At 49.9% G+C, this 52,263-nt stretch overlaps 1 protein-coding gene and 1 pseudogene across 1 annotated transcript; one reads left to right on the top strand and one right to left on the bottom strand.

Annotated features, from left to right (window-relative positions):
* Positions 1-20,225: 20,225 nt before the first annotated feature.
* On the top strand, positions 20,226-22,312 carry LOC140398730 (ADP/ATP translocase 4-like; annotated as a pseudogene).
* A 3,633-nt stretch (positions 22,313-25,945) lies between these two features.
* LOC140398146 (uncharacterized) lies at positions 25,946-34,130 on the bottom strand. The gene has a single exon (XM_072486459.1). The coding sequence runs from the start codon at positions 34,083-34,085 to the stop codon at positions 29,394-29,396; it is 4,692 nt and encodes a 1,563-aa protein (XP_072342560.1). The 5' UTR covers positions 34,086-34,130; the 3' UTR covers positions 25,946-29,393.
* Positions 34,131-52,263: the final 18,133 nt, after the last annotated feature.

The following is a 52,263-nucleotide window of genomic DNA, read 5'->3' as shown; positions in this document are numbered from 1 at the left end:
GGGTCTAGGATTGGGCTCCGTGTGCCGAGTGCATGCACTATTATTTTCACGCCAACAATATCACGGAAGATGAGCGCCCAGCAGTGATCCATCTCACCACTTGCAGGTCCCATACTTAGGGGATTATCCGGAGCCTCACGTACCTTGCGGCACCTTTGACCAGTTCGCGGAGCTCATCAGTCAGCATTTTAGCCAACCACCATCTGTGATCGCCCAGAAGTATCGATTTAACATGGCTGAGTGAGCCCCGGGTGAGTTAATCACCAGGTTCATCGCCCGATTGTGGGAATACTAGACTTCATTATCCGAGCTGTTGCATGATTGTCTCGCCTGCGGCATCGGAGATGCAGAGACACAAAGGCAGCTCTTGGCCAATCCTTCCCTGAACCTACAGCAGGCGCTACTGATCTCCTTGTCGTGGGAGAACGCGGAGCGTGGAGTTCAGGAACTCCAGGGCATGGAGGTAAACACCCTGCACCGAGATCCATGGTAACCCCCCCCCCACCCAGCCCGACAGACGACGGGGCCCTGGCCTGTGGGCACAGGCCCATCCGCCGCGCCAGGACCCCTCCCCAAAGTCCGCTGAAGGCGATTCACCTCAGCATGTGATAAGCGGCCATCGGCCCAGGTGCGACCACAGGCAACGAACGTCCCAGCTGTATAGGCGCCCTGCCCAGAGTAGATGTCTGCCTAGAGATAGGAACTTGCATTTGTACGATCCGAACAGAGTCTTTCCCTTGGATGACCCAGATGAAGAGTCCGCCATGCATTTGCATTGACTGGCGGCGCCCGACGTAGTCCCCATTCGTGTCCCCGTTCAGGTGAATCGGTACACGCTGCAAATCGAGTTGGACACTGGGGCAGCGGTGTCCGTGGTGCACCGGAACACTTTCGACTGCATCCGGTGGGGAGTCCAGACTTTGTCTTTGGCAGACACGGTGGCCCGTTTAGCTATATATACGAGAAAGCAACTGCAGATTGTTGGTACGGTGTCGACCCCCATTGTTTATGGCCCTCAGTCAGCCTAATTATCTCTTATTGTGGTTCACGGGGAGGCCCCATCGTACTGGGGCACCACTGGTTGTGTCACTTACGCCTGGACTGGCAACGCATTCTGCAGGTCCAGTGGCGTGTGTGAAGTACTCGGAAAGTTGCCAGAACTTTTCCATCCTGGGCTGGGAACCATCAGAAGAGCCGTGGCTAAAATCCAGGTCGACCCGGCGGCTCAACCGCACAATTTCCGGGCGTGTCCCATTCACTAGGCCTTGGCGGACAAAGTGGATGCCGAACCTAGCCGATTGGAGAGTCTGGGTATCATTCGGGTCGTCTACTTTGCCGACTGGGAAGCATCAGTGGTGCCTGTCCTCAACCCAGACGGGACGGCCCCAAACAACTGCAATGCTGACACAACCCCGTCCACCATTGACACCCTCACAACAGGTCTGGACTAAAGAAACAGTGTATACTTTTCTCAGGTGAAATTTGCCCACCTTGAATCACAGGAAATCCCCATACAGGACAGTTGGCAATGTTTCTAAGTATGGCAAGTAGCTATGGCTTGTTGTAACTCATGTAGTTTCAAAGATAGCCATTCTGAAACCATGTGTGTGAAAACCTCAGCCTGCAAGAACATTTTTGACAAGCCTTTTCCCTGTATTGAGAAAGACAAAACCCATGTTTTATTTCCAAGGGTTGTATTTGAGTTTATTTTTACATGGTTTCAATATTTCAAAGAATAGTCAGAGTCCAAAGTTGAAATTATGAGGAGAAATTACACAAACTAAGTTTTGTACTCACTAAAATTTAGAAAGCTATAGGGTGATCTGATCAAAGGTTCAAAATATTAAGGGGAATTAAAGGGGGCCAGTAGAGGGAAACTGTTTCTGCTGATTGGGGAGCCTAGGACCAGCGCCTCGGACCATGGGGCAGAGTCTGAAAATTAGAGCCAGACCTATCTGGAGTGAAGTTAAGAAAAACCTCGACAGGGGTAGTGGAAGTTTGGGATTCTCTTCTATAAACTACAACTGGTGCTCGATTTGACATCAGGGGCGAGATTCTCCGACCCCCCGCCGGGTCGGAGAATCGGCGGGGGCTGGCGTGAATCCCGCTCCCGCCGATTGCCGAATTCTCCACCACCAGATATTCGGCGGGGGCGGGAATCATGCCGCGCCGGTTGGCGCCCCCCCCCCCGCGATTCTCTGGCCCAGATGGGCCGAAGTCCCACCGTTTAAATGCCTGTCCCGCCGGCGTAGATTAAACCACCTACCTTACCGGCGGGACAAGGCGGCGCGGGTGGGCTCCGGGGTCCTGGGGGGGCGCGGGGCGATCTGGCCCCGGGGGGTGCCCCCACGGTGGTCTGGCCCGCGATCGGGGCCCACCGATCCGCGGGCGGGCCTGTGCCGTGGGGGCACTCTTTCCCTTCCGCCTTCGCCACGGTCTCCACCATGGCGGAGACAGAAGAGACTCCCTCCACAGCGCATGCGCGGGAATGCCGTCAGCGGCCGCTAACGCTCCCGCGCATGCGCCGGAGATGTCATTTCCGCGCCAGCTGGCGGGGCACCAAAGGCTTTTCCGCCAGCTGGCGGGGCGGAAATTCGTCCAGCGCCGGCCTAGCCCCTTAAGGTTGGGGCTCAGCCCCCAAAGATGCGGAGCATTCCACACCTTTGGGGCGGCACGATGCCCGACTGATTTGCGCCGTTTTGGGCGCCAGTCAGCGGACATCGCGCCGTTTCCGGAGAATTCCGCCCCTGAAATTGCTAGATTATTGTTGACCAAAGGTATTAAGGGATATGAGGCAATGACAGGTAGATGGAGTTAAGCTGCAGATCATTATCTCATTCAATGACATTATAGGCTCAAGGGGCTGAATGGCCTCTTTCTTCCTATGTTTTCCAAGTTCAGTTGAGCTAAAATAAAGCTTTAATTGGCGCCTAACAGCCACTGTGGCCTGGAATGGTTTGGACTGTCTCAGTACGCCCCCCAGTATCTGGGATTCTGCTGCTGTGCAATGGTGGCCAGGTGAATCCGAAGTCTTTAAACCTCTACTGCTCACCTGAACCCAGAGGGATTCCCTGTTGGTAACCTCACGGAGCTGCCTGGAGGCGAGAGGGAGTGGGGAGGGAATTCTCGATTAGAAAGAAGGGCTGAGATTTTCCGGTCCAACTGAGGTTCATGGCGTTTCGCATGGCTCGCCCGCACCGCCACCAGGGGGAGGTGTGGGTGGAGTCACCTTCAGCAGAACCAGAAGGTCCCACCGAAGGAAGGGCTGGAAAATCCCACCCGAGATTATACTGACTCTTCCTAGAATTGACAATGTTGCGATCAAATTACCAGGAGTGAATTGCCTGTTCAGTTCTTTATTAAACTTTTCAATAATTTAAAAAAACATATTTTCTCATATAGTCTTCTGTATCCAAACTTGAATATCCATCTCTGTCCTCTTCAATGCAGAGAAGTATTGTTGAGAAGAAATGCCCAGACCTTTAATATCTGTGTTGTTATAAACTAGTTAAATCTTGTTAAAAAGAATACTGGGATTTTAGTAATATTCTCTGGTGGTCCCTTTCCTTCAGCGAGAGTTAGATTGATGCTTCAGACCCATTTATGTGTGAGTGAGGCCTGTCTTTCTCAAGGATATGCGAGCGATGTTCTGAGCAGTACGCCTGATCCAGAATAGTTCCAAAATGGGGCTGGGATTATAGAATCATAGAATTTACAGTGCAGAAGGAGGCCATTCAGCCCATCGGGTCTGCACCCAGCCCTTGGAAAGGACACTCAAGTTAAGCCCACACCTCAACCCTATCCCCATAACCCAGTAACCCCACCTAATCTTTTGGACACTAAGGGGCAATTTAGCTTGGCCAATCCACCTAACCTGCACATCTTTGGACAGTGGGAGGAAACCGGAGCACCCGGAGGAAACCCACACAGACACAGGGAGAAGGTGCAGACTCCGCACAGACAGTCACCCGGGGCTGGAATTGAACCTGTGTCCCTGGAGCTGTGAGGAAACAGTGCTAGCCACTGCACCACCGTGCCGCCCAATAATCCACCTCAAAGAGAGAAAAATAATGATTGGAGTAAGAGAGAGAGGAAGGAGGCTGAAAAGAAAGTTCTAGGTGTCACCAAGACCCTGCAGTTTGGATGGCTCTCTTTCTGGGCCAGAGAGTTTGGATAGCATTAACAGCCCATTCTATTAATAATTAATAACACTGGAAATAAAATTGGAAACTTTAATTGCATGGTACTTGTAGCACCGTGGTTAGCACTGTTGCCTCACAGCGCCAGGGACCCGGGTTCGATTCCCATGTCTGCGTGGGTTTCCTCTGGGCGCTCCAATTTCCTCCCACAGTCCAAAGATGTGCTCGTTGGGTGAATTGGACATTCTGAATTCTCCCTCTGTGTACCTGAACAGGCGCCGGAATGTGGCGACGAGGGGCTTTTCACAGTAACTTCATTGCAGTGTTAATGTAAGCCTACTTGTGACAATAATAAAGATTATTATTACTGTTCTTTTAGGTTCAGGAGATGCAGGAGCCTGTGTCTGTCTGAGAGGTTGGGCTGGATTCTTCTGTCACCAGCATTATTACATGGGATGTTAAGCGTCCCTCATTTTCTGTTTTAACAGCACAACGGCACCCACCCTCACTCCCTCTCTGTTTCCTCTCATCCACTCATGTGTACAATTTATCTTTTCAACCTGTAAAATTTGCTCCTTTGTAATTTTTGTAGATTCAAAGTCAGGACTGAGCTCAGATGGGGATTTTGTGTTCTCTAAAGGAAATGTGTCAGTCTGTTGCTTGGTTCGCATTCTAGGATAAATGGCCCTCACTCTCCCACTCCACACTCAGTCACCTCCTTAGAATACAGAGATATCCTGTTTACTAAATGACTTAATGAAATTATTCAGCAACCCTTCACCAGCTTATGATAATAATCGCTTATTGTCACAAGTAGGCTTCAATGAAGTTGCTGTGAAAAGCCCCTAGTCGCCACATTCCGGCGCCTGTTCGGGGAGGCCGGTACCGGAATTGAACCCGTGCTGCTGGCCTTGTTCTGCATTACAAGCCAGCTGTTTAGCCCACTGTGCTAAACCAGCCCCTGACTGGATGTTAAAGAAGTTGAAGGTTTCTGTGTGTGGTTGTTTGGGGATTTCCTTTTAATGCTGTTCACCAAAAGTCCCCCGAATTCCTCTTTTGAAGTTTTAAATAAGCTGGTTTCTGCTCCAATATTCTACCCGCTCTCCTGTACGAAATCAGTGTTCATTTTTAAATGAGAAGCTTTCAACTATGTATCAACAAACTACTTGGCCATAAGCTGTCCTAAAATAACCTCACACCACCCATATCGTCTCAAAGACACATGTACACACATGTATACACACAAACACACACAAGGACACACACAAACACACACAGACACACACAAATACACACACATTCGCACAAAGACACACAGATGCACACAAACACACACAGATAACACATACACACACATATACACAGATGCACACAAACACACACAGATAACACATACACACACATATACACAGATACACACATACACACACAGACACACGCAAACACACTCGGACACACACACATATACACAAGCAGACACACACAAACACAGACACACACATGCACATACAAATACACACATACAAACGCATTAATATAAAAACACGCAAACACACATAAATACACACACAGACACACACAAACACACGCACATGTACACACACAAATACACACGTACATACACACATATACAACCGTGGTAACTTAAAACACGCAAACACACGGTAGCACAGTGGTTAGTACTGTTGCTTCACAGTGCCAGGTTCCCAGGTTCGATTCCCAGATTGGGTCACTGTCTGTGCGGAGTCTGCACATTAGAACATAGAACAGTACAGGCCCTTCGGCCCACGATGTTGTGCTGCCCATTTATCCAAATCTAAGATTAACCTACCCTACACCCCTTCAATTTACTGCTGTCCATGGGCCTGCCCAAGAGTCGCTTAAATGTCCCTAATGACTCTGACTCCACCACCTCTGCTGGCAGTGCATTCCACACACCCACCACTCTCTGTGTAACAAACCTACCTCTGACATCTCCCCTATACCTTCCTCCAATTACCTTAAAATTATGTTCCCTCGTGACAGCCATTTCCACTCTGGGGAAAAGTCTCTGGCTATCCACTCTATCCATGTCTGCGTCGGTTTCCTCCGGACGCTCCGGTTTCCTCCCACAAATCCCGAAAGATGTGCTGTTAGGTGAATTGGACATTCTCAATTCTCCCTCAGTGTACCCGAACAGGCGCCGGAATGTGGCAACTAGGAGATTTTCACAGTAACCTCATTGCGTGTTAATGTAAGCCTACCTGTGACAATAATAAAGATTATTATTATAAACACACACGTTTCTCCAGCATTTTCTGTTTTTATTTCAGATTTCCAGCACCTGCAGTATTTTATTTTAATTTTATTAATCTGGTTGTTGCCACATTGCTACCTATGGGATCTTGCTCTGCGTAAATTGGTTGCCGTGTGTACTACATCATAACAGTGGCTGCATCTCAAAAGCCCTTCATTGGCTGTAACATACTCTGGGATTATTTGAGGCCAATCGGCGCTCAGTTCACGATAGAAACGCCAGTTTTCTTTTATTGTATGATTCAATGGACGGCGATCAGGAGCAGCAACTTTCTCTGAAATTCACCTCACTCACCCCGGAAATGGAAGCAATATTGCAACTGCTTATCTGGCTGAGATCAGGCATGAAACTGAAATCTATGTGATTTTGTCAAATATTAAACACAAGTAAATTATTTCCTGAAGATTTAGCATGCCACTTGCTTGGGTCATCGTTTGCTTATTTTCGATGGGACATTAAACTCAAGCCCCATCTGCCCACTCAATTTGACTATTCGAAGAAAAGAAGGGAATTTTGAAGGGCAGGCGAACAGGTTATTCATTCCAAGAATCTGGGATGGCTTTGGGTGGCACTCGTTGCTGAGTCAAAACAACATGAGTTCCAGTCCCACTTCAGAGAATTAAGCACGTCATGCAGGCTGATACCTCAATGCAGTACTGAGGGAGTGGGGCATCGTCTTTCAGACGAATCATTAAATAGAGGCCACGTCTGCTCTCTCAGCTTATTGGAAAAGATCCCACAACACTATTTTGAAGAAGAGCAGGAGATTTCCCTCCCCCCCCCCCCCCCTCGCCCCCACCACCCTGTCTCCTGGGCAATATTTACCCCTCATTTAACATCATTATTTTAAAAAATAAATTTAGAGGACCCAATTCATTTCTCTTTCCCAATTAAGGGGCAATTTAGCGTGGCCAATCCACCTAGCTTGCGCATCTTTGCGTTGTGGGGGCAACACCCACGCAAACACAAGGAGAATGTGCAAACTCCACACGGACAGTGACCCAGAGACGGGATCGAACCTGGACCTCGGCGTCGTGAGGCAGCAGGGCTAACCCACTGCACCACTGTGCGGCCCTCATTTAACATCATTATGAAAGAACATAGAAAATACAGCACAGAACAGGCCCTTCGGCCCACGATGTTGTGATCTTTGTCATTTATTCCCATTAGTTAACTCATGGGGTCTTGCTATTCACAAATTGCCATATCTGCAATATTACAGCTGTGGCTACAATTCAAAAGCCTTTTATTGGCTGTAGAGCACGTTGGAATCTCCTGAGGTTGTGAAAGATGCCATACAACTGCAAGTCTTTTGTTCGCATTTGTGGGAGCTTGCTGTGCGTAAACCAAGTGCACCATTCCCACACAGTTCGAGAATAATTATTTGGCTGTGACGTGTTTTGGGATGTCCTTAAGATATGCTGAGGTGCTTAATAAATACAAGTTATTTTGTTTCTTTATTTTTAGAAAATATTTTATTGAGGCATTTATAATTTTAACAATTTTACACATCAAATTTTCAACAAAAAGCAAAACACAACAAGATAACCAACAAACCCTCCGTGCACAAAACTCCAGCCAACATGGCTCAGCCAAAGAGTGCCACCTTCCCCAACCACCCTCCGTTGTTTCTCCTGCCCTCACTTGTCTCTAGTTGTTTTGTTTCTTAAGCGCGTTTTGGAATTTAAGCATTTTTGAGTGCAAAGCAGTTCAACAAGAGTGAGGGGCGAAATTCTCCGGAAACGGCGCGATGTCCGCCGACTGGCGCCCAAAACGGCGCAAATCAGACGGGCATCGCACCGCCCCAAAGGTGCGGAATGCTCCGCATCTTTGGGGGCCGAGTCCCAACCTTGAGGGGCTAGGTCGGCGGCGGACGGATTTCCGCCCCGCCAGCTGGCGGAAAAGGCCTTTGGTGCCCCGCCAGCTGGCACGGAAACGACATCTCCGGGCGGCGCATGCGCGGGAGCGTCAGCGGCCGCTGACGGCATCCCCGCGCATGCGCTGTGGAGGGAGTCTCTTCCGCCTCCGCTATGGTGGAGACCGTGGCGAAGGCGGAAGGGAAAGAGTGCCCCCACGGCACAGGCCCGCCCGCGGATCGGTGGGCCCCGATCGCGGGCCAGGCCACCGTGGGGGCACCCCCTGGGGCCAGATCGCCCTGCGACCCCCCAGGACCCCGGAGCCTGCCCGCGCCGCCTTGTCCCGCCGGTAAGGTAGGTGGTTTAATTTACGCCGGCGGGACAGGCATTTTAGCAGCAGGACTTCGGCCCATCCGGGCCGGAGAATCGAGCGGGGGGCCCCCGCTCCCGCCGAATATCCGGTGCTGGAGACTTCGGCAACCGGCGGGCCGGGATTCACGCCAGCCCCCGGCGATTCTCCGACCCGGCGGGGGGTCGGAGAATCTCGCCCGAGGTTTTCTTGTAATTGTTTTGAAACATACAGACCTCAGGATAAAGCTCCTGCTCCTTGTCCCTGTCAGTGACCCTTGCTGCAAATTATACAGGTGCCAATGTCAGGGCAGAAATAAATTCAAACATGAAGCTCCACCTGGTCGAATAGCCTGAAGAAGCAAAGGGGTATATTTTCTCATTCATTAACGGGTCTGTACCATTCCGGTAAGAGTGGACCATCTGCCTCATATCGATCCTGCCTGATTATCACTCCATTTGATTTCATGCTCAAAATGGCAGCACGGTAGCCTTGTGGATAGCACAATTGCTTCACAGCTCCAGGGTCCCAGGTTCGATTCCGGCTTGGGTCACTGTCTGTGCGGAGTCTGCACATCCTCCCCGTGTGTGCGTGGGTTTCCTCCGGGTGCTCCGGTTTCCTCCCACAGTCCAAAGATGTGCAGGTTAGGTGGATTGGCCATGATAAATTGCCCTTAGTGTCCAAAATTGCCCTTAGTGTTGGGTGGGGATAGGGTGGCGGTGTTGACCTAGAGTCGGGGGCTCTTTCCAAGAGCTGGTGCAGACTCGATGGGCTGAATGGCCTCCTTCTGCACTGTAAATTCTATGAAATCTAGTCCATGCTATTCAGATGCACACACGATGATTGCTGACTTGGAGGGTGATTGGCAGGTGAGCGATCTGTACCCCAGCACCGCCAGGAGAAGAGAGGAGAAATCTGTTGATGAAGTGATGCAGAAAGAACGTCAATTTTGCAGGAACGTACATCCATGTTAATGTTAAGGTGAAGGGTGATTACATTTCGAAGGCATTTAATTGGCTGTAAGGCTATTGGGAATGCCCCAAGATTGTAATAGTGGCTGTAAAATTGTAAATCCTTTTTGTTAAACCCCCCCCCCCCCCCCCCCCCCCCTCCCATTTGATATTGCACTGGCCAGGCCTCAGCTGCAGGATGTGTCCAATTCCAGGCACCACAGTTTAGGAAGGATGTCAGGGGCATGGAGGAGGTAGAAAGGAGATTTACAAGAATAATAACAAGGGATGCTGGACATCGGACAATGTGGAGAGAAGTTGGGATTATTCTGATTGGAGCAGAGAAGGTTAAGGGGAGACTTAATCCAGGTGTTCAAAATTCGAAAGGGGTTTGATAGAGTGGTTGGGAGAAAAACTGTTTTCACTGGAAGGAGGGTTGATAACTGAGTATAGATTTTAAATAATTGGTGAAAGAATCGAGTAGATGAGAATTTTGTTGTGCAATGAGGTGTTCTGATCCACGACACGTTGTGTGAGAGGGTGGTTGAAGCAGATTTAAGACTAACTTTCAATGGGATATATAGTCAAACCGGAATATTAGCAAGACCATGGGGAAAACATCAGGGAGAGTGGGATTATATGCAGCATGATCTGTAGGAATGTGAGAGAGTACAAGAACTATCTGTAATGGGCCAGGGTTTAGAGAACCCCAAAGTGTATCATGGAGTTCACCTGACCAACAACTTTTACTAGATTGTGGTATGGGGAGCACACGGCCCACTCTACAGGTGTGGGACAGCAGAAATGGAAAAGTATTTTTTAAAGCAAAACAATGTTTATTCTATGAACTCAAGTTAACCTTTTTAAAGCATACAGTGAACATCTTAGCAACCATCAATTCAAATACAACCCCCAAAGAATACAACACTAAGTAATCCTTTAAGCTTTCCTTTTTAACACCCATACAACTTAAAATAAAAACCTTTATCAGAAGCACATCAGGTTAAAGTCACGACTGAAAACATTTATAATTCTGAATTCACCAAATGATCAAGAGATAGTCTTTTGATGGCAGAGAGAACAGCAGTACAGCTGCCTGATCTGGCTTCAGCTCCAACACTGAAAACAAAACTAAAACACACCCTGCAGCCTGCTCAAAAACGAAAGTAAAAAGCTGACAGACAGCCCAGCTCCTCCCACTCTCTGACATCACTGCAGTAGTAAACACCCATTTCTTAAAGGTACTCTCACTACAGATATTTACATACATATTAATTTATAAACACCCATTTCTGAAAGGTACTCCCACGTGACGTATCACAGTCAAGGAGGCACGGTAAATACTCAGGTTTGGATAACCCGCAATCTAATTGCTGTCGCACCATGACACTCGATGCAGCTGGCAGACAGTGCATGACGTGTGCCTTTAAGCCCAACGGGGATTCCATCGTCATTCATGTGTCACCACTCTGAGCTGCTTCATCTCCAAGTCAGGGCCTAGGGAAGAACCCCTCAACGGTAAGGGCTGTGGGTTGCAGGCCAGGCGATGTGCATGGTGGCCAACGGAATCGCAGGACGACCACACAACTGCACTGGTGGATGCAGGGGCCATTAGACTTCACATTGGTGTCCATGTGCCAGCGCACATCAGAGACCATTGCTGCTGCAGTGAAGGGGGGGGAGACTGCCAGGCAGGACTATGGACAAGAATGAGGGGCCATGGGGCAGTGCCTGTGGCCATTGAGGCAGTGATGTGTTCTGGGCAGCAGATATTCGAGGTGGCCCGGGGTGCCGGGCATGGTGATGGGTGGTCAGCCTTCAAGGGTCATGGGGACAAGGGATTTTGGGAGGAAGTTGAGAGTCCTGAGATGGAAGGTCCTACTGCCTGTCTTACTGCCTGTCTTACTGCCTGTCTTTCTCTCTCCTTTTCCACATCCTACCCGATTAATTATGAACTTTGGGATGGAGCCAGCTGGGACGGCTATCGCCCTAATAGCCGCAATCGAGTTGGGCAGGTGTCAGCGACTGAGTCAAGGCTGGAGTCTGCAGCACAGTGACAGTGGGCCATCACCCAGCCGCCCATCAGGCTGAGGAGGGGGCTAGAAGGGTACGCCCACAAGGAGCTAGGGTGCACAGGACTCAATGACCCTTCAATGAGCTGACGGACAACATGTACCACAGAAGACAGCGACTCACCAGGAAAACAGTGCAGCACCTGTGCCACATCCTTGGTACACCATGGAGGGGGAAGACACTAGTTCCCGGTGACCGTGGAGGTCACGGCTTCCCTCAGTCTCTATGCCACTGGGTCAATCCAGCGAGGTCCTGTCAGGCATCTCACAATCGCCAGCCCACAGATGCACCTGGGAGGTCACGGATGTTCTGTATGCCCGGGCATTAAACTACATCAGAAATTAGAAAAATTAAGTCAAAAATTAGCGGGATTAGGCTATTGCGTTGGATGATTAGCCATGATCATAATGAATGGCGGAGCAGGCTCGAAGGGCTGAATGGCCTCATCCTGCTCCTATTTTTTCTGTTTCGATGTTTCCACGTCTACTTTGACCAGGACCAACAACAGGACCTGGCCCGGGTGCAGGATTCGCCTTCATAGCTGGGACGCCAGGTGCCAGGGCTGTCGATGACATGCATGTCGCCTTATGAGCCCCAAAGCTCCACAGAGTGCCCTTTATTACCAGGAAAGGGTTCCACTCCCTGAATATACAGATTCTGTGTGACCACCATTACAGGATCAAGTACCTGTGCATACATTATCCTGGAAGCATATCTGACAGTTACACCCTGGGGCACTCAGAGATCCCCAGGACTTTCGAGGAACACCCCAGGCTGATGGGTTGGCTCGTGGGGGATAAGGGATATCCATAGAGGTCATGGCTGATGACGACAGTGCGGAAGCCCCAGATCAAGGTGGAGTCCTGATACAATAAGTCCCACACTGCCACCACTCGTATTAGAATCGTAGAATTTGACAGTGCAGGAGGACATTCAACCCATCGAGTCTGCACCAGCCCATGGAGCACCCTACCTAAGCCCACACCTCCAGCCCAAGCCCATAACCCAGTAACCCAACATAAGCCGTTTGGACACTAAGGGCAATTTATCATGGCCAATCCACCTAACCTGCACATCCTTGGACTGTGGGAGGAAACCGGAGCACCCGGAGGAAACCCACGCAGGCATGGGGAGAATATGCAGACTTCGCACAGTGACCCAAGTGGAAATCGAACCTGGGACCCTGGAGCTGTGAAGCCACGGTGCTAACCACTGTGCTACTGTGTCACCCCCAAACTTTCATTCAGTGGTGTGTCCGCTGCTAAAAATGTGGTTCCGCTGCCTGGGCCGTTTTGACGGTGCTTTGCAGAAATGCCCCCAGAGGGTCTCCCACTCCGTTGTGGTCTGCTCTGCCCTCCACAACCTGGTACAGCAGTGGGGCGACCTGGAGGAGGAGGAGAAACGTGCAACCTTGTCTGAGGAGGTGGAGGACCAAGAGGGGGTGGAGGACGAGCCCGAGGAGGACCCAGAGGATGGAGGTCAGGCGGCAGCAAGGGTCCGACAAGCTAGGAGGACCAGGGGGGCACTTAAAGCCTCCGGAGTCACATGATAGGAGGCTCTGTGTCCGGCAGCTCAGACCCCACCGCCTGAGAGCCCGCTTCCCCAAACTCGGATCCCCTTCCCCAAATTCAGTTCCCCCTTCTCTGAACCCAGTTCATCCTTCCCTGAACCTAGATTCCCCGTACCCCAAACCGTGCTCCCCATCCCCTCACCAAGGGTTGATTTGACATCACACCAGGATGGTGGGCCACTATTCAAGACAAGAGGGTGATGGCAATTCACTGTAAGGAAGACCCCCGTCTTTTCCCTCTCCCTCTTATTATGGGCTATCTTCTGCTGCGAGGACAAAGAGAGGACAATGTAAGTCAGTGTCCTGGTGACATGTGTGGGTGCCACGCCTAGACAGAAGGGGGTTGAGATGAGGGGTCCAGGGGGTTTCTGAGGAATATTCTGGGACATCGGGGGGCGGGGGGGGGGGGGGGGGGGGGGGGGTGCAAAGTAGCAGTGAGTGCATTATGGGAGATTCCATTGATGCCAAGAGGAGAGAGATGGTAACTTACCCTTGCGCCTCGTTTGAGGTCATTCATGTTCCTCCCACATTGGACGCCGATCCTCATTGTCACACTCCTGGCACTAACTGCAGCCAGTACTGCTTCCGAGGCGGGATTTGTCACATTGCTGTGGGGTCTCCTACCCCCTCGAGGCTACAGGGTGCCCTACCTCCCCTCCACGGTGTCCAGAAGGCTGGCTAGGACTGCATCCAGGAGCAGGTCTCCGTGTTGCCATCCTCCTGGCTTGACTGGGAGTGAGTGCTGAGGGAGCATTTAAATGCTGCTCGCCCTGTTGGCAGTGAACAGCTGGGCCCCGAGTCGGACGAATCAGATGTCTGGGGACTCTGGCTCAGCGAGTTTCATGTGAGGGATCATTTTTGCGCTAAGTTAGGGCGAACTGTGATGGGAATCAACCCGCGAATCCCGCCCAAAATGACACTCATGGCGCGATTCTCCCAAATGGGAACAAAGTCCCCGAGCGAGCGCGTTTAGCCGCGTTTTCCTGGCACTCAGCCCGAATGCAACATGGGAGGGTCCCCTGCACCCCCCCCCCCCCTCCACCACCCCCCCACACACCCTTAACACCTACAGCAGGCAACCCCGGCTCGATTGCGCAAAAAATGCCAGCTTGGCACTGCCAGGCTGGCACACAGGTGGCATTTCCAAGGTACCTAGGTGGCACCAGCAGAGCCTGGGCACCACCCTGCCCAATGGACATGCAGCTGGGAGCCTTCGATCCTCTTGAAGACCCCCGCGACCCCCGTTTGTGGGGACCAGGACCAAACGACGCTCACCCGAGGTCTCCGAGGTGAAGGGATTGAATCCCAATGCCTGAGGCACCTCGGGAATCTGCACACTAGAATAAGGCTTACTGCCTCGCTTTAATATGCAGATTTTTAAAAAAGTGATCCCGCCCACTGTGGGCTGGATTCCTCTTGCAACATCTGCAAGATTGTGTTGACTCTCGCGTGGCGTTGCAAGCCGGGTAGATCCTGGGAGCAGGATTGCTCCCTTTGTCACTTTGTGGCAGAAATCCACCCCTTCTTAATATGCGACACCCTGGGCGGAATTCTCCCCCCCCCCCCACGCCAGGTGGGAGAATCGCCGGGGCGCCACGCGTGTCCTGCCACGCTGTCCCGGCACCCGCATGCGATTCTCCCCCCCCCCCCAAACCGGCGCAGCGAGAATCACGGCTGGCCGCTGGGAGAATCACCGCTTGCCATTTGTAACGGGCGAGCGGCGATTCACCGGCCCGGATGGGCCGAGCGGCCTGCCCAACACGACGGCTTCCCGCTGGCGCCGTCCATACCCTGGTCGCTGCCGGCGGCCTGTGGGGGGGAGGGGAGTTCCTGCACCGGGGCGGGGGGGCCTCAAATGGGGTCTGGCCTGCGATCGGTGCCCACCGATCGGCGGGCCGGCCTCTCTGAGGGAGGACCTCCTTTCCTCCGCGCCCCGCAAGATCCACCCGCCATCTTCTTGCAGGGCGGCTGCGGGGAGGACGGCAAACACGCATGCGCGGGTTGGCGCCGGCCAATCCGCGCATGCGCGGTTGATGCCAGTTATGCGGCGCGAGCCGTGTCATTTACGCGGCGCCGCTTTTACGCGGCGCCAATGCCCGGCACGCGTAAATGACGCAATGCCGCTCCTACCCCCCGGGGGTGGGAGAATAGGGGGCTGGGAGCGGGCTCCGACGCCGGAGTGAAACACTCCGGTTTTCACTCCGGCGTCGGCATTTAGACTCCCAATGGGAGAATTGTGCCCCGTCTGCATTCTGAACCCATTGCTACAAACTGAATAATATCGGTGATGAAATAATGAAAGATAAATAAATAATTGCATTTATATCATTTACGTGATCAAGGACAAGAGGGCACAGATTTAAAGTGACTTGTCAAAGAAGCAAATGTGAGAAAAACGTCTTCACATGGCGAATAGTTCGGGTCTGAATGCACGGCCTGGAAGTGTGGAGGAGCTCAGTTCAATCGAGGCATGCAAGGGAGTGCTGGATGGTTATTTGAATGGAAACAGTGTGCAAGGGTACGGGGAAAAGGCAGGGGGGTTACCTGAATCATGAAGCTGAATTGGAGAGCTGGTGCCGTCATGATGGGTCGAATGGCCTCCTTCTGCACCATAACAATTCTGTGATTATGATCCGATGATGTGATGCCCTGAGGACATTGCAAAACTCTTTAGAACCAATTAAATAGTTCTGAACATTAATCACTTGTTATGGGGGAATCCCGGACGCCAAATTTCTCGCAGCAAGTTCCCAGGAATACCAATGAGATATTGACTGGACAATCTGTTCTGGCTTGTTAATTGAGGGATAAAAAATGGCCAGGACACTATGGGGAGAGTTCATCTTTGAGACAGAGCCTGGAACATCTTTTGTATTTATCTGAGAGGACAGACAAGACCTCGCTTAAATGTCTCATTCAAAAGATGGCACCTCCAACAGTGCAGCAGCCCCTCGGTTATGCATTCGGAATGTCAGTGAAGATTTTGTGCTGAAGTCTTTGAAGTGAATGGTATAAGTGAAGCATGGCTGGCAGCGAAATGGGAGCAGCATCAACATTGGCTTGGCTGCGTTGAATGTTCAGTTGCTATACTGCAAAATACTCTGGAATGTAATTCTGCGCAAATCATTCTTTTAAAATTATCCCGGCAATAAAACCTGAGCTGCAAGCATGGAACTTGGCTCTGAGCCGATGCTGTTGAATTTAAAACTGTACATGGAATCCGTAAGAGATTTCACTGCGGTGCAAAGCCAGTGATTCGATTTAAGGAAAAGCAGCAGCGTTGTTAGTGTTAATTAACTAATGATAACGTTTGTTTGAGGAATTTTAGTGCAAACCTGAACATGCACTCGCAGCTAGAGTAAACATTAACTTCAGTCAGAGAGTGCACAAGTTTATTGAGTGACCTTTGCTATTTATATCTTCATGTTCCCCTGCCAGGGTTTCTGTTCAACTGTTGCTTGGCACTCTCCACTTTATTGTTTCATCTGTGAGTGATACTGTAACCCCTCCCTGTGCTGACTGGATTTGTAAGCCCTTGGCAGTAAGTCTCCAAAACAACTGGCAGCGCAATGTGGCAGAATACCAGCAATAGAATCAGCCATGCAGCGATTTATGAAGGTGATGCTGTGGTTCTAACTATCATGCTGGAGTTCAGCAGGGTGGTTATGTTGGTTATGAGGCCTGAAATAAATACGCAAGAGGCTTGAGTTCAAATCCTGGCGGCTGGGGAAATTAAATCCAATTAATTAAATATATCTGGGAGAAAATGATATTATCAGTCATGGTCTCTAAGATACTACTGGATTGTCATGAAACCTGGAGCTTCTGTCTGTGAATATCCTGGGGAAGAACATCTCCCGTCCAGTCCGGCCTGTACGTAACTCCAGACCAGTCTGGTCTTTATGATGCTTCAGACACAGCCTGGTGTATATGTAACTTCTTCCCCAGTCTCGCCTATTTGTAACTTCAGACCAAGTCCGGTCTATATGTAACTTCTTCCCCAGTCCGGTCTATATGTAACTTCTTCCCCAGTCCGGTCTATATGTAACTTCTTACCCAGTCCGGTCTATATGTAACTTCTTACCCAGTCCGGTCTATATGTAACTTCAGACCCAGTCTGGTCTATATGTAACTTCAAACACAGTCTGGTCTATATGTAACTTCAGACACAGTCTGGTCTATATGTAACTTCAGACACAGTCTGGTCTATATGTAACTTCAGACCCAGTCTCGCCTATTTGTAACTTCAGACCAAGTCCGGTCTATATGTAACTTCTTCCCCAGTCTGGTCTATATGTAACTTCTTCCCCAGTCCGGTCTATATGTAACTTCTTACCCAGTCCGGTCTATATGTAACTTCAGACCCAGTCTGGTCTATATGTAACTTCAAACACAGTCTGGTCTATATGTAACTTCAGACACAGTCTGGTCTATATGTAACTTCTTCCCCAGTCCGGTCTATATGAAATAAAATGAAACGAAATGAAAATTGCTTATTGTCACAAGTAGGCTTCAATGAAGTTACTGTGAAAAGCCCCTAGTCGCCACATTCCGGCACCTGTTCGGCGAGGCTGGTACAGGAATTGAACCGTGCTGCTGGCCTGCCTTGGTCTGCTTTCAACGCCAGCGATTTAGCCCTGTGCTAATGTAACTTCTTCCACAGTCCGGTCTATATGTAACTTCTTCCCCAGTCCCGTCTATATGTAACTTCAGACCCAGTCTGGTCTATATGTAACTTCTTCCCCAGTCCCGTCTATATGTAACTTCTTCCCCAGTCCCGTCTATATGTAACTTCAGACCCAGTCTGGTCTATATGTAACTTCAGACACAGTCCAGTCTATATGTAACTTCTTCCCCAGTCTGGTCTATGTGTAATTTCAGACCCAGTCCGGTCTATATGTAACTTCTTCCCCAGTCCGGTCTATATGTAACTTCAGACCCAGTCCGGTCTATATGTAACTTCTTCCCCAGTCTGGTCTATGTGTAATTTCAGACCCAGTCCGGTCTATATGTAACTTCTTCCCCAGTCCGGTCTATATGTAACTTCAGACCCAGTCCGGTCTATATGTAACTTCTTCCCCAGTCCGGTCTATATGGAACTTCAGACCCAGCATGGTCTATATGTAACTTATTCCCCAGTCTGGTGTATATGTAACTTCAAACACAGTATGGTCTATATGTAACTTCAGACCCAGTCTGGTCTATATGTAACTTCTTCCCCAGTCTGGTCTATATGTAACTTCTTCCCCAGTCCGGTCTATATGTAACTTCTTCCCCAGTCCGATCTATATGGAACTTCAGACCCAGTCCGGTCCATATGTAACTTCTTCCCCAGTCCGGCCTATATGTAACTTCAGACCCAGTCCGGTCTACATGTCACTTCAGACCCAGTCTGGTCTATATGTAACTTCTTCCCCAGTCCGGTCTATGTGTAACTTCAGACCCAGTCCGGTCTATATGTAACTTCAGACCCAGTCCGGTCTATATGTAACTTCAGACCCAGTCCGGTCTATATGTAACTTCAGACCAAGTCCGGTCTATATGTAACTTCAGACGCAGTCCGGTCTATATGTAACTTCAGACCAAGTCCGGTCTATATGTAACTTCTTCCCCAGTCCGGTCTATATGTAACTTCAGACCCAGCCTGGTCTATATGTAACTTCTTCCCCAGTCCGGTCTATATGTAACTTCTTCCCCAGTCTGGTCTATATGTAACTTCAGACCCAGCCTGGTCCATATGTAACTTCTTCCCCAGTCTGGTCTATATGTAACTTCTTCCCCAGTCCGCTCCATATGTAACTTCTTCCCCAGTCTGGTCTATATGTAACTTCTTCCCCAGTTTGGTCTATATGTAACTTCAGACACAGTCCGGTCTATATGTAACTTCTTCCCCAGTCCCGTCTGTATGTAACTTCTTCCCCAGTCCAGTCTATATGTAACTTCAGACCCAGTCTGGTCTATATTCATAGAATTTACAGTGCAGAAGGAGGCCATTCGACCCATCGAGTCTGCACCAGCTCTTGGAAAGAGCACCCTACCCAAGGTCAACACCTCCACCCTATCCCCATAACCCAGTAACCCCACCCAACACTAAGGGCAATTTTGGACACTAAGGGCAATTTATCATGACCAATCCACCTAACCTGCACATCTTTGGACTGTGGGAGGAAACCGGAGCACCCGGAGGAAACCCACGCACACACAGGGAGGATGTGCAGACTCCGCACAGACAGTGACCCAAGCCAGAATCGAACCTGGGACCCTGGAGCTGTGAAGCAATTGTGCTATCCACAATGCTACCGTGCTGCCCAGTCTGGTCTATATGTAACTTCAGACCGAGTTTGGTCTATATGTAACTTCAGACCAAGTCTGATCTATATGTAACTTCTTCCCCAGTCTAATTTAGATGTAAATTCAGACCCAATTTGGTCTATATGTAACTTCAGACCGAGTCTCGTCTGTATGTAATTACAGACCATGTCTGGTCTATATTTAACTTCAGACTTCCAGGGCACAATCTGGTGAGCACCACACGGATGTGATGTGCATCAGTTGGAGGCCGGAACTCCCAGGCGAGACAGCAGCCAGAGGTCTGCTGGATCCCAGGACCCAACTGGGTCCCAGCCTGATGCTGCGCCTGTGGAAGAGTCCATCCTGGAGCTGATGGAAACAAGAGGGTGCGGACGGGACATTCAGAAGGAGATTGCAGCGTCACTCCAGTAGATCCATATCCGCTTGGAGAAGTCCCGGAGGCTACGGGTGCAGGAGATGGTGCCGGCAATGAGTGGCACCGAGGCCAACGCTGCTAGGGTGGTGACCGCAGTGGAAAGCCTGGTGCCGACGTCGGCACCATTAGTGAAGGTGTCTAAAGCGTCGCACAGTCGGTTGTGGCCGTGGCTGAGGGTCTCGGCAGAATGTTCGACTCGCTGGGGGATGTCACCCAGTGTCAGACTGACCTTGGTGAGGTGCTATGGGACATGTCCCGCTCGCGAATGGAAATGACCGAGATGCTGCGGAGCTTGTCCCAGTCGCAGGTGGGCATTGGCCAGTCACTGATAGGTGAGCCAGGACCCTCTGGCCTCAGAGCCCTCAGAGGACGCCCGCCAGGGGAAATCAAAGGCCATGAGGTAAGCAGCTGGCTGCCTCCACCTCAGATGTGCGTCCTGGGGACAAACTTAGACGTTGTGGTAGAGTTAGGACAGCCAAGCACATCGGAGATCACAGATGGCACTGGGCATGTGGTGGGGGGTAGGTAGGGGTTGAGGGGGCGGCGGAGGAGACAGCACCATCGGGAGGGTGGGGGAATTATGAACACAATAAACCCCCTTGTGCACAGCTAGTATTATGCCTCTGTCACTTTCCTCCACAAGCAGCCCGACCTCCAAACATTTGACCCATCAGTCCAGACATCTTCCCCTTCCCCTGGCACTCACACACCCTCCGGCCATGGACATGCACCCGGAGCTGTGTCCCATCCCCTGGGTGTTCAGATGTTGGCTGCTGCATGTGTGGTGTTGCCTCCCGCAGTGTTCAGGCACAGTCTCCAGGCATCAGTGTGTGATTGGGATGCTAGGCAATGACTCCCACGTGCTACATGGCCCGCATACCCACGGGAATCCACTTGGGTTGTGCGAAGTGCTCACCTGGCCACGATTGCCAATCCCCTATTACCAATAGCCTTCAGCCACACGGTCAAAGGCCTCGGCAGTCGGTGGGGGCTACGGGCTACGGATGATCGTTGGGGCAAACAGGCAGAGACAGGAGTTTCCCCTGGAACAGGTACACACGATCCAGGGGTTGGCATGGTGGTGCCGCGCGAATGCCTCGCGGTTGCCCCCCCAGCACCCCCCACACTCCCATGGTGGCCCACCCCTGCAGAGGGTCTCCCACCCCCCCCGCCGAGCACTGTGGCAGTAAGCCTAGTGCCCCCGGCCTCTTTGCCTGTGAGCAAAATGGCTACTCACCACCTCAGCTCCCCACAGAAGCCCGTCCTCCAGGTTCAGGTTTTTCAAAAGGAGTACTAATCGGCGCCAGCGTGAACACTTGCTGGAGAGGCAAATGAATGACGGGAGACCGTTGGATATGGTCTTGGGGCTAAAGGAATCAAGGGATATGGGGGGATGCCAGGATCAGGGTATTGAACTTGATGATCGGCTGTGATCATAATGAATGGAGGAGTAGGCTTGAAGGGCCGAATGGCCTCCTCCGGCTCCTATTTTCTACGTATCATAGAACCACTACAGTGCGGCGCTCGGATGCCGGTTAACGGTGCTGGCCGCGTGCATTTCTCTCAATCTATCCATTACACATATAGAAATAAACATATACCGCTCTCGCCGTCAGCGACGGTCGAATTTATTTGACGTGGCATCCTTTGTCATAGACCTACTGGCTGGCGGTATCGCCGCTGCCATCTCCAAGACGGCGGTGGCGCCCATCGAAAGGGTCAAGCTGCTGCTGCAGGTCCAAGTGTCGAGCAAGCAGATCAGCGTCGACCAAAGGTACAAGGGAATTATTGACTGCGTGGTCCGGATACCAAAGGAGCAGGGATGGGAGTAGTGCACCTAGAGATTTGAGTTTACAGTATCCGGTACATATAACAATGGATTTCATTGTTGCAGCCCCTGCACATGCTAAAGTGTACCCAGGATTTGTGAGTTTTTGGCGTGGCAACTTAGCGAATGTGATTCGATATTTCCCAACTCAGGCTTTGAACTTTGCCTTCAAGGACAAGTACAGGCAAATATTAATGGCAGGAATTGGCAAAGAGAAATAGTTTAGAAAATGGTTCTTAGCAAATTTAGCATCAAGTGGAGCGGCAGGTGCCACATCCCTCTGTTTTGTGTATCCCCTGGATTTTGCGTGAACACGCTTGGCTGCTGACATTGGGAAAGACCCCAAGGCACGGAAATTTACTGGCCTTTGCTGATTACATCATGAAAATTGCAAACGGGATGGGCCTCGGGGACTTTATCAAGGATTTGCTGTGTCAGTGAATGGTATCATTGTATATCGAGCTTCCTATTTCGGGTGCTATGACACAATCAAGCTACTGATTTTATCACGTGGCCTGTTGTGAAGTTCCTTGCCTTCGCAAGACAATCAGAAGAAAATCAAAGAGGCCTAAATTTTCACAAAGTCATGGCAACTCCAGGGGCCTTAAAAATGCCAGGCAGGACACAGATCCGGAAGTCTCTAGTTCCTCCAATCCTATTTTTGCCGGTAGGGGCAGGGGTGGAGCGTGACTCCCAACGTTCAGTAAAAGCTCAGTGGGGTCTTTTGAATTCAATGCTGAGTTCAAACAAACTCTACTCTCGCTAGAGTGGGGCCTTAAGCCACACTATGGGAGTTTGACATTTTTAGGGTAGATATAAATGCTCGTGAAGGATAGATAAGATCTGTAGAACTGTCGAGCTGTGAAGTGATTTAAATGGCCTGCCCATAAAAATTTAAAAATTGCCTGCCGCTGCCTGTTAATTGAAAAACAGTTTTCATATTTAAGAGCCATCATTACTGCTTGACTATGTTTCACAACCTATTATCACTGTGGAGCGCTGTACGTTGACAATTTAATGGACAATCCAAAGAGATTATTGAAGGGGCTAATTAAGACAAATGTTTGTTTTATAAAGGATTATGTACTTGAGGGCATTTAAATGTATTGGATGGTCTTTCATTAATGAAGGTGAAGTCTGTACTATATATTTAGAATTTTCTTTTATCTTGGTTCCTGAGGTTGGCCCGTGGCAGATACTAAGTGAGTTGGGATCAAGGAGCTCAGGGCAAAGGGTGGTGGAGGCATCAGTTGGCATAGGGACTATAAAAGATCAGGGGGGGTGGCTTGAGGGCGTAGTTGGCAATGGGTCCATAATGGGCTATGGAACAGGTAAGGGACATGAGTTGGTATGTATGGACAGGAGTTGAGAAGGGATGAGTTCTAGCAGATGTATTGAAACAACAAGGACAAATTACCAGAAAACAAAGGTGGACATTTTAATCTGCACACCTTGGCACTTGACAAGCTCCTCCAATGCCAGAGAATGGTCCCACATTATTGAAGATTTCTTTGGCTTCCTGCCATAAAATAATTGATAGATGCTGTAGCCCCCAAACATATGGAGCATGTTTTTTGCATGTACTGTCCATGTTGGAACAGTTGTTAATTTACAATTTGATTGGTCAGCTAAAAGTTTTCGGGGCATTTGGTCAGTCATGGTGTGATTTCTCTCGGGTACCCCAATGCGAAAAGGAATTTCTGCTGGCATGTAACTTTCTACATTATTCAGATTTTCACCCGTACTCCTGAATTCATCATTGGCAAATTCTCCTCCACTGCTTGTTAAGAATTTGACTGGTGCCCCCAGGGCTGTTCCTATCTATCTACCCATTATTTTATCGATAATTACTTTTGTCTTCGCTAAAATTTACTGTTGACAGACTAAATCTAGTCGCTATGTCTACAAACTGTAGAAGAAAATTGTTTTCTTGTTCAGCCCATATGTTGAAGTCCATTGCTACAGTTCTGTTAAAGGTCTCCAGCAAATAAAAGACTTATTTATTACTATTAAAAAAAGAACCACTACAGTGCAGAAGGAGGCCATTCAGCCCATCAAGTCTGCACCGGCCCTTGGAAAGAGCACCCTATTTAAGCCCACGCCTTCACCCTATCCCCGTAACCCAGTAACCCCACCTATACCTTTTGACACGAAGGAGCAATTTATCATGGCCAATCCACCTAACCTGCACGTCTTTGGACTGTGGGAGGAAACCGGAACAGCCGGAGGAAACCCACGCAGACACGGGGAGAAAGAGCAAACTCCACACAGACACCCGAAATCGGAATCGAACCCGGGACCCTGGAGCTGTGAGACAGCAGTGCTAACCACTATGCCATCGTATATGTTTCGAAGTATATTTATAAAAGATTATCAAGAATAAATCCAATAAAGAATGCAGAGTTTCTTTACCCACAGAGTGATGATGTGAATGTGGCACTCTCTACCACATGGTTGAATAGTATGTATGCATTTACGGGAAACTAGTTCAATACTGTGTGGGAGTAAGGAATTAAATGATCTGTGTATACAATGAAGTGATATCGAGTGGGAGGCGCATAAGTGAAAAATCCAAACTGCCATTAGATCAGCTCAGTTCAATGACTGTAAATTCAATGTAATTTAAAGTTACAGCCAAATGGATAAATAGAATGTTTAAAGAATGTAGTTCATACCTATCTATCTTCTTCATCCCCAGTTAGTTACCTTGAATTCCTGTCACCCTCCTAGAAATGTGGCAACTCTTTTTGGAGGCTGAAAGTTTGGAAATGAAGCTTTTCCTATTTTGCCAGAAAGAGCTCACATCTCTACAACATGACACCTTCAGGATGCCTCAAAGTGCTTTTCAGCCAATGATGTGCCTTTTAAGTCACTGTCGAAATGCAGGAAGCACAGGAAGCCCCAAAAACAGCACTGTGATAATGATCAGGTACTCTGTTTTTACTCATGTTTATTGAGTATTGTCCAGTACGCCGTGGAAAATCAAGTGACAAGAGGTAGTAACACCTAGAAGTCGGACTGCGGTTGTTAAGACCATAAAGGGCAGAATTGGACCACTTGGCCCACCAAGTCTGCTCGGCCATTCAATCATGGCTGTTGTGTCATTGCAAACAGGGACAGTTTCACCGAGGTTGATATCGCTTAAGAATCTGTGACCTTGAAACAGGAAATGCATTTCGCAGGTAAAGCAGAGATCGTCCATGAATTAGAAAAGAAATGTAAAGTGGGAGGGGAGGCAATGACCTGTAAATATATGTGAGGGCTTCAATTTGTCTTTTGTCTTCGCTTTTGTCTTCTTTTCTTTTGTTTTCCTTGTTTTTGTTTTATAACTTAAATTTTGTTCCCCTTTTTTTGCACGGGTGCGCAACATATAGGGGGCGATTCTCCGAGCCCCGTGCAAGGGCGGAGAATCGGCGTAACCGCGCCCCGACGCCGGCGCGCGATTCTCCGAGGTGCGGCGAATCGGCGCCATTTGCGCCGGCGCGTTCGACGCGCCACCGGCTGCGGGCCGCTGGAATCGGTAGGGCGAGCGGCCGCGTGGATATGACAGAGTCCCGCCGGCGCCGTTCACCCCTGGTCGCTGCCGGTGGGAACTCTGCACGAAGGGTCGGGGGGGGGGGGGGGTGGGGCGGTGAAAAGCGGTCCTTCACCGGGGAGGGCCTCCGATGGCCCGAGATCAGGGCCCACCGATTGGTGGGCCGGCCTCCCCCCCCCCCCCCCCGAGCCTACTTTGTTGCGCGGCCGGCCCCTGAACACCGACGCCATGTTGAGTCAGGGCCGGCGGGCTGAAGAAGTCCCCCGCACATGCGCAGGTTGGCGCGGCATCCATTTGGTGCTGGGAAGGGCGGCTGGAGCGGTGTGAACCGCTCCAGCGCTGTGCTGGTCCCCTGTGGGGGACAGAATCGTCGTACCTGGGCCCGTTTCGCGCAGTTGTGAATTGCGACGGCGTTCACGACGGCGCCAACACTTGGTCTCCATTTTGTAGAATCGCCCCCATAATTTGAATTGTGAACTGAAGTGTGAAGCATAAAATGTGAAAACCAATAAAAACATTTGAAAAAAAGAACAGAAATGTGACCGAGAGGGCAAACCAATTCACGTAGCAAAGCCTTCACGAAGAGCGTACTTGCTAGTTACATATATTGGAAATAAAAGTCTCTCAAGGAGTGTTTATTTATTGTTCAACGTAAGATGCATCAATTTTTATACAAGACAAATCAATGGAATATAATCTTATCGATACAGTATCAGATACAAAAAAGTGCCACTATTTAGCACAAAACAAAAGCACGGCTACAAATCGTATTTGCAAGGTGTGAATGCACCATTTCAATGTGTAAGATGATTCCATTTAAATATACACAATTCCACAATTCATTTACTTGCACTAAAGTCACTACTGAACACACTGCATCTGTCACATTCTAAAGAAATAAGAAACACTTACACTTAAATAGCACCTATCACAATCTCAGAATGTCCCCATTGAGCATCGAGCAGCCAACAAAGCCCGTCTGAAGCATAGTCACTGTTGTAATGTAGGAAACGCCACAGCCAGTTTGTACACAGCAAGCTCCCACAAAAACCACTGAAATAAATGACCAGGTTATTTGTTTTGGGTGAGGAAGGATAAATATTGGCCCGGAAACTAGGCTTACACTTCTGCTTTTCCTTGACTAGTGCTATCGGATCTTTCATATTCACCTGAGAGAGTTGACAGGGCCTTGATTTAACATCTGTCCAAAAGGGCGGCATGTCTGCCAATGCAGCACTCCCTCAGCTCTACACTGATTTTTAGCTTAGATTTTGTGCTCAGGTTTCTGAACCCATGCTCTAACTGAGAGACAAGAGTTACAGAACTGAGGCCTGTGGGTAGCATAACGGTACAGGCAAGCCGTATTTTCAAACCCCTTACACTTAACTCCAGATTCAATTTGCACCAAAAATATTTGTTGCTTTCAGTCATTGGGATTCTGGCAGCTATTCCCCCACTGCGGTCAAGCAGTCCTCTCACCTTGTGCCAGAGCCAGAGTGTGAGTGTGCTCAAGCTATTTGACAACAGCGGGCATTGCTGCCCAACCGTGTCCTGTTCTCAATGGGAATTACAGAATTCTACAACACAGGAGGCCATTTGGCCCATCATGCCTGTGCCGGCCCTTGGAACGCCTGTAGCAAGTAGATTCGGCCACTGTAGCACAATGTTGCATACAAGGAAATGGATAAATCAGAATGGAATACAACCCAGGGAGCCAACTCTGCTTTGGGAGATTGGCTTTTGTGTCTCGAATCCATCCACAGGGATTAATTCCCCTTTATGCACAGATTTTCGGCAATTGGCAAAAGAACCAGAGGTGACATGAGGTAAACATGTTTCCACAGTGAGTTGTTACCGTGGGGAATGTGCCATCTGAAAGGGTGGAGGAAACAGATTCAACAGCAACTTCCAAAAAGAAATTGGATACATTGGACACATACTTGAAGGGGAAATATTTGCAGGGCTACGGGGAAAGGACAGGGGAGTGGGAGCTCTGCCAAAGAACCAGCACAGGCCTGAGGGCAGAATGGCCTCTTTCTGTGCTGTATCATTCTATAAATTTATGATCTGTACCATTTATGTGAGCCAGTGAATTGCCTCTTGAGCTATATTCCTTTACTGTTTGCCAAGGGGTTTTCAGTTCTGCTCAGAGTCCAACTCTGGTAGCGGACATTAGGTCTGGACTAACTGAGTAGCCAAGGAGCAAAGTGAATGCAGCACACAAGTGGTTAGGATGTTCCTACATAGTGGTACAATTCTCCAGGTATTGCCCTGATATCCCTGAGCCCAGCTTTCCATCCCAATCCAAACTAATAGCAGGAAAGTCTCTCACTTTCTCGCTGCTGGCTGCACAGGCAACTAATGCAAACTGAATATCAGCGAACACAAGCTTGCAGCAGGAAAGTATCCAGAGCATGTCAGGAATTGGCCACCCCATTCACAAGGTTGACAAAGTGTCTTTGATGGAAAGGTCACGCTGGTGCAGAAGGGAATCTCGGCGCTTGGGGTAGATTGTTGCTAATAGAGGAACGGATTTTAATTTATGTTTCAGCTGTGCCAGTGGGGGTGTAGGATTGCTTGATGCCTGCAACCAGGCATCAAAGTGGAATCATGCACATTCCCCACAATGATTAGTAGGTAAATAAACACCTAGTGAATGACAGGAAAGTCAACTGCATGGCATAGGTGAGAAAAAGTTATTTATGAAGCTTTAATTTTGGATTCACAATCCCCACTCAACTGTCCCCATACTCTCACCTCCCCCTCGCCATCCCAGCCCCTTGCAAGGCTAAAGAAACCTTTTTTGGGGTTCATTTTACTTCCTCTGGCGTTGCAACATCTCTAAATGACTGATCTTTCCTACTCACAAAGTAATTACCTACATAGCAAATTGCACTTCAATGGAGATTTGCTGCATGATGATTGGACGGCACGGCGGCACAGTGGTTAGCACTGCTGTCGCATAGCGCCAGGTACCCGGGTTCAATTTCGACCTCGGGTTACTGTCTGTGTGGAATTTGCATGTTCTCCCTGTGTCTGCATGGATTTCCTCCAGGTACGCCTGTTTCCTCCCACAGTCCAAAGATATGGTGGATTGACCATGATAAATTCCCCCTAAGTATCCAATGGTTGGGTGGGGTGACAGGGATAGGGTGCAGGATTGGGCCTAGGACGGGCGGTCTTCCGAAGGGTCAGTGCAGACTCGATGGACTGAATGGCTTCCTTCTGCACTGCAGGGATTCTATGATGCTAAGAACGTGGAGACGTTTGGATCTTATCTGAAAATTGGGCAATACCTGGGTATTACTGACCCATAAATTGAGGCTACTATTGGTCATAACTGTTTCTATCAGATGGGATGATATTTGTGGAAAATTATATCGCTAACATCACTAGCCTTATTCAATATTAAGTGCAATGCCTATATAAAATGTTTAACTTCGCATGATTTAAAAAACAGATTAAAGATACCCCAAAAAGCAACTTACTGTTGACCGGTTTGTGAATTGAACATTATTTAAGAGTCACCAACATATTCAATGCCTCTTTCTGTAGACAATAGGATGAAATCTGTTTAACGCCCAGTATTAATGAATCGTGTATCAAGGGCAAGATTTACCCTTTTACTCTTTGTCAATAAAGCATTAATTTGCAATAGCTTTGAGAAACAGTAACTAGCACCTTTGATGTTATTCCTTTACCCCAAACTGCAGAGGCCAAAGTCTTTGAGCCCAATAAAGTTTTGCATGAATTACTCATGAGTTCCAATGGAAATGAAGACAAAATCAAGGATTGATTAATTTGCCCCAACTCGATGGTACAACATTGTGAGCTAGGGCCTCACATAATGCTTCTCGACGTCACCTGAATAAAGCACGTGTGGGCTTTGCCACTAACTCGTGTCCCTGGAGTGATAATAGAGAGATGTCCAGAGGAAAATACTTTTCAGAGAATGCTATTTGTCTCTGACATGACTGTGTTGTTGAATCTGTGGCCGATAGTCGGACTTGCTCAGCTGCAGGTTCTCCATACCCCACCATAGCCTGTTGTCAAAGGTACCTGTTTGTCTTTTATTCCACCATAAAGCTGCTTGGTCTTCCATGGGGCAGAAGGCTGCTGACTCCATAACATTGTTGCATTGACCAAATACCTGTAGCTTTGCTGTCATTAACTTCAGCACAAGATTTAACTTGCATGGGTAGTTGCTGCAGACCAGGCTGGCCTGGGTTGGGGTATAATGGCATACCTGTTGGAATATAATACAGGCTCTCCATGTTTGCAGACTCAGCAGAGAAGCTCCTCTGGATGAACTGTTTATGTTGCTGTGAATCTGTTTTGTCTTGTGAGATACTTTGTTGGGACAATTGTCTTTGCATTTCCAGAGGTCTTTGAGAAGTCACAGCAGGCCCTACAAATAACCCAGGATAAGGCAAATTGGGCAAGTAAGATGGGTTCATCACTCCTGGATTTAAAAGGTAAGGATGGAAAGGCACCTGGTATACTCCACCATAGGGATGCTGAGGCATTACAACTTCCACATATTGCCCCGTTTCCGGATCCAGCAACATTTTGCGGGGAGGTTGAACGGGAGCATCCACAAAATAATATTTCCCAGTCTCTGGATCCACAAGCATTTTCCTCTGAGTTTGAGGGTATGGAAAACAAGGCACCTGAGGATTGTCCAAGTCTTGAGAAGATTGGGGAACTTCACAAATTGTCTCCACAACGTTTGATGCCTTTGTACCCGGAGAGAACTGAAGCTGGGCTTGACTCAGAGAGGTGTAAGATGGATTCTGCAGAAAGTTAGCAGGGGACTGCGACTCATGGGATACCTGATGAGAAATCTTCTGGTTCTCTTGTCTTTGAGGATCTACTGCCTCCACACTGCGCTGATGCTGAAAGTAAGGCATTGCCGATGAAGGAGGATTTGATTTGAAAGCAGCAGAATGAGGAGAAGTAGCTATTTGACCCAGGTTTGGTACCTGTACCTTTTGCTCCTTAAGGGGAATAGTAAGATAGTTGAAACTTTCTAAGGACAGCGGTACATGTTCTTGAGTGGCTGCTGCCCCAGTGGGTTGCATCTGAACTGCAGAGGAGCTTGGCTTGTTCATATGTTCAGAAAACTTGACTATGGTATTTACTGGAGCAAGGGTCTTCACATTAAATTCTGCTGAACTTGAATGGATTTGTGTATTTGTTTGTTGATATGTCACTTTGGGTGTTGCTATAGGGATATCAATGGCAAAGGCTGATGAGCCTTTTGTGTTACTGCCATCTTCACGTTTATGAGTTGATGTCTTCACTGAGCTTGTTGCAGTTTGGTGGTAGTCTGTGGCTTTGACAGAGAGTAAGGTTTGTTTATCTTTGGTGCTAATTGAAGAGGAAATAGAAGTTTGTGCAAGATGATGCTTCACAGATAAAGACTGTTTGTTTCTCAACTCGACATTGCTGGATTCCAAATTATTCTTGCTTTCTTCTTCCAAAATCAACGACAAAACATAACTATCTTTAATTGGCTGTGATTCTTTTAACATTTTCAATCCTGTCTTTTCCGAAGCTTGTTCAGCCTTTCCCTTTTTAACTAGATTCTCAGATTCATTCAGACTTTCTTTCTTAGTCTCACTCTTGTAAACAGACATCTTAATGCTTTCGCTGCTCTGGGTGCAATAATCCTGGGGCATCTTTTGAATTTCCAGTCCAGTTTGGCTCTCATTAATAGCCTTGGAGTTTCCAGGCAATGGAATTCCTTCATTTGAGCTGCCCAGCTTCTTATTCTGATTCTCTAGTCCAACTTGTATATCTTTGACAGTTTCATATTTAGCGGCTGATGATTTGGTTACTTCGCTGTTTGAAATAGAATTACATGAGAATCTTTTTTCCTTTTGCCACCCAACATGCATCGCAGTTTTAGGCTCACCTCTTCCTGGGAACTTAGAGATGTCCACCGTCTGCATGTGTGAACTACTCATCACCACACTCCTCTTTTCCAATCCTAGCTGAATCTTCCCGACATCCTCGCCTTTTCCGAGCAGTGACTGAATTCCCTCACCACTGAGAGTAGAATTTCCAAAGTGTTTATTCTTCTGCTCCACCTTGCCTTGGCCTTCCCATACACGTTCATCATTCCCTTTCATTTCTTCAATCTTCAAAACCAAATTTTCCAAAATGTTACTTTTATTGCCCAGCTTTCTGCTTTGACTTTCCTTGCTTGATTCCCCTTTCCTGGTTAATTCCTGGGTACTCTCGCTGTTTGACAAAGACATCTTTGGAAGCGTCTTCTGATGATCCAATCTGGAGTCAACCTTTCTCTCTAATTTTTCTTTACCTTTTGATATGTTTGTGCTGTTTAAGTTGGCAATGGAAGTACTGAAACGGTTGCTCCGGTTTTCCAATGTTATGGACTCATTCTTTCCAATCAACGTTTTGGGATCGTTATTCCTTGAAGCTGAACTCTTCTGGAGTTTATTTTGATTTTCTGGTCTGTCTTGAGCTTCATTTTTCGCATCGCTTTTTCCATGTTTCAAACTCAAACCCTCTTTGAGTGGAGTGGCGTGTCCAGTAGGTTTCACTTGGTTGTGTTGCTTCACTGGCTCCTCTTGTTTGGGAGCCTTGGGCACTTTACCCTCTTGCTTTGGAATAGATTCTGCTGAATCTTTCTTTGATTTTTCTCCAATAGTGTCAGTCTTATTACCTTTCGTGTGTGAATTTGTGAGTGAGTAATGTGGCATCTCCTTCTCCACTGCAGTCGACTGACCCCTTTTGAGCTTATTTGTCTCGGACAATAAATTGCAGTCTTCGCTGGTTGAATGCTGCTTAACAAGATTCAGATCTTGTTTTTCTTTTGTGTTCTTTTTAATACCATCCCTTATGGGCGATATCCTGGTAGCTTCCTTACTCGATGCAAATGAGGTTTGGGGTTTGTCAACTTTGTTTATCTTGGGGATGTTCTTCAAATCTGTTGACTGACTCGGCACCTTGTTCTCTCCTTTCCCAGCGTTTTTGCAAGTCTGGCTTTCACGTTCTGCTTTTTTAGGAGCATCTGTCTTGTTTTTCTTAGAATCAGATGGAATCAATAGCTTGATGTCAGCAGAATATAACCTGGAGGTGTCTGTACTCCCTGCGTAGGTCCAATATTTCTTGTCCACTGATGAATTGCTGAAGATTTCTCTGTGGCCTTTACAACTTACTGATTTACATTGGATATAAATGGGCATTGTCAGTGCGCTGTCCGCTGGCCCTGTGTTTTGACCAGACCCTGTGGACAGTTGTGAACCATCAGGGTGAAGGACGTGTGCAAATCCAGAAGGTTTGGCTTCAGTGCCACTGAAGCTTAAGGCACAGTACGTATTCTTCACAAGTTTGCGCACATCCCTCACCTGGTGGATGGGCCCTTTTGACCTTTGCTGTGAGAGAGATTCACTTCTGCCAAACTGTGGGTCTGTGATTCTGCAATCGTCGGTCTCAAATTTAAACGAAGCAGGTAGGGTCTGGTACTTGGGGTCAAGTGTGATGATCTTACTGCGGGAGCCAATGTTTGGAGCCAGCTGTTCAACTGTCCCGTAAGGGTCCACCTGCCTCTCGTGTGTGGTCCGAGGAGTAGGTATCACCTTAGCCAGTTGTGGCTTTAAGGTATTCCTTGTTGCACTTCCTGTGTCCAGGGTATTGCCCAACTGCTTATAACAGTCTTCGTAGACGGCCTGCTTGGTTTCCCCCAGGTAGCTGGTCTGTGATGGCTCTTTGATGACCTGTGGACAACTGTCCACATTTCTGTCCTCTAAGGTACTTTGTGCAGCTGCTTTGTCAGGGGGGAGGTTGCTTGCCTCGCTGGGGGCAGGGTGGGGTTTATCTGCACACAGCCCCATGGCCCTCCCTGGCTTCACTGCTTTCTGGCAGTCTGGGTGGCTGTCTCTCCAGCTTCTGAACGAGCTGTTTTCCAGGGACCCGCAGCTGTCCTGGCGGGGCAGGCCTTTCTTCCCCTCTACCAGCTCCGCGCCCAGCTCACAGCTTCTCCTGCTCTGCGGGACAGGGAGGTCCTCCAGCGACATGTCGCTCTCCGACTTGGAGTTTTGGCGTCTGAGCTCCTGGTGGGCGCCTTGCGAGGGGAACTCGAATTCTCTGGGCTGGGCAGAGGAAGGGGTGGATGGGACGGAGGGGTGGGGGTCCTGGATTGCCCCCCGCTCCATCTTCAGCTCTTGCTCAAATTGCATCTTCTTGGAGATGACGTTGGAGATGTGGCAGGAGGCAAACTTGGCTTTCTTGGAGCATTCGGCGGCGGGCTCTGCCCTGCGCCTGGCCCCCTCCCTGCCCTCTGCTGCCTCCTCCCTGCCCCCCGTGCACTCCTCCTCCTGGCCCAGGGGCTGAGTGGCCAGCTCGGCCCCCTGGCTGCCCCTGAACACGGTCAGCTCGCAGCGCTGCCGCGCCTTCAGCTCGATCTGCCGCTTGGGGACGGTGCGCTTCTCGCTGCGCTCTTCCACCGGGGGCTCCAGCGCCACGTCCACGCACTCAAAGCGGGCTGGGGGGCCGCTGGCTGACCACTGCCCGGTGCCACTGCTGCCCAGGGACTGGCACAGGGACTCACTCGATGCCCGGGACTCGCACACATCCAGGTAGCTGCTGTGGGGTCCGGCCAGGCTGCGGAAGGTTAGCGCGGTCAGCCGGCGCACCTCGTAGTCGGTTTCGTCCAGCTCGCTGCCCAGGCTGGACGTCTCGCTGCTGCACTCAGCCACACCGGCCCCCAGACCCCGCTCCTCCACTTGCAACATCTCCTCCAGCTCCTGTGCCCCACTGATGGTCCCCAGCCAGCAGCCCTGCCCTCCAGCTCGCCCTCCCTCTCCCAGCTCGCCCTCCCTCTCCCAGCTCTCCCTCCCTCTCCCAGCTCCTGCACTATTCTGGGCACCGATTGACAGCTGAACCTGTCACCTTCCCGTTCCCTCTGCAGTTGTTGCTGTGTCTGTGTCTGCAATAGCCCCCCCCCCCCCCAGCCCGAGTGGATCAGGTTCAGTGTTTCACTTGCTGACTATCCCCTTCATTCTCAGGGTTGGCGTTTGCAGTTGGTTAAGTGGTGAGCAGTGGCCCGGAGCAAACACTTTTCTTGTCTGTGTGGGTTTTACAACAGCTTGTTCAGAAATGGCAAAGCTACCCCCCAAAGAGCTTGGGCCGTAATAATAATAACCTTTATTAGTGTCACAAGTAGGCTTACATTAACACTGCAATGAAGTTACTGTGAAAATCCCCTCGTCGCCACATTCCGGCGCCTGTTCAGGTACACGGAGGGAGAATTCAGAATGTCCAATTCACCTAACAGCACGTCTTTCGGGACTTGTGGGAGGAAACCGGAGCACCCGGAGGAAACCCACGCAGACACAGGGAGAACGTGCAGACTCCACACAGGCAGTGATCCAAGCCTGGAATCGAACCTGGGACCCTGGTGCTGTGAAGCAACAGTGCTAACCACTGTGCTGCGTAGTTACTAATCTCATGTAACGAAACGCCGGCGGCAATTTTGGCACAGCAAGATGGCACAGATTACAATATGCTAGTGACCAGGTAATCTATTCTCCCTGTTCTGGATATCAGGGGCGAGATTCTCCGACCCCCTCGCCGGGTCGGAGAATCGCCGGGGGCTGGCGTGAATTCCGTCCCCGCCGGTTGCCGAATTCTTCGGCACCAGATATTCAGCGGGGGCGGGAATCGCACTGCGCCGGTTGGCGGCCCCCCCCCCCCCCCCGCGATTCTTCGGCCCATCCGCTGCTAAAATGCCTGTCCCGCCAGCGTAGATTAAACCACCTACCTTACCGGCGGGACAAGGCGGCGGGGGCGGGCTCCGGGGTCCTGGGGGGGGCGCGGGACGATCTGGCCCCGGGGGGGGTGCCCCCGCGGTGGCCTGGTCCGCGATCGGGGCCCACCGATCCGCGGGCGGGCCTGTGCCGTGGGGGCACTCTTTTCCTTCCACCTTCGCCACGGTCTCCACCATGGCGGAGGCGGAAGAGTCTCCCTCCACTGCGCATGCACAGGAATGCCGTCAGCGGCCGCTAACGCTCCCGCGCATGCGCCGCCCGGAGATGTCATTTCTGCGCCAGCTTGCGGGGCACCAAAGGCCTTTTCCGCCAGCTGGCGGGGCGGAAATTCGTCCGGCGCGGGCCTAGCCCCTTAAGGTTGGGGCTCGGCCCCCCCAAGATGCGGAGCATTCCGCACCTTTGGGGCGGCGCGATGCCCGACTGATTTGCACCGTTTTGGGCGCCAGTCGGCGGACATCGCGCCGTTACCGGAGAATTTTGCCCTAGGTATTTGTTTTCCAAACCTCTTTGAAAGTTCCTACTGAATCTGCTTTCGTCACCCTTTCAGGCAATCCCATTCCATATTCTTTTGAGTAGTCGTGGGGTCCTCTACATTCACCTAAAAGGACAGACAGGACCTCCTGGGCAAAGTGTCTAATCTGCAAGATGGCACTCAAGACAGAGCAGCTCTCTCGCAGTACTGCAGTGGAGCAACAGCCTGGATTTTGGGCTCAATTCTCTGGGGTGCCACTCAAAGTCACAACCTTCTGGATCAGAGATAAGAGTGCTGACCAGTGCCACTCTTTCACCAAGCTATTGGTCATTCTGTTCTTATATGGCTCAGTGTCATATTTTTGTTTTACAATGCCTTGGCATGTTTATTGCACTAAAGGGTGCTAGATAAGTTTAAGTTGTTGTTGAACCACAGCTGACAACACCCCCTCATTGTGGTACTGAATCACGCAAAGCAAAACTACCCAATGTTCCACCCCTGGCTGAGTAAACATCTGGCTTCCAAACCCTGGGCTAGACAGGGATAATTCCACCTCCAGACTTTTCCCGAGTTCCCAGTGATGTCCCCTGCGCAGAAAATCCTTCTGGAAAGTCCATGTGCGCAGGATCTGGGTATATTGTGATGCTCTCTGTTGCCAAATAGCCAGCCAGAACCTCCTGTCTGGAAGACTGGCCACTGAAGCCAAGAGTTGGGAGGGGACATCAGCCCGAGATAAGTTAGACCCCTCAGGCGAGGAGAGGGGAAAATTGGAGATATTAAAGGAAGAAAATCTAACTCATCTGGTTAATAGCGTTTTTGTAGCTTATTACATTTAGTAAATAAATTGAGTAATAGACACAGTGCTTAAGCCTCCAGTGATCTCAATACTCTGAGCTGCACAGTGGATAAACGCGAATTTTAAACTTTTTGTGCATTTGTGGGGAAAATGGTCCGATGAGAGGCCGGGCATTTTGGATTTTTGAGTGTTCTACCCCCTGGGTTCCTGAATGGTGACAGATGTTTTTTCAGTTATTATGCTGAAGTTACCTGGATTGTGCACAAGGCACGTCCCACTGAAATGAGTGCAGGTGGCAGAAACGGAGCTCCTGTACAGCACAAGCTGTCAGTCAGCAGTCGCTGTTGGTTAACACTGCCATATGAGGACAAGAGGTAACCTCAGAATCTCCAGCCGTGTCGAAGGAAGCAGATTGTTGGAAAGTTCTATATCCGATTGCAAGATCCTGCAGGAAATGATCAAAACCGGAGCTGACTGCAGAATTGTCAGGAGGCAGGCTGACTCCTTTCTGCCCCTACACCTCCGTGTTAATACTTCACCACTAACCCTCACCGTGCTCCACTATTTCCTTCTTTTAATTTCCCCCAGAAGCTTAATTCACCCTGCTGTTTTCCTGATGTAGGAGAGGTGTCGGAGTCACTGCCCAGAGATTCCCTTCTTTTCGGAGATATGAGGGGTCGGATGTTCAAGGTGGTGTCAGGAACCGAACACCTGGATGAATTTCAGGTCCTCACCCCATGGCTGAATTGCATTCCCCCCGCCATGCTAGTTTGAAATGTAAAAACCCAATTCGAGGTGCCTCATGCCACCAGGAGGTGTGAGCTGCCTGTCTGACACCAATAGGAAAGTCAACTGGTGGACATCTTGGAGGCTGCCAGTGCCTTGTTGGGGAGAGGAGGCAGCTTGTGAAAGGACCTGGGGAATAAAAACGGCGCAACGTGGCCAAGTCGAGGTAACAAACTTATTTTGGCACTAATTGTCCCTTCAAACTTTGCAAAAAACACAGCTGGAAACCAACTTTTGTTTGCCCAGCTATGCATTAACGTGCGCCACACTGTTTGGGTTCATCCAAAGTAAAGATTGAAAATCACATTCTGTGCCAGGCTTAATAAGTTCTGGCAAAGTGGCACAGTGGTTAGCACTGCTGCCCCACAGCATCAGGGACCCGGGTTAGTTTGTGGCTTTGGGTGCTCCGGTTTCCTCCCACAGGCCATGCTAAATTGCCCCTCAGTGTCCAAAGATTTGTAAGTTAGGTTCGATTGCGGGGATAGAGTGGGGGAGTGAACCTAGGTAAGGTGCTCTTTCGGAGGGTCAGTGCAGACTCAATGGGCCAAATGGCCTCCTTCTGCACTGTAGGGGTTTATGGATTAATGACCGGCAATTAATGACGAGCAGGCTTCCCATTCCTCCCATGCCGGCAAACTGGCCCAGAGGTAGTGGGATCCAATGTCGTTCACTCGGAAAGCAGTTTTCAAATCCACCCACACCCCTTCTCAATCCTACCAGCAATTGAAACTTGAGCCTGAGTACTCCAAGAGAGTCTTAAGTAGGGAATGTTCCCCTCCAACATTTAATTTGGAGCTTAGTGTTGAAGGATCTAACACAGTCACATGCTCAATTTTAATCGAGGGTTATTCTTAAATATAATTTTTTTTCCCGTTTCGAAGACTGTTTTTAAGCTGTGAAATAGAGAAACTACCAGGTATCAACCGCCTCTTCCGAGCAGTCCCCCATAAGCTAGGCTCCTAATAAGGAACCAAGCTTGCTCTGTACTTTACTAGATCAATTCCACCTCTACAAAGCTCCTGTTCCCCTTCCTCTTCCTGTTTCTCTGCTGGTTTATATTTCTACTTATTTAACACAGCAGCGAACTGCTGTGACCCTGCATCTCAAACTCAGGGTGAAAACAAACTGTGCCCCGTCAGATTTCAACAACAGACACTCAATGATTTTTGGACCAGAAAATGATTGAACAAAAAGACATGTTGAAGTCCAGATTTTCAGTTTGGCAGGATTAAAATAATGCCATTCAAAAAATTCAGACCAAAAATTAAAAGGGGATTCTAAAATCCAGCACATCTGTTGCTGAAACGCAATTGCCCTGGGACTGGACATTTCGTATGCTCCCGGCTGACCACCCATTCTGTACCCTCCATAAACGTGAGCGCGCCCAAAGCTGTGCTGCCCTAACTCGTGCCAAGTCCAGGTCACCTAGCAGCCCTGTGTATACTGATCTACATTGGGTCCTTAACCTGCAAGCGTCTGTTTTAAAATTATCTCTCTTGTTTCCAAATCACTTCTTGGCTTTGACCTTGCCTATCTCTGTAATCCCCTCCAGTCCTACAACCCTCCAAGATCTCACCACTCCCCTAATTCTGGCCACTTATTCATCCCCGATTTCCTTCGCTGCACCATCGGTAGCCATGCCATCAGCCGCATCAGCCCTTGGGATTTGGGCTGGGATTTTCCAGTCCTTCCCAGCACGGTAGCATTGTGGATAGCACAATTGCTTCACAGCTCCTGGGTCCCAGGTTCGATTCCGGCTTGGGTCACTGTCTGTGCGGAGTCTGCACATCCTCCCAGTGTGTGCGTGGGTTTCCTCCGGGTGCTCCGGTTTCCTCCCACAGTCCAAAGATGTGCAGGTTAGGTGGATTGGCCGTACTAAATTGCCTTTAGTGTCCAAAATTGCCCTTAGTGTTGGGTGGGGTTACTGGGTTATGGTGATCGGGTGGAGGTGTTGACCTTGGGTAGGGTGCTCTCTCCAAGAGCCGGTGCAGACTCGATGGGCCGAATGGCCTCCTTCTGCACTGTAAATTCTATGATAATTCTATGATAATTCCTGCAGCCGAAATTGTCACTCGTGGAGCAGAAAATTTGACAGACCAGCCAAAGGTCTGTTGAGTTCTGGTGGGACTGGAGAATCCTCTCTATCTTCTTTCCCTCCTTCCAGACATCCACTTTTCATTGTCTGTACTAATACCTCTTCATCTGGCTCTGTGACAACTATTGTTCGCTAACACTCCTGAGAAACATCTTGGGACGTTTCACTATATAAAAGGTGCCAGTTGGGAGTTTATTAAAGTTCATTTTTACAGGATGTGGGCTTCGCTGGTTAGGCCAGCATTCATTGCCCATCCCTAATTGCCCCTTGAGAAGATGGTGGTGAGCCTCATTCTTGAACTGCTGCTGTCCATGTGATGTATATACACCCATTGTGCTGTTAGAGATGAAATTCCAGAATGGTGATATATTTCCAAGTCAAGTTGGTGAGCGACTTGAAGGGGAATCTCCAGGTGGTGGGGTTCCCAGGTGTCTGCTGCCCTTGTCCTTCTAGATGGTAGTGGTCGTGGGTTTGGAAGGTGTGCTGCCTAAGGAGCCTTGGTGAGTTCCTACAGTGTATCTTGTTGATGGTAAACACGGTTGCCACAGTGCGTCGGTAGTGGAGGGAGTGAATGTTTGTGGAAGGGGTGCCAATCAAACAGGTTTCTTTGGCCTGGATGGTGTCGAGTTTCCTCAGAGTTGTTGGAGCTGCACTCATCCAGGTAAGTGGACAGTATTCCATCACACTCCTGACTTGTTCCTTGTAGATGGTGGACAGGCTTTGTGAAGTCAGGAGGTGAGTTACTCACCACAAGATTCCCAGCCTCTGACCTGCTCTTGTAGCCACAGTATTTATATGGCTGGTCCAGTTCAGTTTTGGGTCAGTGGTAACCCCCAGGATCATGTGGTGAAATATAGAATCACAGAATGGTTACAGCACAGATGCTGGCCATTCAGCCCATCCCTGAAGGAGCAATTCACCTCGAGCCACTTCCCCACCTTCTCCCCATAGCCCTGCACATTCTTCATTTTAAGATATTAATCCAATTCCCTCGTGAGGTCCAGAAAGATCGTCAACCTTGCTTCCAAGAGGCAGTTAGGTTGGGGTAATAAACACCGGCTTTGTCAGAAACGTCCACATCTGGAAAGCCAATTAAGTAATGACAGATTTGGAGCTGTGAAATATTGAAATGATGGTGATGAATCTATGCTGAATTGCCTCCAATGCAAGAGGATCCTTTATTAATTATACAGGCCAAAACAGCACATTGTACTCCAGGTGTGGTCTCACCAAAGCCCTATATAATTGTAGCAAGACTTCCTCATTCTTGTACTTCAGTTTCTTTGGAATAAGGGCTAACATACCATTTACCTTCCTTTTTTTGCTTCATCTGCTTGCTAACATTGCATTATTTGTACAAGTACGCCTAAATCTCTCTGAACATCAACTTTTGGAATTCTCAAAAATATTTGCTTTCCTATTTGTACGACCAATGTGAATAACCTCACACTTGCCCACCTTATCTTCCATTTGCCACCTTGTTGCTAACTCATTTAACGTGTCTATATTTCTTTGCAGGTTCTTTGTGTCCTCCTCACAGCTTACATTCCACACAGCTTTGTATTGTCAGTGAACTTGGTTTCATTAGCCTCTGTCTCTTTGTCTAAGTCATTAATATAGATTGTGAATAACTAAGACTCCAGCACTAATCCCTGAGATACTCTGCTGGTTACAGCCTGTAACTTGAAAATGCCACAACTATCCCTGCTTCCTGTCCGTTTGCCAATCCCCATCCGTATATTACCCCGCGCCAGTGTGGCACCTTATTGACAATGGCATAGTATAAAAGACAACTACTCCCAATCTCAAGGGTCCCCCTCAAAACACACCCATCGCCAAAGTGAAACTCTCTTGCTTCAAACTCAGAATGGTACTTTCTAATCTGGTCTTCTAGCGTGGCGATTGTAAAGAAATGGAATTCAGACTATTCCACTTGCAAACCTATCCTGTCTCGTGCCAATAAGCTGCGAAGAAGCTCAGATATAAAGTGTGCAAGGCTTGGCTCAGTCAGTTACAGTCTGCATCACTGGCACTTTGTCATTTTTGTGACCTTGTTTCTGAGGCTTTCATCGCACCCAAGGAATAGAACGTCCAAAATAATTTCTCTGTTTCTTGATAAGAATATTTTGCAAATTAATAACTAAAACCACTGCAGGTATTTTAGAGTGTTGAGCTGTGTGGACCAAACATTGTTTCTCCAGTGTGTGTGAGTCACAACAGGGCAGAAACAAGCTCCATAAATACTCATTCATTAATTCCATTGGTCAGCACTCTGCCTTTCCCACTATCTACGGAGACAGGTATCATGGAATTGATAGTGGAAGGTGTGCAGTGACTGGGAACCTGTATTCCTGAGGGATTCATCATCCCGAAAGAGAGGAGAGAAAAGTTGGTCATTGGAGGAGGAAGAAATTGTCCCCAACATAGTCCTCCTTATGGGAGCTATTAAATAGCTGGTTCTAAAAACAGATTTCAGTCGCTCTTTTCTCTGTTCCCTGCTCCCCACACATGACCCAAACCATCTGTGGCCAGCTGGTATTTGATCTTTACCTGTTCTATTCGGAAGGGCTTTGATAATCTAATCTGTTCAAGAAGCAAGTTGATTTGGTTCCAGAAAGCAGGATTCTTTTGGGAACATAGGAGATGGCTTGAATCCCGCTGGGGGTTTTCTTATTCCCATCACGTTCAGGGATTATGTTTCACAGTCCAGCAAAACAATTCACCAGGATGGTCATTTCCCCCCCAGTTATTAGTCTGCTGCCAGTATTCTCTAAAATCACAGTTCATAGCTGCTCATTTCTGTAGTCTTCTTACCTTATTAGAGATACAGATATTTCCTTTTCTCTTAACCAAAAGGGGAATTCACCCAAACAGGCCGGGCAATGACTTCCCCATTGTCCTTCACTTTGATGCGGAAAGTTCTAGAATCTCTCAAAGTGTAACAGTCAAGACAGGAATCCATTCTAATGGGAGGAATCATCGGGGTTAATCCCGGCACCTATAGAATAAAACCATTGCCAGTGGAGTTATTGGATCAACAAGAAGCTGTGCACATTACAGGTTTGATAGTGGAGTGGCTATTTATTGTAATTAATAATCAAAGGATCTGGACTGTAAATCCAAAGAACGAGTTTAAATGTCCATCGTGACAATTTAAGAATTTGAATTCAGTTTTAATAAAATCTGGATATAAGAAGCCCATCTCATTCAGAGTGACCACGAAGCTGTCAGTGGTAAAGTCCCAACTCGTTCTTGAATCCTTCTTTCGGGAAGGAATCCTGTTGTCCTAGGCCAGCCTAGGTCTGTATGTCATTAGTTTAAGGGGAGGCGGTGGATTTAGTGATGTTGTCACTGGCCTAGTAATCCAGCTATTGAGGATAATGCTCTGGGAAACTGGGTTCAAATCCCACCGTGTCAGATGGTGAAATTCAAATGCAATTTTTAAAAATCTGGAATTAAAAGATGACCAGGAAATTATTGTCGTTAAAGCCCATTTGGTTCACTAATCGCCTTTAAGGTATGAAATTCGCCACTCTTACATGGGCTGGCCCATGTGTGACTACAGACCCATATGTTTGACTCTTAGATGCCCTCCGAAGTGGTCCAGCTGCTCATTAGGGATGGGCAATAAATGCTGTGCCAGCCAGCACCACCCACATCCCATGAATGATTTTTTTTAAATTCCAGAATTAGTATATGCTTGTCCTTTTCCGTAAGCAAGTGTATTCTCAGCATAGCTTCAAAGCTGGAGAATAGCTAATGTGGTTCCACTATTTAAGAAGGGTTGTGGAGATAATCCAGGGAACTACAGATCTGAGTTTCACGTCACTGGTTGGGAAGCTATTGGAGAAAATTCTGAAGGAGAGAATCTGGGCAGGATTCTCCGATGTGTTCGGCGATCGGCTGGAGAATCTCCGTTGGCGCCAAAATCAGTGGCAGCGCCGCTTTTGTGATGCTCCGCCCCCTCCAAAATGGTGTACTCAAAGAGTACGCCACACGCCATCGTGACGGCCTCAGGGCGCTACCTGTGGCCCTCCCAGATGCTACCCCTCTTGGCGTGGCTGGCCAAAGGGAGGCACTATTTGGCAGGCCAGGTGGCCGCTGCAGGCCGCCCGCCGCACTGCACATGCGCCGCCCACGGTCCGGGCAATTCTCCGGCCGCATCCGCAGTTAAAGCCGGGGCTTTACGCTGCTAGCCCCTCACCAGACGGAGGATAGTAAAACGCCACTGCTCCCACGCCGGCGTTACCCCACAGTCTCCCAAACGAGAATTCAGTTCCCTATCTCCACTTGGAGAGGCAAGGTTTGATCAGGGATAGTCAGCATGGCTTTGACAGAGGGAGGTCGTGCCCAACAAATTTGATTGAATTTTTTGCCCATATGACTAGGTGTGTCGATGAGGGAAGTGCAGTTGATGTATTTTACACGAATTTCGGCAAAGTCTTTGACAATGTCCCACGTGGGAGACTTATAAAGATGGCAAATGCACATGGGACACAAGGTAATTTGATAAGATGGATTCAAAATTGGCTTAGCTGTAGGAGACAGAGGGTGGTGACAGACGGCTGCTTTAGTGACTGGGAGCCAGTGTCGTACCACAGGGACCCGTGCTGTGTCCCCTATTATTCGTTATTTATAAAACTAGAGATGACTATGTGGAGGATGGGATCAGTACGTTTGCGGATGACACAAAGATTGGCCGGGTGGTTAACAGTGAGATCGAGTGTCTTGGGTTACAGGGAGATGTAGACGGGTTGGTGAAATGGACAGAAAAGTGGCAGATGGAATTTAACCCTGAGAAGTGTGAGGTGGTACATTTTGGAAGGAGTAATTCGACAAGGCAGTATTCAATGAATGGCCTGACACTGGAAAGTTCGGAGGAACAAAGGGACCTTGGCGTGTTTGTCCATAGATCTCTGAAGGCAGAAGGGCTTCCATTCACAAAAAAGTTGAGAGTTGGGACAACTCAGTCTCGGAGGTTTGTGATACAGATCCGCCTCTTTCTAAGTGATTCGTGGAACAGGCTTGATGGGTTGAATGGTCAACTCTTGCCAGGTTCCTGGCTGTGCCATGCACCATGGCGCCGGCCGCGCAAGGACCCGGCCTGCCCAAAACTTCCCCCCCTTTGACCAGGCTCGCCACCCCCAGGACACCCCACCAGTAACCCCAGACCCCGCCAAAGACACCCCTGCCCACGGAACGGCTCCCACCCGACTGTGGACTCAATCCGCAGCCGCCACAATGGATTCACGAAAATAATTAGCTTGAGTGACCCACACCGTCGGGAATGCGGCCCATCGGGGGCAGAGCATTGGGGGAGCGCCTCAGGTGACGTCCTGAGGCCGTCCTGACAGCGTGCAGCGTACACGCAGAGTACGCCGTTTTGGAGGGGCCGGCGCATCGCAGAAGCGGCACCGCCCCCGATTTCGGCACAAATAGGGATTCTCCGGCCGATCGCTGAACGCGATTCCGGCGCGGAGCCCATAGAGCCATAGAGCCCTTATGTATATCAGGAAATCTGGGGCGTCATTCTCCGACCCCCCAGCGGGTCGGAGAATGGCCGTTGGCCGCCGTGAATCCCGCCCCCGCCGGTTGCCGAAGTCTCCGGTGCCAGATATTCGGCGGGGGCGGGAATCGGGCCGCGCCGGTTGGCGGGCCCCCCCCCCCCGCTGGATTCTCCGGCCCGGATGGGCCGAAGTCCTGCCGATAAATTGCCTGTCCCGCCGGCGTAAATTAGAGTACCTATTTACCGGCGGGACAAGGCGGCGCGGGCGGGCTCCGGGGTCCTGGGGGAGGCGCGGAGCAATCTGGCCCCGGGGGGGTGCCCCCACGGTGGCCTGGCCCGCGATCGGGGCCCACCGATCCGCGGGCGGGCCTGTGCCTTGGGTGCACTTTTTCCCTTCCACCTCCGCCACGGTCTCCACCATGTCGGAGGCGGAAGAGACTCTCCCCACTGCGCATGCACGGGAAACTTTCCGCGGCCGCTGACGCTCCCGCGCATGCGCCGCCCGGGGATGTCATTCCGCGCCAGCTGGTGGGGCAACAAAGGCCGTTTCCGTCAGCTGGCGGGGCGGAAATCCCTCCGGCGTCGGCCTAGCCCCTCAATGTTGGGGCTAGGCATCAATGGCATTGATGCGGAGCATTCCGCACCTTTGGGGCGGCGCGATGCCCGTCTGATTGGTGCCGTTTTGGGCGCCAGTCGGCGGACATCGCGCCGTTTGGGGAGAATTTCGCCCATGAACTCTGCTTCCTGCATCGATATGGACTCAGTTGATAAGACTTGGAGTCATTCCATGTACAGAAACACATAATACAGACCCACTCCTCAGTGCTGCACTGTTGGAAGTGCTGTCTTTCCAACAAGCTATTAAAAGCGAAGCCAACCTCCACAATCTCAGGTGGATGTCAGTGACCTCACCATGAACAAGAGCAACAGTGTTCAACCCAGTGTTTGGAAATACTATTCCCTTAGCTGACACCAACTATTAAACAGATTATCTGGCCATTATCTCATTCTGGCTTGTGGGAGCTTGCTGTGTACATATTGAGGCATTTCCTATGTCACAACAGCGATTACATTTCAAAAGCACTTTATTTTCAGTAAGGTGCTTCAGGCTGTCCTGTCATCATGGAGAATGCTGCATAAATTTACATGTTCCTTTCTGTTTTTTGGACACAATCAGAGTAACAGTTATTTTGAACGAGTGGCGCAAAGCGAATGAAGTCGGGAGGTGAGGAGCAACAGAAATCTTTTTAAATGTGTGTGCTCTAAAGTTACAGTAAGCAGCAGGTGTCCAACTTACACCCGGCCCAGAATTCGAAGCCTGCTATCAGACATGGTCACATGGCAACTAAAATTACCCACAGCTGGATTGAGAAGTGTCAGCAAATGTTGTTTGAATTCATTGTTGCCCTGGAGAGAAAGCTTTCTAACCCGCGCAGAGCTGGCTGAAGAAACATATCAACATGATCGGGACTCTGAGTGGCCTCACGCACCCCCTCTTCTCCCTGAAATGGCTCCCCGATGGCCTGACCTCTCGTGTTCCAACACTCTCCTGCCCAACCTCCCACACTGCACCCTGTGTACACTGAAGCTCATCCAGAGCTCTGCTGCCTGTATATGAACTTGCAAAAAGTCCCGTTCCCCAATCACCTCTGTGCTCACTGACCTATATTGACTCCCGACCCAGCAACTCTCTGATTTTAAAATTCCTGTTTTCAGATCCCTCCATGGCCTCTCCCTGCTCCCCTATCTCCATAGATAACACAAGCCCTACAACTCCCCACGGTCTCTGCGTTCTCCTGATCCCTCACACATTCCTGATCTTAGTTACTCCACCCTTGGTTTCCCTGCCTTTGGGTGCCAAGGCCCTAAACTCTGGAATAACCTCACTGAATTTATCTCTCCTCCTTTGAGACACTCCTCAGAACCTCCATGTTTGACCCCGTTTTTGCTCACTTGCCCAAATATCAATTTTTTTTGTCCAATTCGATCCTGAGATGAGGGCATCCCAGGCTGGGCCAGCATCCATTGCCCATCGCTAATTGCACCTTGGGGGAAGTGTAGGGGGGGGAAGTTAACAGTCAACCACATTGCTGTGGATCTGTAGTCACATGTAAACCATGGAGGCAGATTTCCTTCCCTAAAGGACATTAGTGAACCAGATGGGTTTTTACGACAGTCGGCAATGTCATCATTAGACTTTTAATTCAGGATTTTTGTTGAATTCAAATTGCATCATCTGCTTGGGCGGGATTTGAACCCAGGTCCCCAGAGCATTACTCTGGTTTACTAGTCCAGTGACAATACCACTATGTCACCACTTTCCATTCTACATGATAATCCTCTTGTAAAGTTCCTTGGGATATTTTCCCGCTCTAAAGATGATGAATAAATTTAAGTTATTCATGTTGTCTTTGCCCAATGGAGGAAATTTAATATTTCAAATGAATTCCTACTTCAACAGGTAAGGGAACCTCAGAGTTGGGATCTCCTCCTCCCTGAAGCCATTCCAATTACGAGACTTTCAGGGGGATATCTCTGTGCTGTGGAATGCTCTCATTAAGCCTGATTAGAGGCTGCACTTCCAGCCTCGCCATTGAAACCCATTTCACTAACACTTTAATTTAACATTCTATTGCATTTCAACTCATTTTTTATACAGTTATTATTCAAACATTTATTGTTCCCACAATAAATGTTATATATGAGAGCAGCACATATGAGAGATTAAATTAGTATCTTTATTGCAAACATACTTCTTTAAATCCTCATCCCATGCCAATCCCTCCAAGCCGCCCTGACCTCCCCATTCCAGAACTCCCATGCATTCAACCAACACTCCCCAGCCTCCCCACAGACCCTTTCCTGCCAAACTGCCTCATGCCATTCCCCCACCACATACCATCCGCCTCCCCCTTCAACATCTCATCCCCGCTCCTTCCCATGCAAACCACCCCCGCTCCCCGCCAACATCACGCCCCCACCACCACCCCCCCCCCCCCCCCCACCCCCCCCCACCCATCCAATCACCCTGGTCGCAATTCTCCCATCGGGTGACTAAGTCCAGACACCGGAGTGAAAACCGGAGTGTTTCACTCCGGTGTCCGAGGCCGCTCCCAGCCCCCTATCCTCCCGCCCCCGGGGGGCTAGGAGCGGCGCCGCGTAAATGACGTCACCCGCGCATGCGCGGTTGCCGTCCTCCCCGCGGCCGCCCTGCAAGAAGATGTCGGATCGATCTTGCGGGGGGCAGCGGAGGAAAGGAGGTCCTCCTTCACAGAGGCCGGCCTGCCAATCGGTGGGCACCGATCACGGGCCAGACCCCTTTTGAGGCCCCCCCACCTCCGGTGCAGGAACCCCCCTCCCCTCCCCACAGGCCATCCCCCAGCGTTCCCGCGCTGTTCCCGCCGGCAGCGACCAGGTGTGGACAGCACCGGCGGAAACCTGTCGCGTTGGGCAGGCCGCTCGGCCCATCCTGGCCGGAGAATCGCCGCTCGCCCGTTACAAATGGCAAGCGGCGATTCTCTCAACGGCCAGCCGTGATTCTCGCCGCGCCGGTTGGGGGGGGATGGGAGAATCGCGTGTGGGTGTGGGGGCGCCGTGGTGGCACTCGGGCGGCGCCCGGGCGATTTTCCCACCCGGCGTGGGGGAGGGGGGGGGGGGGGAGAATTCTGCCCCCTATCCCTAGAGCTAGGGTAATTTAGAAACATTTTTAAAAAACATTTTATTGAGGTTTTTTTGGGTATTGTAACAGCAGCAATATAAACAATGTACATAAGAATATAAACATAGTGCAAATATCGCCTCCCTCCCCCACAAGTCCCACCATTACTTAACCCTCTACTCTACGCTAGCCTAACCCGCTCCCCCCCCCCTCCCCCTTCTGCTGACGATTAATTCTCTGCGAAGAAGTCGATGAACGGTTGCCACCTCCGGGCGAACCCTAACAGTGACCCTCTCATGGAGAACTTAATTTTCTCCAGGCAGAGAAAGCCAGCCATGTCCAATAGCCAGGTCTCTGACTTCGGGGGCCTTGAATCCCTCCATGCTAGTAATATCCGCCTCTGGGCTACCAGGGAAGCAAAGACCAGAACATCTGCCTCTTTCTCCTCCTGGATTCCCGGATCCTGCGACACCCTGGAAATCTCCACATCTGGACTCAATGCCACCCTTGTATTTAATACCTTGGACATGGCGTCAGCAAACCCCTGCCAAAATCCCCTCAGCTTTGGACATGTGGCCTGTCATGTGAGCTCGGTGCACGACCAGACTCAGCCTGGCACACGTCGCAGTCGCGTTGACTCTACTCAACGCGTCCACCCAAAGGCCCTCCTCTATCTCTCCCCCCAGCTCCTCCTCCCACTTTTGCTTCAGCCCCTCGATCTGTGCCTCCTCTGATCTCATAAGCTCTTTATATATGCCTGAGACGCTCCCCTCTCCGATCCACCCTCTAGAAACCACCCTATCCTGAATCCCCCTTAGCGGCAGGAGTGGGAAGGTTGGTACACAGAAAGTCCCACACCTGCAGATATTGAAATTTGTTTCCCCCACTAATGCAAACTTCTCCTCCAGCGCCCTCAGACTCGGAAAGCTCCCCTCTATAAATAAGTCCCCCATCCTCTCAATCCCCGCTCTCCTCCAAATTCGGAACCCCCCGTCCATCCTCCCCTGGGCAAACCAGTGATTATCGCAGATTTGGGACCAGACCGATGCTCCCACTGCTCCCACACGTCTCCTCCATTGCCCCCAGACTCTCAAGGCCCCCCCCCAGCCACTTCCTAATCATGGCTATATTAGCCGCCCAGTAATAATTGCTAAAGTTCGGCAGCGCCAGCCCGCCCTCCTCCTGACTCCACTCAAGCATTACCCTCCTCACTCGCGGGGACTTGCCCCCCCCCCCCCATACAAAGCCCGCTATAACTTTATTGACCCGCTTAAAAAAGGACCGCGGGATGAAGATGGGGACACATTGAAATACAAACAAGAATCTCGGGAGGACCGCCATTTTCACCGTTTGAACTCTGCCCTCCAGAGACAACGGGAGCGCATCCCATCTCCGGAAATCCTCCTTCAGCTGATCCACCAACCTTGAGACCCTCAGAGCAATTGCCAGTGGCTCTATAGCCAGCGCAAACAGCAGTGAGGAGAGGGGGAATCCCTGTCTCGTCCCCCGGTGCAGTCTAAAATAGTCCGAAGTCGTCCTGTTCATCCGTACACTTGCCACAGGAGCCTGGTACAGCAACCTGGCCCAGTCAATGAAGCCCCTCCCAAATCCGAACCTCCCATAAATAATCCCACTCAACCCGGTCAAAAACTTTCTCCGCATCCATCGCGACCACTACCTCCACCTCCCTACTCTCCGGGGGCATCATGATCACGTTCAACAGCCTTTCTTACATTGGCCACCAGCTCCTGCCCTTAACGAACCCCGTCTGATCCTCCAGAATGACGTCCGGCACACAAACCTCAATCCTGGAGGACAAAATGTTGCCCAGCAGTTTGTGTCCACATTCAACAGGGAAATCGGCCTGTAAGACCCACATAGTTCCGGGTTCTTGTCCCGCTTCAGGATAAGTGAAATCGTGGCCTGTGACATCGTGTGGGGCAGAACCCCCCTTTCCCTTGCCTCATTAAACACCTTCCTCAGCACCAGTCCCAATATCCCGGAGAACTTTTTATAGAACTCCGCTGGGTACCCGTCCGGTCCCGGGGCCTTACCCGACTGCATGGCCTCCAAGCCCTCCACTATCTCTTCCAACCCAATCGGGGCCCCCAGCCCTTCTACCAGCTGCCCTTCCACCTTCGGGAAAGTCAGTCCCTCCAGGAAGTGCCTCATCCCCTCCGGCCCTGCAGGGAGTTCCAACCTGTACAACCTGCTGTAAAAATCCCGAAACGCCTTACTTACCCCTGCCGAGTCCCCAACTAAGTTCCCAACCCCGTCAACAACGTTCCCTATTTCTCTAGCTGCCTCCCTCTTTCTGAGCTGCTGTGCAAGCATCCTGCTGGCCTTCTCATGTGCTCGTATATCGCCCCCCCTCGCCTTTCTCAGCTGTTCCACTGCCCTCCCCGTGGTTAACAAGCCAAACTCCGCCTGGAGCCACCGCCGTTCCCTTAAAAGCCCTGCCTCTGGGGTCTCCGTGTACCTCCTGTCGACTTGTAGAATCTCTTTCACCAGTCGGTCCGTCTCTGCCCTGACCGTCCTGTCCCTGTGAGCCCGGATCGAGATCAGCTCTCCTCTCACCACTGCCTTCAGCACTTCCCAGACCACCGCTGCTGAGACCTCCCCCGTATCATTTACCTGCAGGTAATTTTGTATGCATTTCCTCAGCCTCTCGTACACCGCTTTGTCTGCCAATAGCCCTACATCCAACCTCCATTGCGGGCTCTGATTGCTATCTGTACTAACCTGCAGGTCAACCCAATGTGGAGCATGGTCCAAGATCGTAATCGCCGAATACCCCATGTCCACAACCCCAGCCAGCAAGGCCCTACCCAAAACAAAGAAATCGATCTGAGAGTATACCTTATGCACGTGGGAGTAGAAGGAAATCTCCTTCACCCTCGGCTGCCTAAATCACCATGGATCCAGCCACCCCCCCCCCCACCTGCTCCATGAACCCTTCCAGTTCCTTTGCCATTGCTGCCACCCTGCCCGTTTTCGAACTTGACCGATCCAGGCCGGGATCAATAACTGTATTAAAGTCCCCCCCCACCCCCATGATCAGTTTGTGCGAGTCCAGGTCCGGTATCTTCCCTAACATCCTCTTTATAAATTCCACGTCATCCCAATTTGGCGCATATACATTAACCAGCACTACCTCCTCCCGCTCCAGCTTACCACTAACCATAATATATCGACCCCCCCCACATCCGAAACTGTTCTACCCACCTCAAATATCACCCCCTTATTAACCAAGATCGCAACCCCTCTAGTCTTTGTGTCCAGCCCCGAGTGGAAAACCTGACTGACCCAGCCTTTCCTCAATCTAACCTGGTCCACTACTCTAAGGTGCGTCTCCTGCAACATTACCACGTCCACCTTCAGTTCCCGAAGATGTGCGAACACACGTGCCCCCTTAACCGGCCCATTTAACCCTCGAACATTCCAGGTGATCAGTCTAGTTGGGGGGCAACGTGCCCCCCCCCCCTCCGCCGATCAGCCATCCCCTTTCTTGGGCCCGCCTCCAGCCCTGCGCCGTGCCTCCTCAGGCCCGCCCCCCCGGCGGCCCCCGCCACCGACCTCCTCACTGTCCCTCCACCAAACTCCCTCCCTCATCAGGAGAACCACTCCCCCCTCCCCCCCAACAACACTACTCTAAAACCTAACCCATATAGTAAACTAAACATATGCCCCCCCCCGCCCCCCCACTGCGCTTCCGTGAGCTAGCTCACCCAGCTAGCTTGGTGTTCCCCCCCCACCCCTCCCGCTCATACAAACAAATTCCCTCATCTAACAATCCCCACACAATCACCCAGCTGCAAAAAAAAACACCA

This window comes from Scyliorhinus torazame, chromosome 21 (genome assembly GCF_047496885.1).
Source record: "Scyliorhinus torazame isolate Kashiwa2021f chromosome 21, sScyTor2.1, whole genome shotgun sequence".
Taxonomy (NCBI): domain Eukaryota; kingdom Metazoa; phylum Chordata; class Chondrichthyes; order Carcharhiniformes; family Scyliorhinidae; genus Scyliorhinus; species Scyliorhinus torazame.
Note: the sequence above shows the minus strand (reverse complement) of the source record. Positions and strands in the feature narration are given on the sequence as shown.

Bases quoted from the DNA above. Each gene is read 5' to 3' on its own strand.
- LOC140398146 (XM_072486459.1), bottom strand. From the start codon at position 34,085: ATGTTGCAAGTGGAGGAGCGGGGTCTGGGGGCCGGTGTGGCTGAGTGC.